The sequence below is a fragment of the Periplaneta americana genome, chromosome 8, assembly GCF_040183065.1.
Source record: "Periplaneta americana isolate PAMFEO1 chromosome 8, P.americana_PAMFEO1_priV1, whole genome shotgun sequence".
Classification (NCBI taxonomy): domain Eukaryota; kingdom Metazoa; phylum Arthropoda; class Insecta; order Blattodea; family Blattidae; genus Periplaneta; species Periplaneta americana.
Window position 1 is genome coordinate 890,460 of NC_091124.1, and position 60,948 is coordinate 951,407.

General features: G+C 36.3%; 1 protein-coding gene across 3 annotated transcripts; it reads left to right on the top strand.

Annotated features, from left to right (window-relative positions):
* Positions 1-33,928: 33,928 nt before the first annotated feature.
* On the top strand, positions 33,929-59,410 carry LOC138704403 (transient receptor potential cation channel protein painless-like). Of its 3 annotated transcripts, none has more exons than XM_069832247.1 (4): positions 33,929-34,057; positions 44,050-44,123; positions 44,200-44,940; positions 48,964-59,410. In XM_069832247.1, exons 3-4 carry the CDS (start codon positions 44,382-44,384, stop codon positions 51,099-51,101), a joined length of 2,697 nt encoding a protein of 898 aa, XP_069688348.1. In that variant the 5' UTR covers positions 33,929-34,057; positions 44,050-44,123; positions 44,200-44,381; the 3' UTR covers positions 51,102-59,410. The 3 variants fall into 3 exon arrangements, with proteins under 3 accessions (XP_069688348.1, XP_069688346.1, XP_069688347.1); XM_069832245.1 differs by having other exon boundaries at positions 44,200-44,896; XM_069832246.1 differs by lacking the exon at positions 44,050-44,123 and having other exon boundaries at positions 33,943-34,057; positions 44,200-44,896.
* The last annotated feature ends 1,538 nt before the right edge of the window (positions 59,411-60,948 follow it).

Here is a 60,948-nt window from a genome sequence, read left to right on the forward strand (position 1 = left end):
ATATTGTTTGTCCTATATGCCAAGTCAATACGTTATTCCAACATGCCCACTCAGCAAGTTTCCTTGCCCCCATCCCTATTTCCTTAACCAGAAATTACTAATAATAAATTTCTTATGATATTGTTTGTCCTATATGCCAAGTCAATACGTTTTCCCAACATGCCCACTCAGCAAGTTTCCTTGCCACCATCCCTATCTTCTTATTCTGAAATTACTAATAATAAGTTTCCCATGATATTGTTTGTCCTATATGCCAAGTCAGTACGTTTTTCCAACATGCCAACACAGCAAGTTTCCTTGCCCCCATCCCTATCTCCTTAACTTGAAATTACTAATAATATTGTTTGTCCTATATGCCAAGTCAATACGTTTTTCCAACATGCCCACTCAGCAAGTTTCCTCGCCACCATCCCTATCTCCTTAACCTGAATGTATTAATAATAAGTTTCTCATGATATTGTTTGTCCTATATGCCAAGTCAGTACGGTTTTCCAACATGCCCACTCAGCAAGTTTCCTTGCCACCATCCCTATCTCCTTAACCTGAATGTATTATTAATAAGTTTCTCATGATATTGTTTGTCCTATATGCCAAGTCAGTACGTTTTTCCAACATGCCCACTCAGCAAGTTTCCTTGCCGCCATCCCTATCTCCTTAACCTGAAATTACTAATAATAAGTTTCTCATGATATTGTTTGTCCTATATGCCAAGTCAATACGTTTTTCCAACATGCCCACTCTGCAAGTTTCCTTGCCACCATCCCTATCTCCTTAACCTGAAATTACTAATAATAAGTTTCTCATGATATTGTTTGTCCTATATGCCAAGTCAGTACGATTTTCCAACATGCCCACTCAGGAAGTTTCCTTGCCACCATCCCTATCTCCTTAACCTGAAATTACTAATAATAAGTTTCTCATGATATTGTTTGTCCTATATGCCAAGTCAATATGTTTTTCCAACATGCCCACTCAGCAAGTTTCCTTGCCACCATCCCTATCTCCTTAACCTGAATGTATTAATAATAAGCTTCTCATGATATTGTTTGTCCTATATGCCAGGTCAGTACGTTCTTCCAACATGCCCACTCAGCAAGTTTCCTTGCCACCATCCCTATCTCCTTAACCTGAATGTATTAATAATAAGTTTCTCATGATATTGTTTGTCCTATATGCCAAGTCAGTACGTTTTTCCAACATGCCCACTCAGCAAGTTTCCTTGCCACCATCCCTATCTCCATAACCTGAAATTACTAATAATAAGTTTCTCATGATATTGTTTGGCCTATATGCCAAGTCAATACGTTTTTCCAACATGCCCACTCAGCAAGTTTCCTTGCCACCATCCCTATCTCCTTAACCTGAATGTATTAATAATAAGTTTCTCATGATATTGTTTGTCCTATATGCCAAGTCAGTACGTTTTTCGAACATGCCCATTCAGCAAGTTTCCTTGCCCCCATCCCTATCTCCTTAACCAGAAAAAACTAATAATAAATTTCGTATGATATTGGTTGTCCTATATGCCAAGTCAATACGTTTTCCCAACATGCCCACTCAGCAAGTTTCCTTGCCACCATCCCTATCTCCTTAACCAGAAATTACTAATAATAAATTTCTTATGATATTGTTTGTCCTATATGCCAAGTCAATACGTTTTCCCAACATGCCCACTCAGCAAGTTTCCTTGCCACCATCCCTATCTTCTTATCCTGAAATTACTACTAATAAGTTTCCCATGATATTGTTTGTCCTATATGCCAAGTCAGTACGTTTTTCCAACATGCCAACACAGCAAGTTTCCTTGCCCCCATCCCTATCTCCTTAACCTGAAATTACTAATAATAAGTTTCTCATGATATTGTTTGTCCTATATGCCAAGTAAATACGTTTTTCCAACATGCCCACTCAGCAAGTTTCCTTGCCACCATCCCTATCTCCTTAACCCGAAATTACTAATAAGTTTCTCATGATATTGTTTGTCCTATATGCCAAGTCAATACGTTTTTCCAACATGCCCACTCAGCAAGTTTCCTCGCCACCATCCCTATCTCCTTAACCTGAATGTATTAATAATAAGTTTCTCATGATATTGTTTGTCCTATATGCCAAGTCAGTACGTTTTTCCAACATGCCCACTCAGCAAGTTTCCTTGCCGCCATCCCTATCTCCTTAACCTGAAATTACTAATAATAAGTTTCTCATGATATTGTATGTCTTATATGCCAAGTCAATACGTTTTTCCAACATGCCCACTCTGCAAGTTTCCTAGCCACCATCCCTATCTCCTTAACCTGAAATTACTAATAATAAGTTTCTCATGATATTGTTTGTCCTATATGCCAAGTCAGTACGTTTTTCCAACATGCCCACTCAGCAAGTTTCCTTGCCACCATCCCTATCTCCTTAACCTGAAATTACTAATAATAAGTTTCTCATGACATTGTTTGTTCTATATGCCAAGTCAATACGTTTTTCCAACATGCCCACTCAGCAAGTTTCCTTGCCACCATCCCTATCTCCTTAACCTAAATGTATTAATAATAAGTTTTTCATGATATTGTTTGTGCTATATGCCAAGCCAGTACGTTCTTCCAACATGCCCACTCAGCAGGTTTCCTTGCCACCATCCCTATCTCCATAACCTGAAATTACTAATAATAAGTTTCTCATGATATTGTTTGTCCTATATGCCAAGTCAATACGTTTTTGCAACATTCCCACTCAGCAAGTTTCCTTGCCACCTTCCCTATCTCCTTAACCTGAATGTATTAATAATAAGTATCTCATGATATTGTTTGTCCTATATGCCAAGTCAGTACGTTTTTCCAACATGCCCACTCAGCAAGTTTCCTTGCCACCATCCCTATCTCTTTAACCTGAAATTACTAATAAGTTTCTCATGATATTGTTTGTCCTATATGCCAAGTCAATACGTTTTTCCAACATGCCCACTCAGCAAGTTTCTTTGCCCCCATCCCTATCTCCTTAACCAGAAATTACTAATAATAAATTTCTTATGATATTGTTTGTCCTATATGCCAAGTCAATACGTTTTTCCAACATGCCCACTCAGCAAGTTTCCTTGCCACCATCCCTATCTCCTTAACCTGAATGTATTAATAATAAGCTTCTCATGATATTGTTTGTCCTATATGCCAAGTCAGTACGTTTTTCCAACATGCCCACTCAGCAAGTTTCCTTGCCACCATCCCTATCTCTTTAACCTGAAATTACTAATAATAAGTTTCTCATGATATTGTTTGTCCTATATGCCAAGTCATTACGTTCTTCCAACATGCCCACTCAGCAGGTTTCCTTGCCACCATCCCTATCTCCATAACCTGAAATTACTAATAATAAGTTCCTCATGATATTGTTTGTCCTATATGCCAAGTCAGTACGTTTTTCCAACATGCCCACTCAGCAAGTTTCCTTGCCACCATCCCTATCTCTTTAACCTGAAATTACTAATAATAAGTTTCTCATGATATTGTTTGTCCTATATGCCAAGTCAATACGTTTTTCCAACATGCCCACTCAGCAAGTTTCCTTGCCCCCATCCCTATCTCCTTAACCTGAATGTATTAATAATAAGTTTCTCATGATATTATTTGTCCTATATGCCAAGGCAGTACGTTTTTCCAACATGCCCACTCAGCAAGTTTCCTTGCCCCCATCCCTATCTCCTTAACCTGAAATTACTAATAATTTTCTCATGATATTGTTTGTCCTATATGCCAAGTCAGTACGTTTTTCGAACATGCCAACTCAGCAAGTTTCCTTGCCCCCATCCCTATCTCCTTAACCAGAAAAAACTAATAATAAATTTCGTATGATATTGGTTGTCCTATATGCCAAGTCAATACGTTTTCCCAACATGCCCACTCAGCAAGTTTCCTTGCCACCATCCCTATCTCCTTAACCTGAAATTACAAATAATAAGGTTCTCATGATATTGTTTGTCCTATATGCCAAGTCAATACGTTTTTCCAACATGCCCACTCTGCAAGTTTCCTTGCCCCCATCCCTATCTCCTTAACCAGAAATTACTAATAATAAATTTCTTATGATATTGTTTGTCCTATATGCCAAGTCAATACGTTTTCCCAACATGCCCACTCAGCAAGTTTCCTTGCCACCATCCCTATCTTCTTATCCTGAAATTACTACTAATAAGTTTCCCATGATATTGTTTGTCCTATATGCCAAGTCGGTACGTTTTTCCAACATGCCAACACAGCAAGTTTCCTTGCCCCCATCCCTATCTCCTTAACCTGAAATTACTAATAAGTTTCTCATGATATTGTTTGTCCTATATGCCAAGTAAATACGTTTTTCCAACATGCCCACTCAGCAAGTTTCCTTGCCACCATCCCTATCTCAACCTGAAATTACTAATAAGTTTCTCATGATATTGTTTGTCCTATATGCCAAGTCAATACGTTTTTCCAACATGCCCACTCAGCAAGTTTCCTCGCCACCATCCCTATCTCCTTAACCTGAATGTATTAATAATAAGTTTCTCATGATATTGTTTGTCCTATATGCCAAGTCAGTACGTTTTTCCAACATGCCCACTCAGCAAGTTTCCTTGCCACCATCCCTATCTCCTTAACCTGAAATTACTAATAATAAGTTTCTCATGATATTGTTTGTCCTATATGCCAAGTCAATACGTTATTCCAACATGCCCACTCAGCAAGTTTCCTTGCCCCCATCCCTAATCCTTAACCAGAAATTACTAATTATAAATTTCTTATGATATTGTTTGTCCTATATGCCAAGTCAATACGTTTTCCCAACATGCCCACTCAGCAAGTTTCCTTGCCACCATCCCTATCTTCTTATCCTGAAATTACTAATAATAAGTTTCCCATGATATTGTTTGTCCTATATGCCAAGTCAGTACGTTTTTCCAACATGCCAACACAGCAAGTTTCCTTGCCCCCATCCCTATCTCCTTAACCTGAAATTACTAATGATATTGTTTGTCCTATATGCCAAGTCAATACGTTTTTCCAACATGCCCACTCAGCAAGTTTCCTCGCCACCATCCCTATCTCCTTAACCTGAATATATTAATAATAAGTTTCTCATGATATTGTTTGTCCTATATGCCAAGTCAGTACGTTTTTCCAACATGCCCACTCAGCAAGTTTCCTTGCCACCATCCCTATCTCCTTAACCTGAAATTACTAATAATAAGTTTCTCATGATATTGTTTGTCCTATATGCCAAATCAATACGTTTTTCCAACATGCCCACTCAGCAAGTTTCCTTGCCCCCATCCCTATCTCCTTAACCACAAATTACTAATAATAAATTTCTTATGATATTGTTTGTCCTATATGCCAAGTCAATACGTTTTCCCAACATGCCCACTAAGCAAGTTTCCTTGCCACCATCCCTATCTTCTTATCCTGAAATTACTAATAATAAGTTTCCCATGATATTGTTTGTCCTATATGCCAAGTCAGTACGTTTTTCCAACATGCCAACACAGCAAGTTTCCTTGCCCCCATCCCTATCTCCTTAACCTGAAATTACTAATAATAAGTTTCTCATGATATTGTTTGTTCTATATGCCAAGTCAATACGTTTTTCCAACATGCCCACTCAGCAAGTTTCCTCGCCACCATCCCTATCTCCTTAACCTGAATGTATTAATAATAAGTTTCTCATGATATTGTTTGTCCTATATGCCAAGTCAGTACGGTTTTCCAACATGCCCACTCAGCAAGTTTCCTCGCCACCATCCCTATCTCCTTAACCTGAATGTATTAATAATAAGTTTCTCATGATATTGTTTGTCCTATATGCCAAGTCAATACATTTTTCCAACATGCCCACTCAGCAAGTTTCCTTGCCACCATCCCTATCGCCTTAACCTGAATGTATTAATAATAAGTTTCTCATGATATTGTTTGTCCTATATGCCAAGTCAGTACGTTTTTCCAACATGCCCACTCAGCAAGTTTCCTTGCCCCCATCCCTATCTCCTTAACCTGAAATTACTAATAATAAGTTTCTCATGATATTGTTTGTCCTATATGCCAAGTCAATACGTTTTTCCAACATGCCCACTCTGCAAGTTTCCTTGCCACCATCCCTATCTCCTTAACCTTAAATTACTAATAATAAGTCTCTCATGATATTGTTTGTCCTATATGCCAAGTCAGTACGTTTTTCCAACATGCCCACTCAGCAAGTTTCCTTGCCACCATCCCTATCTCCTTAACCTGAAATTACTAATAATAAATTTCTCATGATATTGTTTGTCCTATATGCCAAGTCAATACGTTTTTCCAACATGCCCACTCAGCAAGTTTCCTTGCCACCATCCCTATCTCCTTAACCTGAATGTATTAATAATAAGTTTCTCATGATATTGTTTGTCCTATATGCCAAGTCAGTACGTTCTTCCAACATGCCCACTCAGCAAGTTTCCTTGCCACCATCCCTATCTCCATAACCTGAAATTACTAATAATAAGTTTCTCATGATATTGTTTGTCCTATATGCCAAGTCAATACGTTTTTCCAACATGCCCACTCAGCAAGTTTCCTTGCCACCATCCCTATCTCCTTAACCTGAATGTATTAATAATAAGTTTCTCTTGATATTGTTTGTCCTATATGCCAAGTCAGTACGTTCTTCCAACATGCCCACTCAGCAAGTTTCCTTGCCACCATCCCTATCTCCATAACCTGAAATTACTAATAATAAGTTTCTCATGATATTGTTTGTCCTATATGCCAAGTCAATACGTTTTTCCAACATGCCCACTCAGCAAGTTTCCTTGCCACCATCCCTATCTCCTTAACCTGAATGTATTAATAATAAGCTTCTCATGATATTGTTTGTCCTATATGCCAAGTCAGTACGTTTTTCCAACATGCCCACTCAGCAAGTTTCCTTGCCACCATCCCTATCTCTTTAACCTGAAATTACTAATAATAAGTTTCTCATGATATTGTTTGTCCTATATGCCAAGTCAATACGTTTTTCCAACATGCCCACTCAGCAAGTTTCCTTGCCCCCATCCCTATCTCCTTAACCTGAAATTACTAATATGTTTCTCATGATATTATTTGTCCTCTATGCCAAGGCAGTACGTTTTTCCAACATGCCCACTCAGCAAGTTTCCTTGCCCCCATCCCTATCTCCTTAATCTGAAATTACTAATAAGTTTCTCATGATATTGTTTGTCCTATATGCCAAGTCAGTACGTTTTTCGAACATGCCCACTCAGCAAGTTTCCTTGCCCCCATCCCTATCTCCTTAACCAGAAAAAACTAATAATAAATTTCGCATGATATTGGTTGTCCTATATGCCAAGTCAATACGTTTTCCCAACATGCCCACTCAGCAAGTTTCCTTGCCACCATCCCTATCTCCTTAACCTGAAATTACTAATAATAAGTTTTTCATGATATTGTTTGTCCTATATGCCAAGTCAATACGTTTTTCCAACATGCCCACTCAGCAAGTTTCCTTGCCACCATCCCTATCTCCTTAACCTGAATATATTAATAATAAGTTTCTCATGATATTGTTTGTCCTATATGCCAAGTCAGTACGTTTTTCCAACATGCCCACTCAGCAAGTTTCCTTGCCACCATCCCTATCTCCTTAACGTGAAATTACTAATAATAAGTTTCTCATGATATTGTTTGTCCTATATGTCAAGTCATTACGTTTTTCCAACATGCCCACTCAGCAAGTTTCCTTGCCACCATCCCTATCTCCTTAACCTGAATGTATTAATAATAAGTTTCTCATGATATTGTTTGTCCTATATGCCAAGTAAGTACGTTTTTCCAACATGCCCACTCAGCAAGTTTCCTTGCCCCCATCCCTATCTCCTTAACCTGAAATTACTAATAATAAGTTTCTCATGATATTGTTTGTCCTATATGCCAAGTCAATACGTTTTTCCAACATGCCCACTCTGCAAGTTTCCTTGCCACCATCCCTATCTCCTTAACCTGAAATTACTAATAATAAGTCTCTCATGATATTGTTTGTCCTATATGCCAAGTCAGTACGTTTTTCCAACATGCCCACTCAGCAAGTTTCCTTGCCACCATCCCTATCTCCTTAACCTGAAATTACTAATAATAAGTTTCTCATTATATTGTTTGTCCTATATGCCAAGTCAATACGTTTTTCCAACATGCCCACTCAGCAAGTTTCCTTGCCACCATCCCTATCTCCTTAACCTGAATGTATTAATAATAAGTTTCTCATGATATTGTTTGTCCTATGTGCCAAGTCAGTACGTTCTTCCAACATGCCCACTCAGCAAGTTTCCTTGCCACCATCCCTATCTCCATAACCTGAAATTACTAATAATAAGTTTCTCATGATATTGTTTGTCCTATATGCCAAGTCAATACGTTTTTCCAACATGCCCACTCAGCAAGTTTCCTTGCCACCATCCCTATCTCCTTAACCTGAATGTATTAATAATAAGTTTCTCTTGATATTGTTTGTCCTATATGCCAAGTCAGTACGTTCTTCCAACATGCCCACTCAGCAAGTTTCCTTGCCACCATCCCTATCTCCATAACCTGAAATTACTAATAATAAGTTTCTCATGATATTGTTTGTCCTATATGCCAAGTCAATACGTTTTTCCAACATGCCCACTCAGCAAGTTTCCTTGCCACCATCCCTATCTCCTTAACCTGAATGTATTAATAATAAGCTTCTCATGATATTGTTTGTCCTATATGCCAAGTCAGTACGTTTTTCCAACATGCCCACTCAGCAAGTTTCCTTGCCACCATCCCTATCTCTTTAACCTGAAATTACTAATAATAAGTTTCTCATGATATTGTTTGTCCTATATGCCAAGTCAATACGTTTTTCCAACATGCCCACTCAGCAAGTTTCCTTGCCCCCATCCCTATCTCCTTAACCTGAAATTACTAATATGTTTCTCATGATATTATTTGTCCTATATGCCAAGGCAGTACGTTTTTCCAACATGCCCACTCAGCAAGTTTCCTTGCCCCCATCCCTATCTCCTTAACCTGAAATTACTAATAAGTTTCTCATGATATTGTTTGTCCTATATGCCAAGTCAGTACGTTTTTCGAACATGCCCACTCAGCAAGTTTCCTTGCCCCCATCCCTATCTCCTTAACCAGAAAAAACTAATAATAAATTTCGCATGATATTGGTTGTCCTATATGCCAAGTCAATACGTTTTCCCAACATGCCCACTCAGCAAGTTTCCTTGCCACCATCCCTATCTCCTTAACCTGAAATTACTAATAATACGTTTTTCATGATATTGTTTGTCCTATATGCCAAGTCAATACGTTTTTCCAACATGCCCACTCAGCAAGTTTCCTTGCCACCATCCCTATCTCCTTAACCTGAATATATTAATAATAAGTTTCTCATGATATTGTTTGTCCTATATGCCAAGTCAGTACGTTTTTCCAACATGCCCACTCAGCAAGTTTCCTTGCCACCATCCCTATCTCCTGAACGTGAAATTACTAATAATAAGTTTCTCATGATATTGTTTGTCCTATATGCCAAGTCATTACGTTTTTCCAACATGCCCACTCAGCAAGTTTCCTTGCCACCATCCCTATCTCCTTAACCTGAATGTATTAATAATAAGTTTCTCATGATATTGTTTGTCCTATATGCCAAGTAAGTACGTTTTTCCAACATGCCCACTCAGCAAGTTTCCTTGCCCCCATCCCTATCTCCTTAACCTGAAATTACTAATAATAAATTTCTCATGATATTGTTTGTCCTATATGCCAAGTCAGTACGTTTTTCCAACATGCCCACTCAGCAAGTTTCCTTGCCACCATCCCTATCTCCTTAACCTGAAATTACTAATAATAAGTTTCTCATGATATTTTTTGTCCTATACGCCAAGTCAGTACGTTTTTCCAACATGCCCACTCAGCAAGTTTCCTTGCCCCCATCCCTATCTCCTTAACCTGAAATTACTAATAATAAGTTTCTCATGATATTGTTTTTCCTATATGCCATGTCAATACGTTTTTCCAACATGCCCACTCAGCAAGTCTCCTTGCCACCATCCCTATCTCCTTAACCTGAAATTACTAATAATAATTTTCTCATGATATTGTTTGTCCTATATGCCAAGTCAGTACGTTTTCCCAACATGCCCACTCAGCAAGTTTCCTTGCCACCATCCCTATCTCCTGAACCAGAATGTATTAATAATAAGTTACTCATGATATTGTTTGTCCTATATGCCAAGTCAGTATCTTTTTCCAACATGCCCACTCAGCAAGTTTCCTTGCCACCATCCCTATCTCCTTAACCTGAAATTACTAATAATAAGTTTCTCATGATATTGTTTGTCCTATATGCCAAGTCAGTACGTTTTCCCAACATGCCCACTCAGCAAGTTTCCTTGCCACCATCCCTATCTCCTTAACCAGAATGTATTAATAATAAGTTACTCATGATATTGTTTGTCCTATATGCCAAGTCAGTACCTTTTTCCAACATGCCCACTCAGCAAGTTTACTTACCCCCATCCCTATCTCCTTAACCTGAAATTACTTATAATAAGTTTCTCATGATATTGTTTGTCCTATATACCAAGTCAATACGATTTTCCAACATGCCCACTCAGCAAGTTTCCTTGCCCCCATCCCTATCTCCTTAACCTAAAATTACTAATAATAAGTTTCTCATGATATTGTTTGTCCTATATGCCAAGTCAATACGTATTTCCAACATGCCCACTCAGCAAGTTTCCTTGCCCCCATCCCTATCTCCTTAACCTGAAATTACTAATATGTTTCTCATGATATTGTTTGTCCTATATGCCAAGGCAGTACGTTTTTCCAACATGCCAACTCAGCAAGTTTCCTTGCCCCCATCCCTATCTCCTTAACCTGAAATTACTAATAATAAGTTTTTTATGATATTGTTTGTCCTATATGCCAAGTCAATACGTTTTCCCAACATGCCCACTCAGCAAGTTTCCTTGCCACCATCCCTATCTCCTTAACCTGAAATTACTAATAATAAATTTCTTATGATATTGTTTGTCCTATATGCCAAGTCAATACGTTTTCCCAACATGCCTACTCAGCAAGTTTCCTTGCCACCATCCCTATCTCCTTAACCTGAAATTACTAATAATAAATTTCTTATGATATTGTTTGTCCTATATGCCAAGTCAATACGTTTTCCCAACATGCCCACTCAGCAAGTTTCCTTGCCACCATCCCTATCTTCTTATCCTGAAATTACTAATAATAAGTTTCCCATGATATTGTTTGTCCTATATGCCAAGTCAGTACGTTTTTCCAACATGCCCACTCAGCAAGTTTCCTTGCCCCCGTCCCTATCTCCTTAACCTGAAATTACTAAGAATAAGTTTTTTATGATATTGTTTGTCCTATATGCCAAGTCAATACGTTTTTCCAACATGCCCACTCAGCTAGTTTCCTTGCCACCATCCCTATCTTCTTAACCTGAAATTACTAATAATTAGTTTCCCATGACTGTTTGTCCTATATGCCAAGTCAGTACGTTTTTGCAACATGCCCACTCAGCAAGTTTCCTTGCCACCATCCCTATCTCCTTAACCTGAAATTACTAATAATAAGTTTCTCATGATATTGTTTGTCCTATATGCCAAGTCAATACGTTTTTCCAACATGCCCACTCAGCAAGTTTCCTTGCCCCCATCCCTATCTCCTTAACCTGAAATTACTAATAATATGTTTCTTAGGATATTGTTTGTCCTATATGCCAAGTCAACATGCCCGATGAGAAAATTTTGTCTAACACCCAGTTTTATCGTGAACTCTATTTCTTGTTTTGCATGATCAGCCTGATTTTGCTGTAATGCTAAGTGAATATGTTTTCCTAGTATGTGCTATCATTATTCCAATCCCCCCCCCATGAAATTCCTTCATTATAATATAATCAGATTGTTGTTCTTGGCAAGGGAAGTTGGCATGTTTTTTTTTTTAAATGCCGCAGGAGCATGCTTTTCAAACAAATTTCTTTTTATCAGTATTATCTTTGCTAAAAAGACAATCTGTTCTTGTTACTATTTGCTCTGTGCAAGATTTGTGCCTTTTTTCTAATATAGTTCATCATCGTGATAATTTTGTGCCTTACCATATGAGACTATTTCTGCCCGTGAGGCTTATGTAAAGACAAATGTCAGGGGAGAAATGGGAGCAAATTGTGCAGATATTTAAGAAACAATAAACGTTAAAATTGCAACCTAACACCAGCCTAAACTTCAGCATGCTTGCTGGAAGATAAAGTTACATCAGACCATATGAATATGAACGTAATGACTCATTGCGTTAATTATAATGAAGAAATAATTATTTGATTATTTTACGTAAATGGCATTTTATCGGCTCCTGACAACTTAAACTTCTCACGGGAGGAATTTAATATTCAAATCCTTTAGACATGCAAATAATATTAGTCACATATATTTGAAAAAATACGAATATAAATATCATTAACTGAAACAAAATTAATTTAAAACTATTCACACACGATATATTAACATTAACAAAATATAAGTAAATGTATATATTGGAACAGTGTTCGTCATAAGAAACACGAAATACTTTATATTGAAATTACAAAAATTAATTAAAACAACTCATACTTATTGCATTAATAGTAGCAAAACGTGAATAATAGTACATTATGCAACGAGCCTATAATGATAGTAATTAAGACGCAAGTATGGATGTTTATGAAACGAGGGCAAGCGAGTTTCATAATATTCATACGAGCGTCTTAATTACCATTATAGGCAAGTTTCATACGACTTTTTATGCTCGACCATATTTCTAACTTGAAATTATTCAGATGTATACATTTTATTTGTGTCTGACAAGATCGGAAGTGACCTTGTTCTATGTCGTGAATTCTGAGATGTGCGCAGACTCGAAAGTATTTATTTTTTCCGAGGAACAATAATGTCATTGACCTTGATGTAATCGCGTTAAACTTTATATAACCTTGATTATTGAATTCGACATTGAAAAACGAGACGGCAAATTGAATTTATTTGAATATTATTTACAATTAACGCTAAGTATTATAGTAACAGAACATAACCTTCAGCGACAGTATTGGATTTCCAGCCTCCGTGACTTTTCGCTAATTCTCTTTCGATTGCATATCCGAGAACAATCGATACTTGCGGTTTTATAGCGGTACAAAGCTGACTTGTCATTGGCTGAACACCTGTACTTTAATGAGTAGGTGTACTTTAATGACATGCATTAAAGGGCTGCTACCAGGTGTATAATTACTACATTTCGGCATGGTCGAGCATAAAATTGTTTATTGAATAACAATTTCATGCATTATCTCCGAGGTTCTGGCTGACGTCAGGCAGTACATCTCACTTGATATGTGTCAGAGGAAGTACAATTGTTTGTATACATCTGAAGTATGCTTAGTGTAATATATAGCTAGTCAGCGATGTATGCAATGGAGGGGGAAAGGAACTGGCCACTCTACCCCGCTATCTACTGGCTTAGTTGCCTCATCAGTGACGCCTTATTGGTGACTAAGAACGATTTCATGCGAATGTATGTAGAACTCGACGACAGAGTAAAAGTAGTATCCAAGTTAGGGTCGCTGTTTTCCCGATCAATGTTGGACGGCGTAATAGGCCTATATGACGTCATGTACGCACATTGGAAGTACGAAAAACAGTGTTAATAAAAAATGTACCAATTTAAGTTACCTCAATATGATTAATAGAATACTAAGGTAGTAGTGTGGTGAATAGATATAATATACATACATTTAGTAACAATAGTGGGCCAGTGGATATTTATGATATTGTATTAGCTCCTTTTAAAATATTAATTTAATTAATTCGTGATCTATTTGCCATGGTCACTAACCAGGTTAATATACTCTTTCACCCTATTAGGTCTATATAACAATAAAGTCATATGTTTAATACCGTTGGAAGTATTTGATGTTAATTGTGCGTACGTATAATTTTTTTTTTAAGGATTTGTTCAACGAATTCGTAGTGTAATAGCTATGATAGTGATTCACTAAACGAATGGTTCTAGGATCGAATCCCGGCGTATTCAGGTATTCCAATTTAATAATGTAAAGTAGTTCGTAGAATAAAGTATAGGGACAAAAGAGAAGTAGAGGAAAATATTCGAGGAAAAGATAGCAGTGAAATGGTGTAGGGCGAGAGAAAGAGGCGAAATTAGCGCTGAGGTAGTTACGGTGATTTCAGAAGTGAAAATCGTTGAATTTACAAGTTTTTTTGGTACTACAGCACTAGTTTACCTAAGAAAGAAAACCTGTGGCAGCGGGAACGGTACCCCCAATTAAATTCATATTTTAAAGTATGGCCATCGTGTAATGACGTCATATCACGTCATCGATCTCCTATTGGTCTGGAAAAACCGCGACAGATTCTTGGAATTTACCAAGAATTTTTTTAATAGCCAATTATACATTTTTTTTTTAAGGTTTTGAATGGAAACGTACAATATGCGTCAACCCAGATGACTCCATTTTCTTCTATAGTTTAGTCTAATAATAATCTAACAATTGCTTGGGTTATTCAAGACAATAAAAGTTTCGATTACAGTACCTGTAGTGGAATGAAGGATGAGAGAAAAGTCGTAAGGTGACAACATATCCCAGGTGAGCAGTCCAGGGTTGAGGAATCCGGAGGTTCATTGCCGCCCTCACACAAGCCCAAGCATCGGTCCCTATATTCAGCAAGATCAATCCAGTTACATTATGGAATATTAATTTCTTCACTATTTCTAATTTCATGATCATGTACACTATATTGGCTACTATAATCACGTAGCTCTTATTTCCGGCAGCCAATCACGTTGCAGGTCGGCTACATTTAAACGTGCGCGTCTTGTGATTCGCTCATGAAGAAGTTATGCATTTCCTAAGGCTCGATAAATAATATAATCGCCCGCCATTTTGGTTCGTTCGTTGGCGTTCGCAGAAAGCACACGAGGACGTTATTTGCCGCTCAATTATTTGCTGAATTACATTACGTTTGATTTATTATCATAGGAGCTACGACATGATAATGTTTAACGGTGTGGCAAATAGATTCCTCGTCTGGTATCTCGGCAACGAAAGGACAAAAATGGCGAGCGATACTACCTACCTAGACTTTATAGAGCGTTCACTTCCTAAGACATAAGCAAAGAGGAGGAGTCACGCCGGGAATAACAGCGTCGCGACTATAATGAGTAATTATTGATGTGTCAAGTGTGAAGGACTAGATGATATATATATGAAATTATTGCAAGTCTTCGAAATGAATTATTTCAATTAAATACCGCTTCTAACCTGGCAGCGTTACTAGAGATGGGAACCGATTCGAGTCTGGGAATTATTCTAGAAAGAAAAATAAAATATTTGGGTAATATTCTGTGTAGGAATGATTCGGCAGGTATGAAAACATGTATCTTTTATATGAAAGCCGCTAATTGGAAATCGAATTGGCTGAGAGAGCTGGAACGAGAAGTAAACAAATTAGGTCTAAATTGGCTATGGAGAGAACTAGGGTCTATAAACACGAAAACTATTGGAAGAATAGTAAAAGAGAGGGCAAACGAAATTTCGAGACAAGATATTTGTAGTAATATTAAAGACCTAGGATCACTAAAATACTATAGGGAGGTTAAGCAGTTTTGGGAACAGGAGGAATATGTTAGACTAAATTCAAGGGAAGAGAGAACGGGAATGGCATGGTGGAGATTAGGTATCTGGAGACTCAAGAATAAGAGAGGGAACGTAGAGAAGGATAAATGTCCTTTGTGTGGACTAGCTGAAGAGGTTAAAGTGTCAGGCAACGAATGATTTGAGGAACGGTTGGGTGGACAAGAAATTTCTACAAATAAACGCTATAGTAGCTTATAAAAAATGAATGGTCACCTAAACGCCAGCAATCTGCATAAATTAGGAAAGTTTCTGTTTAGAGTTAAAATTAGATGGGAAGAGAAAGTCAAAGCTCTAACGGAGATGAAATTATAAATGTTGAGTAGTCATACGATAAGAAACTGCGAAGAGTAGTCAATGAAGTTAACAGAATAATTAAGAGATTGAGTATAGAAGTGAAAAAGCTAAAGTAAGAGTTTTAAATACAAGAGCTATATTTGTACAGAGAGTGATGGCGGATTAAGAACTGGAATAAAGCATCTAATCCGCCATGACGTGAACAAAGATTGATGAAATAAATAAATTAAATAAAAATTAATTAAATATCGACAGACGATTGTCTCGGTTTATCGAAATCACCAAGCCAATTAAACTCTGTTCGCAACACTATTTGAAATTTATTAACGTACATAGTCGGTTGTAAAAGTTGATTGCAGGAAGTCCAGTCTTTCTTCACTACACAACTTTATTAGTTTCAACTAAAGACTGAAACTTAAGCTGATTTAGAAGAGTAAATTTCATAGAATTTACTTCATATAAAATATTCTATGCTGTGTTGACACGATTGATTGCACACTACTTCTGGGGGTTAAAAACAGCAAACGAAAGACCATGCACTAGCGATAAGTAAAACAGCAACATTACAAAATGGAGTACCGGTACGTACCTGATAGCAAACAGATGAGCGCCCGTAGTGTAGCTTAGCCAAGGGAGGTGAAGCGACTACAAGCGGCCCGCCGGACCCGGAAGTTACGAGGGTCTCCAACGGTGATCTCCAGTACTACCGTAGATGGTAGAGGGGGTATGCGGAAGCTCGGAGGAAAGCTCCAATTATTGGAGGACGGAGATATCAACGACGACCGAACTACCGCCCGCCGGTAGTTGTGAGTGGGAGAAAATGACGCTAAAATGGGTATACGACATTTTGAAATGCTTTCATTAAGTTTGAGGCAGGGGTGTATTTTCGGCCTGGAGGGCCCAGAGTACTATTTTTCGTGACGGACGCCGCCAGGGCACTTTTATGATTTTCATATATAGCGGATATAATTGCTGGACACTTATTATTAACATTATTATGTACTACAGGACCTCTTTAAATTCTATAGGCCTATTATTAAGACTATTAATCGATACTTAAATTGCATTACTACCGTCAAATTTTGCATCTATAAAAAGTCATATTTTATTCTTATTTACACAGTTTCATAGTCAAGTCTACTCCGCAAAACCAACAACTCTATATCTAGATTCGAACCAATTGATATTCCATAAGTATTCATGCGGAAATAATGATGATGATGAATAATTTCGAGGGAAAAATTGTTCCGGAGCCGGGTATCGAACCCGGGACTTTTGGTTTAACGTACCAACGCTCTACCACTGAGCTACTCGGGAACTCTAACCGACACAGATCCAATTTTTCCCTCTATATCCACAGACCTCAAAGTGGGCTGACAACCGTCAAGCAACCAACTTCGAGTGCACACTAACTCCGTGTGACTTAAATTGTGGTTTTCTGTTAACGAACAGTGACGTGTATTATGCAAATCAAGATGATGATGACGATTACGATGACAATTATTACTATCGGTACTACCAAAATTCCAATCCAAGGCACTGGTTGAAAGTAATAAAAAGTTTCACGCTGTAAAATTTGACGATAAGGTTTAATGTGTCCGCAACGAACATTAGATGGCGAAGATATAATTTTTTGTCGGCAGTAATCATATTTGGGGGACTGTCTATGACAACAGCAGAAACTTTGTCGTTTAGTTCCCATTGTATAGTATTTATTTGCATTCCATGGTATTTGTACATCGCTTCACAGCTAGGATATGGAACTTGTCAAAAAAAAATTTTAGTAGTACCATAAAGTCTTAATTGAGACCCGGAATCGAAGAGGGGCCCAAGTCCATTACATCAAACTTTTGGGAAATTTAAAAAAATGTTTGCTGTTGCTACAAAATGCCTCTGACCAATTATTTTTTGTCTCGTAAGTACATCTCGATTACATCTTTACATATAACCATGGCAACAAGCTTCTACTAATTATTTTGCATGAGAAATAAATTTTGAAAGTGATTAAATATCGGGCCCCTCTTGGATTCCAAGTCTCAATTATAGTCACAGTCTAGATGAAATATATACAGACGAGATTTACAATATAGTCTACTAGTACAACACAAAGTTTCAGTATCAATTTCAGGAAGTGTTATTGAATGTCATGAATTCACCTACAGAATAGAAGGCGTGAGAAATTTGGTACTTCTTTAATTTGGCCCTAAATAATCTTATGTTTTGACTTTCATTTTTTATATCGATAGGGAGGCTGTGACTTAGTATGTATTTGGCCCTAATTTTAAACAGTTTGCTGGCTTCCGTATTTTTCTTCTCTTTAAATATTTTCTTATTTTCATACAATAATAAAACCTTTTTTTTTTTTTTTTTTTTTTTCAAATATTTCATTTTGTCGTGAATGAAAAGGACCCATAGCGTGAATTTTTTTGTTCCAGAGTTTTATTAAATGTGCATTGTCTGTAGAAGGTAACGCTTGTCAGAAATTGGTTTCAGTGCTGACCAGTTTAAAGTCAATGTTAATATTAGGTACTCCAACACATTCCAATCTTCAACAGAGGAAATTCTCTTCAAAATATGTGACTGGTTCTCAGTCAATAAATTGATATTAAATTGTAATAAAACTAACATAATTCAATTTAAATCCTGTCCAAATTAAACGTCGCAAATTTCTAGCGCAATAGTTAACAATAAATCCCTATTAGAAACAACAACAACTAAATTTCTTGGCTTAAAAATCGATAATGTGTTAAATTGGAAAAATCATATTAAAGAAATTACCCCCAAACTAAATTCAGCTTGTTTTGCTATCAAATCTACACAAAAGATAGTAGATATCAATACCTTAAAAACAATATACTTTGCATACTTCCACTCGGTAATGAGTTTTGGAATAATATTCTGGGGAAATTCCACAGATAGTAACAATATATTTCTATTACAAAAAAGAGTAATTAGAATAATAGTAGGTGCCAAATCTAGGGAATCGTGTAGCACAGTTTTAAAAAAACAACAAATAATGTCCATGGCTTGTCAGTGTATTTTTTCATTAATAATCTTCCTCGTATGTAATCGTGAAAACTTTGTAACTAACTCAACAGTTCATAGCATAAATACACGTCAAAAAATGACTTTCATACTCCATCGGCAAGTCTATCGTGCTATCAAAAAGGAGTGCGTTATATGGCAGCAAAATTTTTTAATAGCCTCCCTATCGATATAAAAAATGAAACTCAAAACATAAAATTATTTAGGGGCAAATTAAAGAAGTACCTAATTTCTCACGCCTTCTATTCTGTAGGTGAATTCATGACATTCAATAACACTTCATGAAATTGATAATAAAACTCTGTGTTGTACTAGTAGACTATATTGTAAACCTCGTTTGTATATATTTCATCTAGACTGTGACTATAAATTAAGATTTTATTATAGTATTAAGTATTTTGACTTGTTCTATATTCTAGCTGTAAGCAATGTATGAATACCATGAAATGTTAATAAATACAATACAATACAATACAATACTAAACTGAAAAAAAGCCCAGTTTTGTTCTAAGTGTACCAGGTAGTAATACTAATAGAGAGAGTGTATTCTGTCTTGAACAGTGAGTGGGCAGAAATGTTCGTAAGAAGAACACGACACATTCTAATGAAATAAGCTATAAATAATCCTAAGCAACTTCAACTACTGGTGCAGGGAATTTTTACAGTTTGATAAAAATGATTAAACACACATATGAGGGGCAAAATCTATCTCAAAATATTCTTAATTTAAGCGTAATTGCCAAAGTGTAGAATATATTTTTTAAGTATCTGAACTCAAATTTGTGAATTTTCTGTATCAAATTTTGTTGATTCCCTATTCTCCCGTATTTCCATAAAAAAGTTGACAACCGTAACTATATACCCATCTTGCCTGTTGTAAAAGAAACTGTTTTTACGTCCTTTAATCAGGTTCAAAGTTTATCCTGAACACTCTCGTGAAAGTTGCCTAAGAAAACCTGAAATATTCACGTAAAAGTAAAATAAAAAATTGTGAAAAGCAACCAAGAACACCAGTTAGTTAAATTATGATTATAGAGCAAAGACACGTGTTCCCATTCCCCTTAGCGCAGTCGAATCAAACAGAATTTCTCTTCACAATGGGTTCAAATGGAAGATAGCAGAAAGCGGCGTAGAATCGAACGGGACCGAATCAAATCGAACAGAATCCATGAGCTACAATATTTATTCCTCTGCTGGAACACAATTTTTTGATTCGGGTATGATGGTATGTTCTCGTGAAGCCTTCATGAAAAAACAAATGAACCATATCCATTTCTGGTAGCGTAATTTGTTTATTGAAAGTTATTGTTGAAATAGCACGTATAGGGCTTTAGAAAATTACAATTTAATAATTACGAAATCTGGTTCAGAATTATCGGCTATTGTATGACAAAACACAAAACTAGAAGCTAACTGTGATAATTATGTCCCTGATAATGCCTGGAGTGAAGTAAGTAAATTAATGGAAACATCAGGTAAGAATTAAAATCCAAAACAAGCGCAAAAGAACGGAATTTTGTTCCATCTCTTAGAACAGCCGTGGCGAAAATGTGATCGTGCGCCGAGCCACTGTGTAACCTGCAACGTGCATAGCACCTATGGAGGAAGGCGGACACCCGAAGGGGAAGTGAAGCAACTGTCTGACTTCTTAACGGATTTTCATTTTCCTTACGTCAGGCACTTAAATATAATTTTATACAGTACAAAGCTACAAACTAATGTTTAATACGTGTAACGAAGAAAGAAATGAACAATAAATGGACAATATCACAACCTAAAATTAACTGTCTTCAGAATGTCTCTGCGATAAAGTTTCAAAATCAGGAATTATGTCACTTACTGCCAGTCGTAGTTGATCACGAAGGTATTTGTCTGTCAGTCGTGATCTAAATTTGGTTTTTACTGTTTTCATTGTTGAAAATAATTTTTCACAAACGTAAATTGTATGGCTTCAATAGAGCAAGCGAAAGAACGAAGCTTCGGATATTTATTTTTTGGCAAAGATTTTAAAGTTCAACATTTGTCAAGTCCTTACATCTAGCTTTCATTTAACATCACATTGTAAATCTGTGCGTTTAAATTGAAGATCTAACCACAATATTCGTACATCTGCTGAAAAAGGGTCGACGTACAGTAATAACAACAACACTTAACCTTTTAATGCTTCATCAGTAACATGTAGTATAATGCCGTTTTATGTTATACAACCGTTTTCCTCGTAATACTTGTGAACAAATCATACATTTAATATTCTCATCATATTGGCAACAAAAAAATGCGTCCTCCCATCCTACTTGAAACTTTCGTTTTTGTAGAGGTACATGGTTTCGAGAGAGACATTGCGACGATACGCCACTCGCAGGTCAGAGACAAATACAAAAGGAACGGAGTTTGACTCCAGTGAGTGAGAGGGTTGGGGGAGCAAGAGACATGCACAGCTATCATTGCGAGCCACAATGTGCTCGTGAGTTACATTTTCGCCACGGCTGTCTTAGAAGATAAAAGGGGGGGGGGAAACATGAATTCTATATTTCCTTTTCTTGTTTTGGATATTTATTCATCCTCTTTTCCTCCTCTTCACATAGGTATGCTAAAACTATCATGTGATCCATTTTACCCTGCAACATGCTTCGGTTCAGATCGATGTGAGCGGCGGCAAACGTTTCGTTTCCATTTGGTTCGATTCCGCTAAGTGGGAGGGGCCTTGAAGTTTCTGTTCAATGTAATTGTTTTAAATAAGTTACACACATTTATAAGTGTGGTCAATCAAACAGTAAATCTAACTCTATCAGAAGGATGAAAATATGAATCCCTTCCCTCCCATACAAATCCAGTTTTAAATTGACGTGGAAAACCGCTCCTTTCAGAGAAGGTATAGTGCAGCCGAACTTCTGAGGTTGCTTAAGGGGGGAGGTGCACTATTGGCCTGCAAAAATTTAGTGAAATTATTTTTTTTTTATATCTCAGCTACTATGAAAGTTAAACGAACAAACCTTTTATGGTTAATATACATACTTTACGCTTTATAAAACATTATTCAGAATATTAAAATAGCTAATAATTACCTGTAAAAATTATATCAAATTTGCATAAGTTTTTACAACCGTAAAGCATTTACATAATAAAATATGCAATTAATAATTAAATATCTGCATGATTACCAGAAAGTTTTAAAGACTTACATCAACAACATAGTCTAGGATCTTTTACCTACTCCTTCAAAAAATGTTTTTTTTCTTACTCGTTATTTCAATATTAAAGTGACATAAGTCAGTTTCCACAAACATTTTTTGATAATTTATTGACTACTTACGGAACATCTGCTCGCTTGGAAAAAGAGACATAAGTATTTCTCCCATTACAATAATTCATACAGAAGAAAATCAAATAGCTATAAACCAGTGTGAAGACAGTTTTTTTCCTTCTCTTGTAAAATTAACATTTTTGACTCGTGCCACTTTTCCTGAGCACTACAGAAATTTTCTAAAATTTTGTATTAAAAAATATTAAAAAAACAAAAATATATGCAGTTTACGCATCTATCACGCCAAAACATAATCATAATCACCGTCATTTTCATGACATTTTATCCAGTGAAATTAAACGGCTTCTGATTGTAAACATAAAATACGCACTTAACTTCTAAAGTCAAAGAGATGTCGTTTAACTTAAATCAATTAATCAAACAAGTCAGGTATGCTATGGAATATATAGGCCTAACTATAAGAGACATCTGTCTAATATTTCCCTTCAGTAGACTGTTCTCCATGGAAACAAACCAAACATTTTCTTCACGAATCAACAATAATACCACCTCTACTAAAAAGTATGCTTTATGAGTGAAGCTGAGTTTTTACAGACAGTTTTCAATCAACTTTTAATCCAAACCCAATCATTGATATTAAAATCAATTGTAAGATTGAAGAACTGTCTAAAGAATACTAGCGACCGGCATAGCTCAGTCGGTAGAGGCACTTGCCGTCTGATTTTTTTTTATTTTATTGGGTTATTTTACGACGCTGTATCAACATCTAGGTTATTTAGCGTCTGAATGAAATGAAGGTGATAATGCCGGTGAAACGAGTCCGGGGTCCAGCACCGAAAGTTACCCAGCATTTGCTCGTATTGGGTTGAGGGAAAACCCCGGAAAAACTCACCCAGGTAACTTGCCCCGACCGGGATTCGGACCCGGGCCACCTGGTTTCGCGGCCAGACGCGCTGACCGTTACTCCACAGGTGTGGACTGCCTTCTGATGGGACGCGAGTTCGATTCCCCACGTTTTTCCCATCCGTAAGGCAAATGTCGGTTAATCTATGATGAATCATCGGCTTCGTCTCTCCAAATAGGCCTACTATCTCGCTATCACCAATCAGAAGCATTTGAAATGTGGATATGGAGAAGGATGGAGCGTGTGAAATGAACAGAGTAAGAAACGAAGCTGTGTTGGAAAGAGTGGGTGAAGAAAGAATGATGCTGAAACTGATCAGGAAGAGAAAAATGGTTGGGTCACTGAGTGAGAAGAAACTGCCTACTGAAGGATGCACTGGAAGGAATGGTGAACGGGAGAAGAGTTCGGGGCAGAAGAAGATATCAGATGATAGACGACATTAAGATATATGCATCATATGCAGAGACAAAGAGGAAGGCAGAAAATGAGGGGCGTTTTCACAAAACTCGTTATCTACATTTTTTTTTTCGATTTTGAGGTTTTTAGCGTATCCTTATGTTTTTGGGTCAGGAGAATCGAATGGTTATATCAGAATTAAGCTAAAGTTGGTAAGTTTATCAGTAAATTGATCTTGAAATAAAAGAGATTTTTCAAAACCCGGTGTCTACAGTTGTGTATTTTAGAAAAGAGTTGTCATGAAAAAAAGAAGATTTTGTAGATAACGAGTTTTGTGAAAACGCCCCTCAAATAGGAAAGACTGGAGAATGCTGGGTTTGCAGTGAAAGACCTGCCTATGAATGAATATCACTAATTCCATCGACGCTAAATAACCTAGTAGTTGATACAGCGTCGTTAAATAACCAACTAAAAAAAAAGTACACTACTCTGCTTCTTCACCAACATGATTTACTTCACCTGGCGAAATAGTCAAATCTGCCAAAAATTAACTTCTATAAAGCTCCAGGTCACGACATAATTCTAAAACATTTAACGAAAAAATATTTTTCCTTCTTAGCGGGGCTACATACGAATTCGGCCCTAGTGAGAATGGTTGGGAATTAAGATTATCCTAATTTGGCCCCAATACCTTTACTAACTCGAACCTGGCTATGCCTACATAATGTTTGGGATTTCTTTGTACGTACACAAACACACACCTAACTTGCTTTGAATATGTTTGAAGCAATTCTGTGTCAAGTGAAACGCACAACTTAATCTTACACTGTGGAAATAGAAATACTGTTAAATAGCTCTATGAACGGCTTTCTCAAAATCACAAAAGAGCTTGCAAATTCCATACGAATCTGTTAATGATTACCAGGGATCGTACTTTGTCCCAGGAGAGTACGAGATTGAGTACCGGCATTACTGGAGCTTTTAAGTGAACGACGAACTTGCATATGCAAGCGAAGTGCTTGACTGACGCCTCTCGTTACTTTTGTTTCGTCAAGTGGGACAGAACAAAACATGGACCACTTTAACAGTTACACTTATATTTACAATTTAACTGATTTAAAATATGTACACTAGAATACGCTACTTTTACTATTTATACTATAATAAACAATTTAGGCCTTCGTTGATCAATAGGCCTAGTATATTTCCATAAATATAAATGACACTCGGGAGGAAATTAAACGCAGAGTAAATATGGGAAATGCCTGTTATTATTCGGTTTATCATCCAGTCTGCTGTCAAAAAATCTGAAACTTACAATTTATAAAACAGTTATATTACCGGTTGTTCTGTATGGTTGTGAAACTTGGACTCTCACTTTGAGAGAGGAACAGAGGTTAAGAGTGTTTGAGAATAAGGTTCTTAGGAAAATATTTGGGGCTAAGAGGGTTGAAGTTACAGGAAAATGGAGAAAGTTACACAACACAGAACTGCACACATTGTATTCTTCACCTGACATAATTAGGAACATTAAATCCAGACGTTTGAGATGGGCAGGGCATGTAGCACGTATGGGCCAATCCAGAAATGCCGGAGGCCGGAGGGAAAAATACCTTTAGGGAGACCGAGACGTAGATGGGAGGATAATATTAAAATGGATTTGAGGGACGTGGGATATGATGGTAGAGACTGGATTAATCTTGCTCAGGATAGGGACCAATGGTGGGCTTATGTGAGGGCGGCAATGAACCTCCGGGTTCCCAAAAAGTAAGTAAGTAAGTATATTTCGATAAAAAAATCGAAGAAAAGTTTGAAAAAGAGCACAGCGAGTTTTTCAATATTTCAATTTCCGAGATTTTGTAATGCACTTCACAAACATGTATTGTACAACATTTTTTTGCATGATCATATTTTTAAAATCGCAAATACAATATATTTTTCAATGAAAATTTAGAGCAGTATTATTCCAAAGCCTTCGCAAAACTGTACTGTAATGGTAACTAAGTAACAATAAGTACACTGTAATGGATCTATTTCAGTATAGTTTTGTGTTATGAAGAATGGTTTCCATAGCAAGTTTCTGTGTGGGAATTCTAACTTTCAAGGCCCAACAACAATAGCTGTAAAAAAAAAAAAAAAACACGACCGTGCAAAAATATTATTTACAATATTAAACTTATGTACAGCGCTGTGTATTGTAATGCAAGGTATTTTATTTAAGCCTACTTATTTTGTAAATAGTGTACAGTAGTGTGAATAATGATTGATCAATGTAAGCCTCCCTTCTTTATGAAGTGTAATAATGAAAATGACGCACAGTGAATCAATTTAATATTGGGCCAATGTTATCGTTTACTGTATGTGCAGAATCACATTTTGCATTCAAATAAATGTATTGTAAAATACATGGATATAAATATATTGTACAATTAAAAGTAAGAAAACTGCGTTATTTTACTATAGGTCACTATGACATGGTAAAAATATTTCAATCATAAGGAGGCATTATTTGCATTAATTCCTCGAAATACCGTAACAGTGCGTCAATTTAATATTGGGCCATTCAGTGTTATTATCCAATCAAAGTATTCAGTTCAGTCTCAGGCGGAGTCAGGTGCGATCTCTGTGCTGTGTGGACGTACAGAAGTTAACAAGAGTGGTATGGGGCGAAGAGGACCCAACATTACGTTTGAGCAGCAACAAATGATTATATACCATGGTGCAAGAAGTAAAAGTCAAAGACAAATAGGCAATACGCTAAATTTGCGCAAGAGTAATGTTGGAAATATTATAAGACTATACCAAAAAGTAGATAGAATAGAAAGTACCACAAACAGGTCAACCAAAGAAATTAACTGATCGTGAAGAACGGTTCGTACTGAGAATGGTTAAAACTAATCCAAGAATAAGTGAACCAAAACTTGCTTCTGAATTGTTGGACAAGTTTAATAAGAAAGTAAATCCAGAGACAGTGCGTTGTATGATTAGGAAAGCAGGGTGCAATGGCAGAACTGCCAGAAGAAAGCCATACATAAGTGAAGCGAATAGAAGAGAGTTCAATTCGCAAAAGAATATGTTAATAAGGATAAAAACTGGTGGAAAGATGTACTTTTTGCGGATGAAAGTAAGGTAAATGTTTTTGGTTCTGATAATAGGATAACTGTATGGCGCAGATTAAATGACGAACTAAAAAGTAAGAACTTGCAGCCTACAGTTAAACATGTGATGGTCTGAGGTTCGTATCTTCAGCTGGGGTAGGGGAGATGGCCTTCATCGAGGTTAAAATGAATCAAAATGACTATCTGAATCTCCTGAAGAGCAATCTTTGTAACAGTGCTGAAAAGTTGAGTATTAGAGACACTTTTAAGTTATACCAGAACAACGACCCAAAACATAAAGCTGGAAAGAACAGAATGTGGTTGCTATATAACTGCCCGAAAGTAATACACACACCTCTCCAAAGTTTAGACTTAAACCCAATCGAAAATTGTTGGCAAGAGCTGGAAATGGGACTGCGATAAACAGCAATAAAGTCAAAATGTTAGCTGAAAAAGAGACTGCAGGAAGAATGGGCACTTATTGACTCAAATTATACCAAGAAAATAATTGAGAATATGCCGCAACGGTTGAGGGCCGTCATTAGACAAAAAGGGAACCAAACTATATACTAGGGATTAGGTTTTTGTGCAGTAGAGGAAACGTTTAATTTCTCTGGCCCAATATTAAATTGTGTGCATATATATTAAATTATATTTCAGAGAGTCGTTTTATTTCTTCAAGTAACAATTTGTGTTTTTTACGAAGTGAGTTTGTGTTGTCTAAATTGGAATAATGTTCTGAGCTTGAATTTCATGTATATGTTTGCTTCAAATGTCAAATAAAGACCTATAAAGTGGTAGTGCGACATTGACCCAATATTAAATTGATTCACTGTATTTTAGTGTACAGAGTGTAGAGGACTGTCAGATATTCACTACTTTCAAAAGCCGATTGTGAGAAAGACTATTTTTCGTTTCTAGAATATGATCATTTTTCAAATATTACTTTTGTAGAATATTTACTTTTACTATATAAATTTTCCTGCATTATATTAATCATTCCTTCGATCCAAATTGTCTTATTTACTACTAACTTATATTTGTTTGACTCTTTAAAATAACATGTAACTAAACACATTGCATTTTGCTCATTACTATAATTATTACGATTACTTATTCTTTTTCTACTCCTGAGTCTCTATTAATTCTATACTTTACTTTGGTTCGTTCTAAACTTGAATATGCATCTGTAGCCTGGAATTCCATTACTTCAACAGATTCGGTTAAATTGGAAAGTATTCAAAGAAAATTTATTTCCTTATGTGCTTTTCGATTTATACCCAATTCCTCTGACTTTAACTATGAGATTACCTGTAAATATTCTAGACGTCAAAATCTTGATTATCAATTTCTTTGCAAAGTGATCAAGGGTGATATTGATTGAGAGTCTATCATAAACAACATCAGCCTTCGTATTCCTACAAAGGGTTTAAGATTTCAAAAAAAATTTTATAACAGAAATTCAAAATCACTTTCTCCAGTCTGTAGATGCATAAAACATGCCAATTTGCATGGGCACAATTTAGATCCTTTTAAGGTATAGTTTCGTTTTGATTATTAGTATTTACTGTTCTTGTTCTCAATTTTATTTATGTATGTTTTTATTTATTTAAGATATTATTTGTTTTTGCACCTTTGTATCTTCTGTTTGTGTATTGTCCTGAACTATAATTGGCCTCTGGCTGTTGTTCAGCACACAACTGAAGAATCCACTGCAAGAATGATGGATGTCATTTGGAATACATTTTGCAGGAGAAGCAATTGAAAGTTTGAAATGCTTAGCGCTCAAAGCTTAACTGTGATTTTCCGAACATTACTGGACAATAACTATCAGTGTTAATGCCATATAACTCTGTATGTGCATTCTATATGTCTTAAGCTATGCATTGACAGTCTTGGTTCATTTTCGACAAGAAAGTGACATCCATCATTCTTGCAGTGGACTCTTCAAATACTAATAAATAAATAAATAAATAAATAAATAAATAAATAAATAAATAAATAAATAATGATAATAATAATAATAATAATAATAATAATTATTATTATTATTATTATTATTCCATTGTTTTCTGTATTTAAGTTATTTATATTTGCTATGTAGCTATTTTCATACTGGTTCATCGAAGAGAAGGCATTATAGCTTTAATTAATTCTGCCAGTACACTGGCTGCAAAAGAAATACCGAGTCGAAGTCGCTATCGATTTGAAATATTATCGTGTTACGAGGACCTCTCTTAGGAAACAATAGAAATAGAGATACACAGAAGGCATTGCATTCGGAATTTTTTAATACAATATGAAACGTAACTGGCCGTATATATTGATTGTAACAATGACAGCATCCATGGATAATAAGGAAGGCTGTGGAATACCATATAAACTGAAGTTTCACTATTTTCGTGTAGTATTCTTATTAATATTATAAAATAAAATTGTATGAATAATTTAAAATAAATTCATAATAAATAATAACTTTAACATGTTCTAAAAGCCGTATTTACATGTTAAAAAAAAACAAATCTCAGGAAAATAGCTTTCCACCTCGCCATGTTTGCTAAAGTCCTCAGAAAACGATATAATTTCGTATCGGTATTTCTTTTGAACCCCAGTGTACCACTAAAAAGAACTCAAACAAATAAATGAACAAATAATTTAAATTCTAGGAAACGTCATCGTAGTATCAATCTTTATCACTAGAATGCATTTTCAACAATCTCGAAGGTCAAGTTTTGGATCAATACTAGAACATCAACTGCAGAAGAAACAAGATGTTCCCTGATAGTACCTGTGTCACGTGCAAATATGACGTCACGTCAAGGTATTCTACGAAGAACTAACCTTATCTCCGTACGGGCTGGGACAGAATACAATCACAGTCTACTATATACTTTTTGCCAACCAGTTTCATTTCTCGCGATAGTTGCTAGCCGCTTGGAGCGCTGTGAGTACTAGGAACAATAGACTGTGTCACTACCATCGTGATCTAATACAGGCCGTAAGGCAGGCCATGTGACTCGCTTAACCCGATCACGAAGGGCGGCGTTTCAACCATATAAATTAATTGGAATGCATAAACAGTAACATATGTTTCTCTAAAATGTAGTGTAATTGCATTAATAAAATTTAAAACAATGATTAGGGGACACTTCAGACATAATTCCTTGCGAGTTAGGGTGTAATATTATTTATGGTGTGAAAATTACGTTTTTCGTATGTGTAATACCTGCCTTTATTTCGATAAAATATTGCGAAATTCTTGTACATTCATTTATGCACGATTCAATAATTTTCAGTTGCACCGCACGGATATTTAGATATGTTGAAATTATGGTTATGTTTACTGTACCAGTTGCCCCCTTCTGTCTAATTTTAGTGGTCTCCAATGCCCTGCCACTACATATATATGTTATAGGTTATGTTTATTATATTTAACTTATATTCCTATATTCGCAATTATACATTATAATTAAACATAATGTCATGTATGACACCCGTCACATTCTATTTGTCTGTATTTTAATACTACAATTGAGTACTGTATTTATCTACTACCTAAGAGACAAAGTAACACAATCGTACGTACACTAATTTCATAGGAGTGGTACGTATAATACAATAATTTGAATAATAATATGGGACAAGGAGACGTTTGTAGTACTATAAATTGTAAGAAAAATAGGTTAGAGCTATCCTTCTTCCGAAAGATCCAGGAAGGTGAGTTTATAGAATATAATATATAATATTATATATTTCATGAAAATAATATATAAACCTTATGCAGTTCATATTTCAATAGTGGAAGGAAGGTGCTAACTTTTTCAAAAGAACACGATATCCAAAGTACAATACATTTTATCGTCTGCTAGGGAAAGAGTCTGTGATGAGGCAATAGTAGCGATCCTGGTGGTGAGCAACTATCTATGGATGCATATTTCAATTGTTAACGTTTGCATATTTAGTAAGTATTAAGCTTCGTGACTGTATATAGTGGACTGTGATACGATCCCTAATGATTACAGTTAAAGAATTGCTCGAGTGTCTTAATAATGAGAAAACATCAATAGTATTGAATTTATAAATTCATGAACAAATAGATAATAAAAAACCACGTGCTTCTGTGAGCATTTTTATCGGGTGTTTTGTAACACGATATCTTGTTCCCAGTATTTCGTTATAACAAAGAAAAAATTGCCCTCTCACACCTGATACGTAAACAAGTGACCATCGTGACTAATAGGTATAATTATTACGCACTTTCAATTGTTCTCAGTTTTATTTATTGTTATCTCTGGTTTTGGGATTTGAATCACATTTATTGCAAGTTTCTGTTAACCTTGAGACCTAACTCACTGAAAGAGATAAATGATAAGATGTTGAAGTAGCTGATATCGAAAGTTCTGGTGTTTCTCAGACTAGTTACTAATATATTCTGTTCGTATTTAATTTCTCTGCCTCTCGCTTTTAATAGGATTATCAGTTCACTCCAACACATTTCTTTAGAATCGGTCCTGCCTATGACATGATCTCCCTACGGTATTATATTTACTGCATTGCATTATATTCCATTATTGTCCATACAATCACGCAATTCTATTTAAGCGGGTGCTCTACAATTATGAACACATTTCAAAGACAGTTTTATCGACATAATTTGATTGCTTCTGATCGCCATGTCGCTAGTCTTGCGTTTACGTCCGCTGTATGGATAGGGGCAGATACATTGGGAAGAATTGACGGGTATAGTGTTGTGCAACACAAACATGTCGACATGTGACTCGCTGAGATCAGTTCACCAGTTGATTCCAATTAGTGTATGTTGTTTATGTTGCCTGTACAAAAAAGTTTTGTCGCACAGATACTTTGTAGGCAGTGCGCATGATCAGACATACAACGAAACAAAACTAATTTTATTACCTGGACTAGTCGTTCTCTTCTGAACCAGGTCACTTGTCCTCTGATCATGCGCACTACTTCCTTTCTGGGACTTAAGTATCTGTGCGATAAACTTTTTTCTAAGACTGTACATGCTCATCGAGGAACTTGATCGCTGCAACAGCATAACTAGCTTGTGTGTCTGTCATGCGCACTCACAGTTTCGTCCATTATGCATGATAGGGTAGCCTATATTTTAATGGGTCTCCCAACGTATATGCTCTCCACGAGTAGGTATAATACCAAACCATTCATTCATTCATTCATTCATTCGCATATTAATTCATTCATTCGCATGTTTATTCATTCATTCAAATATTTATTTATTTATTTATTTATTTATTCATTCTCGTATTCATTCATTCACTCATTCATTCGCGTATTAATTAATTCATTTGCAAAACCATTAATTCATTCTCATATTCAAACCTTCATTCGCATATTCATTCATTCAATCATTCATTCTCATATTCAAACATTCATTCGCATATTAATTAATTAATTAATTAATTCATTCATTAATTCATTCATTCGCATATTCATTAATTCATTCGCATATTCATTAATTCATTCGCATATTCATTCACTTATTCGCATATTCATTCACTTATTCGCATATTCATTCACTCATTCGCATATTCATTCACTCATTCGCATATTCATTCACTTATTCGCATATTCATTAATTCATTCGCATATTCGTTCACTCATTCGCATATTCATTCACTCATTCGCATATTCATTCACTCATTCGCATATTCATTAATTCATTCGCATATTCATTAATTCATTCGCATATTCATTCACTTATTCGCATATTCATTAATTCATTCGCATATTCATTCACTCATTCGCATATTCATTCACTCATTCGCATATTCATTCATTCATTCGCATATTCATTCACTTATTCGCATATACATTCACTCATTCGCATATTCATTCACTTATTCGCATATTCATTCACTGATTCGCATATTCATTCGCATATTCATTAATTCATTCGCATATTCATTCACTTATTCGCATATTCATTAATTCATTCGCATATTCATTCACTCATTCGCATATTCATTCACTCATTCGCATATTCATTCACTCATTCGCATATTCATTCACTCATTCGCATATTCATTCACTCATTCGCATATTCATTCACTTATTCGCATATTCATTCACTCATTCGCATATTAATTCACTCATTCGCATATTCATTCACTCATTCGCATATTCATTCACTCATTCGCATATTCACTAATTCATTCGCATATTCACTAATTCATTCGCATATTCATTCACTTATTCGCATATTCATTAATTCGTTCGCATATTCATTCACTCATTCGCATATTCATTCACTTATTCGCATATTCATTCACTCATTCGCATATTCATTCACTCATTCGCATATTCATTAATTCATTCGCATATTCATTCACTCATTCGCATATTCATTCACTTATTCGCATATTCATTCACTCATTCGCATATTCATTAATTCATTCGCATATTCATTAATTCATTCGCATATTCATTCACTCATTCGCATAATCATTCATTCATTCGCGTATTAATTAATTTGCATGTTCATTCATTCATTCATTCACATATTAATTCATTCGCAAATTCAATCATTCATTCTCATATTCAAACATTCATTCGCATATTAATTAATTCATTCATTCATTCGCATATTCATTCACTCATTCGCATATTCATTCACTTATTCGCATATTCATTAATTTATTCGCATATTCATTCACTCATTCGCATATTCATTAATTTATTCGCATATTCATTCACTCATTCGCATATTCATTCACTCATTCGCATATTCATTCACTTATTCGCATATTCATTCACTCATTCGCATATTCATTCATTCATTTATTCATTCATTCGCATATTCATTTAATCATTCATTCGCATATTAATTAATTAATTCATATATTCATTCATTGCCATATTCAATCATTCATTCTCATATTCACTCATTCCCATATTCATTCATTTAATTCATTCGCATATTAATTCATTCAGCAATTTATCCAGCTATCCGTTAACCAATCAATTTACTCACTAGTCCATCCACCCGCACACCATCGCTACTGTACATGTGGTATGCAAGCATGCGGACTTGACGTAATTATCCTGATCTGTGTTGTTCAGAACGGACCATGTTCTCCAGATAGCCACGTTTCCTGTTGCACACATCTACTGTATCTCTAGCTATCGCTTATCGCGCCTGTGAAGTGAGTAGCGGCGGAATTCTGATCTCAGATGCCATCAGTGATATCCACAATCAGATCGCCTCACAGTATTACTTATACCACGCTAGTTCGGAGGTCGGCGGATGGACGTGCGGAGGACAAGATCGGCTCCGAGGTACGTGAACCAATCCTACGGCTACTGCATAAACCGCCCAGAGCAACTCTGTGTTCAAGTTGACGACGCCTTCAACTGTTGACGTTAAGGGAAGATGGTTGTTACGGTGAATTAAGAATCAGAACAAAAATGCGTGAAATCTGATGGTAGGTTTTTGACAATTTTTTGTGCTAAATAAGGCAATTTCTGGCTATTGAATTAAACTAGAAAGGTTTTTATCTACTGCACTGCAAGGTAGAAATCAATTTTTAAATTTTAAAGTTGTTTTTTCATATTATTATTATTATTATTATTATTATTATTATTATTATTATTATTATTATTATTACATCACTGTACATTGGTGCACTTTATTCATGTTATACAGATCTGAAATTTCAACCACTAAAGTAAAATCATACAATATCATTTTAATATGTCTATTATTTTTGTACCAGGACTCGAATATTCGTCGTTCAAAAAATTCCTTTCTTTGTCAAGAAAATGAACGCAAATCAGATTCCTTATAGATATTTTAAAATAACTGTGTCATTAGAACTATTATATATGCAATTAACATGCCCTGACAATTTCAGAATTCGAAATTAAAGTTTTTTTTTAATTGTACCAGTGGAATCATTTAAAAAATGCCCTTAAAATTTAAACATTTATTTTTAGCTTACAGTACAGTATATAACAATAATTCTTGATTCATTCAACAGTGAAAAGTTTTATTATTCAGCATAAAAATATTCCAAAAACTACCTTAATTGAATCGGTTATTTTTAAAACCCCATAAGTCACTCATTTTGCCATATTCGTTTTATTTTTTTAAGTTGGTTATTTAACGACCTTGTATCAAGTACTAGGTTATTTAGCGTCGATGGAATAGATGAGGCCGAGGATTCGCCATAGATTACCTTGCATTCACATTACGGTTGGGGAAAACCTCGGAAAAAACCCAACCAGGTAATCAGCCCAAGCGGGGATCGAACCCGTGCCCGAGCGCAACTTCAGACAGGCAGGCAAGCCCCTTAATCGACTGAGCCACGCTGGTGACTTATTCGTTTTATGTGAGAAAAATGAAAGTCTTAATTTTATGTTGAAACACGTCAAGTTTCGTGTATAGAATGGCTATGAGGACAACGCTTACAGTTGCTTTGGTTTTGAAACTCAATAACTCATGGACTTATGGGATTTCTCAATGTAACCATGTTTCACCGATACAGAATGCTTTCCCTCTAGTTATCTGTTGCCAAACTGGGTTTCTCAACCTATACGAGTATGTTTCTCTGCTACAGAGTGTATTTCTCATGTCAGCTGTTGATAACATGATAATCACTCTTAGAGTAAAGCAAGTTCTGTTTAATTTGTTGTAATATTCATTATGATTCTTTTTTACTGTGCCAACATGTCTTCAGTGGATGACAGTGAATCTCTTAAAAGGGAAAAGGGAATTGTATTGTATTGTATTTATTAACATTCCATGTATTATAAAGTCTTAATTTATAGCCACAGTCTAGATGAAATATATACAGACGAGATTTACAATATAGTCTACTAGTACAACACAAAGTTTTAGTATCAATTTCATGAAGTGTTATTGAATGTCATGAATTCACCTACAGAACAGAAGGCGTGAGAAATTAGGTACTTCTTTAATTTGGCCCTAAACAATCGTATGTTTTGAGTTTCATTTTTTATATCGATAGGGAGGCTATTAAAAATTTTTACTGCCATATAACGCACTCCTTTTTGATAGCACGATAGACTTGCCGATGGAGTATGAAAGTCATTTTTGTAATTTTTTATTAACTGCGTCCAGAATTTTGTCAGTTAAACTAAATGTTGCATTTTCTGTGCCTTTATTTTTCCTAAATCCAAATTGTTCTGGGACTAAAATGTTGTATCTTTCTAGATGATGATATAATCTTTTATACATTACTTTTTCAAAGATTTTGGAGAAGACTGGTAGAAGTGATATGGGCCTGTAATTTTCTGGAGACGTTGTTTCTCCCTTTTTGAAGATAGGAATAACCACTGAATATTTTAATCTCTCGGGAAATATACCACTGAACATTGAATAGTTACATAAATAACTTGATGGCCCAGATATAATATGTGAATAAAAATAAGGATGACAGTGAATCTCTTAAAGGGGAAAGGGGAATAGAAATAACCATTTGTATAAAGATAACCATATTAAGATAGCCATTGTGATGCCAAAAAGAGAGTGTATACTTGCAAAGTAAAGAAAATCGAGGATTTGAGAAAATTTCAGCAATATTTACCTAATGAAGACGAAATTCAAAGTTTTTCGAACAGTGTCTATGATAGGGACATAACTGAAGGGAGAAAATGTTAAATGTTATGTTTTATTTAACGACGCTCGCAACTGCAGACGTTATATCAGCGTCGCCGGATGTTCCGGAATTTTGTCCCGCACGAGTTCTTTTACATTCCAGTAAATCTACTGACATGAGCCTGTCGCATTTAAGCACACTTAAATGCTATCGACCTGGCCCGGGATCGAACCCGCAACCTTGGGCATAGATGGCCAGCGCTATACCAACTTGCCAACCAGGTCGACTGAAGGGAGATGGACCGAGGAAACATTTTTTATGTAATGAAAGAGTGGGAACCCAAGAGATGGAGCTTAATCTGAGACGATTCTAACCGGCGTCGGGGTTGTATCCGGCGTGGCTTAGTGGATAAAGCATCAGCACGTAGAGCTGAAAACCCGGGTTCAAATCCCGGCGCCGGAGAGAATTTTTCTCCGTTCCATCACTCTTTCATCATATGATAATGCAGAATATCTGCATGGAAATATCATATGTACTTCGGTACATCAAAATATATATTTTTTATGTAGTTTCATGAAATATTTCTTTTTCGTTTGTGCCTCAGCACAACTTGTTAATAATTTAAATATACATGACATTTCGTGTACTTGAACATTGTAAGTAAACAAATTATTGCAACACACATGGTACTTTATAAATTAAGTCTGGATTTATTGATATTCTTAATATAATAACAAAATATTGTGCATTCCTTTTTGAAATCCCATAAGTCACGAACATTTCAATTTATCTAGCAGCAAATTTAATATTATAAATACAAGTTATACACGCTTCTGTGACTTCTTCACTGAAGATTTAACATTCAGAAGCAAAACTTTTTAAGAAGACATCCTAGTTTATAAATTATTCAGTTTTTTCGTTTTCCCAGAAGTTTAAATTTCTTGACATTTCAGGTTTAAAAAATAACCGATTCAATTAGGATCAAATCTAAGCTAACTTGATATTAGGCAATTATTTTTTCTAATTTTTCGTTCACCATAGCAACCATTTTGCCTTAAGAGACAGCAACGATGACGGCGAAGATGATGACGTCAGTGCTTATGATGGTATAAAAGAAAGCACTGAGCAGTTTAATCTACAAAAAGACCGAATTAACTCAGTCGAAGTGGCTACTGCTTGTACTATTACAGTACCTTACTTCAAGCTATTTCATGTGTTAACTTCTCAAGTTACTGTTGACGTGTGTATCAACATATAAATCATCTTCATCATGAACCAGATTAAAAGGACCTTTGTCCTGTACATACAAGGTGAACCTTAAATAATGTCATTAATTTCAGGGGGTTATTCTTTGAGATATTTCAAATAAAAACTTTAATACAATTTTGTTCGTTTTTGCTTCCTTTTCGAGGTAAAAATTGTTCTATATGAAACATTTCATAGCCTGTTTTGGGAAAGCCAGTGATTTAATTTGCTCAGTCAGTTTAAGAGAGCTATGTATTATGATAATAAATTATTGAAAAGACTTTTGTTTTCTCTTTTCAATGTGCAGAAATTTGGTCCGAATAATTAACGTAACATTGTAAAATTCTTTTGCATAACGAAAATTTACATTTGTTAGAATCAAATTTCAGACTTTGAATGTAAACGTGAAAAAATGCGACAACAATATTGTCAGAAACGAAGATGGTAGTGGAGAAAATGAAATCAGAGATGTGTTTGAACTAATCTGAATTTAAATGAAATGCTAATAATGGCATGGGCAATGTTAAAAAAGCTATTGAGCAATAGATGTTCAGGAATTGATTTTAAAGAGTTGGTGCAATTCATGTAAGTTAAGTGAACAATTTCTTCTAATTGATTTATACAATTCCATCGCATACTGTAAATTGTGAGCGGATCTTGTAAAAACTGAAATTAGAAACCGCCTTTCAGTAAAAAGAGTTAGCACTCTGCTAACAATACATTTTCAAGGGCCTACTATAGTCCCGTCGCTCTAATTTTCGGCAGCCAATCACGTTGCAGGTCGGCTACATTTAAAAGTGTGCGTCTTGTGATTCGCTGAGGAAGACGTTATTCATTTCTTAAGGCTCCATAAATACTTAATATAATCGCCCGCCATTTTGGCTTTTTCGTTGGCGTTCGCAGAAAGCATATAAATTGAGGGAAAGAAGACAGAGGACGGACACTGGAAAGTTTTCTTTTCTCAATCGTACTATCAGGGACTGGAATGCTTTACCTGCAGACTTACTAAAGGCTTTACCAACGACCAAAAATGTATTTAAAAATAGGCTTAAGGACTTTACTAATAGACGGTAATTATACACAGTATTTAAAGGGTGTAATTGATATTTTTTTATTGACGTGTTCTATCAGTGAAGAATTATGTTGTGTCAGTGAAGTGTGTTGTGTCAGTGAAGTGTGTTGTGTAAGTGAAACGTGTTCCTGTCAGTGAAGCTTTATAGTTTATAGTGGCAGTGCAAAGTATTTGAACAGTGAAATGTTTTTGAAGTGTTAGTGATATCAGGATAGAATCAGTGAAATGTGTCGTAGTTCCAGTGCAGTGAGTGAGTTGACAGCGAAATGAGTGTAGTGTTGAAAGGTACTTGTGCAGATACGAACATATCATACTCGTGGGTTTAAGTTCGAACATAGGTTTAAGGTACAAATTAGATTTACTTTTAATGTTATTTTAACCGATCGTGCTTCATTTAATTTAGGATGTTCCCTGTTGTTATTATTATTATTATTATTATTATTATTAGTATTAATTATTAGTATTAGTATTAATTGTATTTTTTATTAATTGTGTTTATTATTGTCTTTATTGAGTGTAATTAGTTACCACTGCCACCGGGTATATACCCATTGCAGTGTGAATAAATACATACATACATACATACACGAGGACATTATTCGCCGCTCAATTATTTGCTCAATTACATTGCGTTTGATTTATTATCATAGGAGCTACGACTTGATAATGTTTAACGGTGTGGCAAATAGATTCCTCGTATGGTAGCTCGGCAACGAAAGAACAAAAATGACGAACGATACTACCTTCCTAGACTTTATAGAGCCTTCACTTCCTAAGACGTAAGCAAAGAGGAGGAGTCACGCCGGGAATAACAGCGTCGCGACTATAGTAAAAAATTTCAATGTTTAGAGTGCCCATAAGATAACGTACTTTAATGTGATGCAAATTCAGCTGTAATTGATTCTAAACATGCCTACGTGGAATGATTTACTTACATAAGTATATCTAGAATGTAATGAGATGGATTGAACGTAATAAAACTCCAAGAAACAAATTACATAGCTTTTTGTTTCTGCATACTTTATTAATTTTATCTTTCTGCACAATTATTTATAATATTGCACAAACTTTTCCAATTTGCACATATATAATTTTTCATTTGTGCATTTTTAGCGACAATTATTTATTTTTTAGCTTAAACCCTGGCGCCACTCACTCCATCTGTATTCCGCTGCACTGTAACTTTATTCTTAAACTAGCTCAAAGCACCCGGCGTTGCCCGGGTTTTCCTTTCTGCTTCTATTTTTAATTAAACTGGTTATTAAATTTTCGGAAATCTCGGAAACCTAACTATACACAACCAAAACGAATTGTCTTTACTAAGCTTTCCTTGCCCATAAAGATGAATCTTTACTTAACGTCACTTACATGAATTAATGAACTCAGCCAAATGCCTGCCAGGGTTAACTCAGTTTAAAACAGTTGTAAATCAGGCACCGAAAAGAAAACATTTCATCATGTGCCTGACGTTAAACTCTTGTTTTAAATTTATTTATTTACTTGTTTTCATTTATTTATTTTTATTTATTTATTTACTAGCCGTAACCGTGAGCTCCGCTGCACCTGTTAGAAATAAATATAAAGTAATTACATAATTAAAGTAGGACATTTGATCCAGGGAACATTCGTGTTTGATAGAAGGATAAATCGTTTAATATGTTACTTAATTGAAATTGTATTTAAAACATTAAAATGCGATCATTTTGATCCAGAGACCACTGATTTGGTGCAATGACAATTCCTTTAACATGTTTCTTAATTGTTATTACCAATTATTTTTGGAAAAGCGAAAATTAACAGAAAAATTTGGCTACAGATTTATTATTATGTTTATATTATATTATATTATGTAAAAAGTGTGTTGATAACGGATGTACTCGAATTAGAAAGTTTTAAATTTGTTGTGGGAGCTCTTGAATCTCAGGAGGAACAGCTTTTACAACAGCGCAACATAATCTGCTTGGCTCATTACCCAATTTTTTTGCATTGCATTTATTGCATATATAATTTATGTATTTTAACACGATTCAATTGAGCATAGTTAAAATTTGAATTACACAACAATGGATTGCTAAGCTAACATACTATTACTGCATACTAAATCAATACACTCTCGTTGTTCGTTAATTCTCTGAGATAAAAATGAGTATGTTCATAAACATTATTTTAAGAAATACAGGAAATGAATATACAGAATAACCTATCAAGTTTTCTCTGCATAAGAAGCTATTTTAATCTTACCTGTCCTCAATTCACTCACAAGTTACTGTAATAACATTATAGCATTATGTCCATCCAGAGAAACTACACTTTCCAATGGTGAATTAATAATTAATTATACAAATCGATTAATTTGGCTTCCGATATTACTTCATACAAACACAGAAATATTGTCTGTAGGCTATGTTTCATAGCTTTCGATTGTTGTGTCCAAGGCCTCTCATAGACGAAGTCATTTGTTTTTTATTTCAAAACACCTCCTTAGATGGCAGTTATTTTAATTTTAAAACTCATTTATCTCATTAAATATCAGTCCTATCAAAATTTTTCAAAGAATAAAATGTATCAGAAATCATTTTTAAATAAACTTTTGTTATGTAACATATTTCACAAAAATCAATAATAAGCGAGATATTTCGATTTATTTAATTCAGGCCCCCTTATAACCCCCCTTTTAAATAATGTATTTTGAATGCCATATAGCCTAAAATCTAAGTTACAACGAACTTAATTTATATTCCAATTTTCATCGAAATCGATTCAGCCATTATCGCGTGAAAAGGTAACAAACATACAGACAGACAGACAGACAGACAGACAAACAAAAATTTCAAAAAAGCGATTTTCGGTTTCAGGTGGTTAATTATATATGTTAGGACCAATTATTTTTGGAAAATCGAAAATTACCTGAAAAATTTCGGCTACAGATTTATTATTAGTATAGATTGTGTCGGATCCCAAGCCTGGCCATGATAATATATGGAGATATCAGCCAGAACTTCAATCAGAGGAGAGTAGCCAATGGAGGAAGATAAAATAGACATTTTCAATTGTCATGGTGTAAGAAATATCCCTGGTGGTCTGAGACAAATAAGTTATATTGTTATACCTGTATTCTGTTTGGGGGGGAGGGTGAAAATGAGTGGTCATATGTACTTGTGGGGTTTTTGTCACAAAATATGTGACTAGTTGCAGGACGTCGGATATTTCATTTTTTTTTTTTTGTGGTTTCAAAAAGAGGGTGACATACTGAGCATTAAAAATATCATGGTTCTAGGTACTGCAGTTTTAATATATTACTCATTGAATGTTGATATTACGTTATGTACTTTTCGAGAAAAAAGCAATTAAAGTTTTCATTTGTTTTTCTTAGCAACTATAAGAAAGATTTAGATATTTAAGAAGCACTGTTTGAAACTACGTTCTAGTTTAGTAGGGGAGGCTGTTGTACCTTTAAACACTTTTCACATTTTATTTATTTTTTTTAATTTTGGGAAATGAAATTATTAAAATGAAAAAATGCTTGAAATAATTATTGAAGATTCCTTTACTACTTTCTGTATGTATTTTTCTGTTTTACAGATGTATTAAGGATGGAAAAAATAAAATGAAGGGATATGTAATGTGTTCAAAGGTACAAGAGGTTCGTGTACCTTGGAACATACCCTCTTATAAGTTGGAACACATGGAATGTAGGTGGGAACATGAGCTGTAAGAACTGACAATCATATTTAGAATGTATTTGCCATCATAAACCAGAGCAGGCTTCTCTGATTGAGATTTTATTTCCTGGAGGAGCAATAACTGCTTCAACAGCTTTCTTCAAGGCATTCGGATCAATTGGGGGCCTCTTAACTCCAGACTTACTTCGTGACATGGTCTTAAAACAAAGAAGAACAAAAACCGATAGTATTGTGTACCTTGGAACATGTTCCATGGTACAAGATGTTTTGTGTTCAAAGGTACAAGAGAGTGCACGTTTAAACAAATATGGCTCCCAAAACTAGAGATTCGAATAAATCGCGGAAATTAAAATATGTTATACTCACCAGATGATAGGGAACGCACCGTTCTTGAAAGATATTAACAAATACAATCTGGTTTTGTGTTAGAAAACATATATCAATGAACGAAATGTTTACTTTTGGTACTAAAAAAAGTTCTTTTGTCCACAGAACTCACACTTTGCAATAAATCAAACTGAAACTACGACCAGAGGTCCACACCTGCGGAGTAACGGTCAGCGCGTCAGGCCGCGAAACCAGGTGGCCCGGGTTCGAATCCCGGTCGGGACAAGTTACCTGATTGAGGTTTTTTTTCGGGGTTTTCCCTCAACCCAATACGAGCAAATGCTGGGTAACTTTCGGTGCTGGACCCCGGACTCATTTTACCGGCATTATCACCTTCATTTTATTCAGACGCTAAATAACATAGATGTTGATACAGCGTCGTAAAATAACCCAATAAAATAAAAAACGACCAGAGCTACTTAGCGGCTTTCTCTACAATCTACTTCAGTTTGAGTCCTCTAGGTAACAGCAAAAATTAAAAAAACAAAAAATGTTCAAAGGTAAAGGGTGCGTCAGAAAGAACGGATGGATTTCAAACTATCGATACGCAACGAGGAGAGAGATATAGTGAGGGGGACCACGACTGTTGGGTCAGCCATAGAATGCAGTTTCAGTTGAGAATATGGTGTTGGTCTGGTGGACAACGTGCTTTCATCGTAGAGACATTTTTGAAAAATGAAGAGTCTGTGATCGCCACTCAGGACTCATTTCGACATCGGATGTCACGCTAGGATTCCAACTCGGAATACAATTTTGCGGTGGGTGGCTTCATTTCGTATCACAGGTTCAACATTAAAGAAGAAATCACCTGGACGAAATTCTATTGCACTGAGATTGTCCGAGGCTACGGTAAGATCTCGCGCCCTGCGACTTCTTTCTTTAGGACCATTTGAAGGCGTAAGTTTGTAAACATCGATCACATACACTGGACGAACTGAAGACAGCGATTCGTGAAGAAATCGTGGCAATTGCACCAGCTATGACTGTGAAAGTGATGGCGAACATCAGAAAACGCCTCGATGCCTGTATTGAAAGCCAAGGACATCATATGGATAATGTTGTTTTACATAAATAAACTGCATGTATTGGTGAATATGTTGATAACAATAAATTTTTGATTTGATGAATCTTTACAATTTTCTTGCCATGTGAAATCCATCCGTTCTTTCTGACGCACCCTGTACAATATGCTAAAGGTACAACAGTCTCCCCTATATAAAAAAGGCCTATACATAGAGCAAGATGTCAAAACATAGAAATGCAGTTTTTACAAAGAAAATTTGTTATTTTGTTCTCCTGTAAAATTTTCTTTTACGATTTTAGGTCCTTTTTCGCGCAATGGGTCACATATGTTGATAGAAAAGCCGGCAGACATCTGCTGTTTAACAAGATATAAGGTAAGAAAATTTTCTCAGCTGCCCAGTATTTACACTTCAACTTCGCCACTAGTAAACATTGTGAATTTATTTTCAGTGTTGACCCTGCTGCAAGATGTCACTCGGAATGGATACGAGGGATACGAGGCTGACCAGAGCTTCGTACAGGGACACTCCAGAGATCCTGAAAGAGCTGCTCCTCGCTCTGGAGCAGCGCGAGCTCTCCCTATTCCAGCATCTACTGCAGCACCAGAATGTGGACAGCAACTGCCTGGCCAGATGCTTCGACTACATCTGCGGCCAGAACGACTGCGCCAAGTTCGCCAAGGCATTGCTCGGCATCGGCATCAACCCCAACCACATCAGCATATTCGGCAAGAAGCCCGTCCACCTGGCCGCCGAGTCCGGCAACGCCGCGGTGCTGGAAGCGCTGCTGAGCGACCCGAAGGTCGACGTGAACAGCGAGGACGCTCGGGGGTGGACGCCGCTGCACTACGCCGTCAAGCAGCAGGACGCGGAGCGCGTGCGCAGGTGCGTCAGGGTGCTGCTCAAGCATCCCTACGTCAACGTCAACAAGCGCTGCACCAGCGTGTACGTGACGGGCGCCACGGCGCTGCACCTGGCGGTGGACGCGGGCAGGGACGTGGCCCTGGCGGCGCTGCTCAGGGACCAGAGGACCAACGTGAACGCCGTGGACGAGGCGGGGAAGACGGCGCTGCACTACGCGGCCGCCAAGAGCGACAGAGGCGCCGAGCACGCCCAGACCATTCGCAACAACGTGTCCCTGCTGCTAGGTCAGTCACTCAGAACATCCGCAACAACGTGTCCCTGCTGCTAGGTCAGTCACTCAGACCAGAACTGAATTGAAATCCGAGAAGCGTCCTTGCAAAGGGAGTTCGGAACTGAGAAAAACTGAATATGTTTCACATGTTATCTTGAACCAAGTGTAAGGGGAGAGGATGGTATTTTTTTAAACTTTTTTTCCTATTTGGTGTAAAATATTTTTTTTTGTATGTAGAGAGCTCATAGCTGTGGCAACTCAACCAAACAAAAATATTTACAAGAAAAAAAAATATTTGGGGACCCAAATTTGAAAAAAATACCCAATGCAGGATTGTACTAAAACCGATATATCTAAACCGTTTTTAGAGATAGATTCAAACAGGTTTTTGCCATGTATTTGCAAAAGCATGTTCTACAAACTGTCTGTAACAGAATTTTGATATTAGTCCCTACGTTTGTAAAATAAATAATTAAAATTTAATAACAATTTCCTGATTTTATTTCTTGCAAACAAACGGGCGTATTTTTAAAATGAAACCAATTAACAAAATTCTGTTACAGAGAAAAGTTTCCTAATAGTCTAAAGAATGTGTGTTATAAATTTAATGCATGTATCTTTAATAGTCCAGAAATTATATCCATTTTTGTCTGGCAATGTAGCAAAAAAAAAAAAATGAAGTTACTGGAAACCGATAAAAGCGGGCGTGTGATTTAAAAATCCATAGCGCAGGAAGTTTAAAAATGACGTCTCACCATCCGATAAGGGCACAAATACCCACAAAATGTTATGCAATGCATTCCACACATATCAAAGGGTATTTTAAAGAAAAAAAAAATTTGAAAATTTAATTTACCGGAAATAACAATAAAAGTGGGCAAGTGATTTAACAATCCATAACGCAGGAAGTTTAAAAATGGCGACTCAACATCCGAAAAGGGCACAAATACCCACAAAATGTTATGCTATGCATTCCACACATATCACAGAGTATTTTAAAGAATTTTTTTTTGAAAATTTACTCATTTTTCACCAAAAAATACCATCCTCTCTTTTTAAAAATATCTTAGTTCACTTGTTTCGGCTTGGGAGCCATCTTCAGAACTGCGTCGTCTTGCGTCTTCCGGTGTCTTCACTCCTAGTGGCGGTGCGTTTATGTTGTGTAGAGTGGAGTCAAATAGTGTGTGTGTGTGTGTGTGTGTGTTCTGAAATTCAGTTGTGTGTTGAGGATTTGTTGTGGGCGTGTTTTTGTGTATCTGTATATTTCGTATTGTTCTAGAGTCGACGGCAATTCGGAAGGCGGTTGTCTGCTATCGTTTGCGTCGAGAGAGACAGATAGAGAGAGCAAGGCAGCGTACAACATTGCCACATCGTACTTCACGAGCACGTGCGATACAAATAGCGCAGGAGAGAATTTAAATTATCAAAAGACAATAATGACCTTAGCCGTTGATTACTGCAAGCATGACACCAAACAAACCCTGTTTCCTTCACTAACAATATTCTTTGCACGGTTCTCAATCCCACACCACATGCTTCTGCAGTCGTTTCTTGCATGTTGGCAACGTTGCAGCCAGCATCAAGATGGCCGGCAGCGTTCTGCTCGTCAACGTTTTTAAAATAATTATACATCTTAAACACTATATGACACGCCTGCTTGTGTAATACTTGTCTTTTCACAGTCTCTTCTTCCATTTATTTACCTTACACACACATAGTAAATGTTAGTTTTACTTATTCAATGTATTGAAACACTCACACGTGAACAAACGAACTCGGGAAGTGCTTGTTATAGACTGATTCTGATTGGTTCTACTGTACAAGTTTATGACGTCACATATCAGAAATGCTACGGCGCATGTAGCAGCCGACCGCCTTCCGAAATGGCGTCTAGTCTAGTGTGTTTAGTTTCTGATTTTCGGTTGGATATGCAGAATTTCCATGTCTGTATCTATGTTGCTGTAGGTGTGGTTGGTGTTTGTGAGGTGTTCTGCGTATTTGGAAGTGTTGTGTTGTGTCATTTGGTTATGGCTGTGATGTGTTCTTTGTAACGTGTTTGAAATTATCTGTCTGTCCGATGTAGAAGTTGTTGCAGCTAATGCTTGTGAGTTTGTATACACCTGTTAGGTTGTATTTGTTTGTTTGTGTGAGCTCCAAGCCTGTTGGCCACTTGTCTCACTCCGAGTTTCACTGCTCCACTGAAGGCGCTCTGGAAAATTTTGAAGAGGAAAAGCCGAAAATGGACATAACCTCTTAGGAACCACATACGGGGGGGGGAAGCGCTCGAAAAACTGAGTGCAGGAAGGAGAGAGTCTGCACATTGAAAGGTTCTCTGTCCTTTCACAATGTGAGTACAGAGGAGTAACCTCGCTCATGTAACGGATGGTATATGGAAGCTGAGCCAGGGCATCTATGTCGAAAATTTAAGTTGCAAAATTTCGGAAACTTTATAGGGAGGGGCATGTAGGTCAGTGGCTCATTTCTTTTAGGGTTCATCCCGATATTTGTCTTAGAGCCTTAGGAAAACCACGGAAAAACCTTAGGCAGAATAATATAGAAAGACCTGCAACTATACTTTCGAGAGGCTATTGAAACGATATTAAAGCCATGCTAATGGTGGTAAAAATCGTAACTATGTTACACAGCCTGATCGATATTACAGGTACCCATTATACCAACAATATTATTATATTTTTCATACTACTCCCCAAAGCAATGTAATAGTTTATCAGTTAACCACAACATGGATACCACATAATATGGTTTTTGGTTTAACATATGCATATTAATATAATGGTTGAATAATAAACTGAAAACTATTGACAACACGTTCCCTCTGCTACCCGATCTGTTCACTACAACGGACTGTGTCTTTAATGTTCAAACGTAACAACATCTAATCACTAACCAGCTGAACAGAAATAGCTAATATGGCTACTTTGTATCCGATTAGAATTCTAAATTACCTATACAAAAAGACGAATTTATAATGATAATAATAATAATAATAATAATAATAATAATAATAATAATAATAATAGTAATAACAACAGAGAGGGTTTGGAATTGAACGGGTTACATCAGCTGCTTGTCTATGCGGATGACGTGAATATGTTAGGAGAAAATCCACAAACGATTAGGGAAAACACGGGAATTTTACTTGAAGCAAGTAAAGAAATAGGTTTGGAAGTAAATCCCGAAAAGACAAAGTATATGATTATGTCTCGTGACGAGAATATTGTACGAAATGGAAATATAAAAATTGGAGATTTATCCTTTGAAGAGGTGGAAAAATTCAAATACCTGGGAGCAACACTAACAAATATAAAAGTTACTCGGGAGGAGATTAAACGCAGAATAAATATGGGAAATGCCTGTTATTATTCGGTTGAGAAGCTTTTATCATCCAGTCTGCTGTCAAAAAATCTGAAAGTTAGAATTTATAGAACAGTTATATTACCGGTTGTTCTGTATGGTTGTGAAACTTCGACTCTCACTTTGAGAGAGGAACATAGGTTAAGGGTGTTTGAGAATAAGGTGCTTATGAAAATATTTGGGGCTAAGAGGGATGAAGTTACAGGAGAATGGAGAAAGTTGCACAACACAGAACTGCACGCATTGTATTCTTCACCTGACATAATTAGGAACATTAAATCTAGACGTTTGAGATGGGCAGGACATGTAGCACATATGGGCGAATCCAGAAATGCATATGGAGTGTTAGTTGGGAGGCCGGAGGGAAAAAGACCTTTGGGGAAGCCGAGACGTAGATGGGAGGATAATATTAAAATGGATTTGAGGGAGGTGGGATATGATGATAGGGACTGGATTAATCTTGCTCAGGATAGGGACCAATGGCGGGCTTATGTGAGGGCGGCAATGAACCTTAAAAGCCACTAAGTAGTAATGTAATAATAATAATAATAATAATAATAATAATAATAATAATAATAATAATAATAATACCTTATAGATCATCTATAGATCTTGTCTTATCTAAGACCCCTCTGTACTCAGTGAAAACATTTCGGTGCTTTTCTTCAACACCCTGTATACACTAATGTCTGTTCTATTTGCTAGGTCGCGCCGACGTCGATGTCAACAAACGTGACGCTGTAGGAAGGACTGCGATGCATCTGGCGTCACAAAGCAACAATTACACAGCCCTGGAAGTCCTGCTGGGTCATTCGAGGACAGATATAGGTGCAGCGGATGTTTATGGAAGAACTGTGCTTCACTATGAAGGTGGGAAGAGCGACAGAAAATTCTCAAGAAGACAACAGATTCAAAAAGTACTACAACTGATTTTAGATCCTCGCAAACGTGTCAATATCAACAAGAGAGACTCTGAAGGGAAGACAGCAGCACATGAAGCTGCTGAGAAGGGGAACTTAGTGGTGTGCGCGGCTCTGCTGAAGGAAAGCAGAACTGATGTCAATATAAGGGACGCTCACGGCAGAACTATCCTTCACTGCTTAGCAGAAAGACACGACACGCACCCCGATAGACTAGAGTCCTTCGAGAACTGCATATCTTTTCTTTTGGACGGCCCAGACTTCCAGAATACTGTAAGTACTGTTGTGTCAAGGGACGAAACAACTCGCTACAGACTTGATGTGGACGCCACTGACGAAAAGGGCCAAACAGCTCTTCAAAAAGCTGCCTTAGCGAGAAACCAACACCTCATACTGGCCTTGCTGAGGCGGGGAGCTTCTATCAGGGTCAATTCTTCGCAAGGATCATTACTGGACGGCATTGCAGCTTCTACTTTTGAAACGTTTTTGGATGAGTGCATCGAAGACAACAAGAGATCGCTGCACAACATCGATTATGCCATCATATTCAATTACAGATTTCTATCTTTGAGTGTAGGGGTACCACAAACGCCAGAAACGGGTCCATTGTTGTACATGAGTCAGAGTAAGAAGCTCAAACGTCTGTTGAAGCATCCGGTCATCTGCACCTTCATAGACCTCAAATGGCGGAGAGCTCAAGTGTTCTATTACATAAATATATTTCTATACACAATGTTCTTAATATTCCTGAACTTGTATGTGATCTATAGAGTGCACACGCAAGATGATGAGTGTAGAAACGGGAGCACTGTACCAAACCACATCAAGGTTCCGTTGTTCATCTTCTTAGGGTATGTGTTGCTAAGAGAATTCTTCGAGTTTATGGTGTATCCATTGGAGTACATGAAAAGTCTGGAGAATCTTATGGAAATAATCCTCATCTGTACAACAGGCGCCATATTTTTATTCAGTTTGCAAGGTTGCCAACTCATGAGAACACTGTTCGTAATTGTTCTCCTGATTTCTTGGTTAGAATGGGTGTTGTTAACAGGGCGTCTCCCGTTCCTTTCTATCCAAGTAGAAATGCTCAAGACGGTATCTGCAACCTTCATTGCCTTCATGGCGTGGTACTCGTTTATGATAATAGCTTTCGCCATCGTGTTCTTCACTATTTTCTATTCTCCAAGCGCCGGCGACGACAATGCAGACCAGTTTCCAGACCTCGCTTCGGCATTTTTCAAGACTATAATCATGATGGCTGGCGAATTTGGCACAGACTCCCTGAAGTTCGACAGCGCAGCCAACATTGCAAGCCATTTGGTTTTCGTGTTTTTTGTTGTGTTGATAGCCCTTGTGATGCTCAACCTCCTCAACGGTTTAGCTGTCAGCGATACTCAAGTGATAACAAATGAAGCTCACATTCTGAGCCAGATTTCTCGGATACGGTCCACGTTCTACATCGAGAAAATAGCGCTGATAGACCCGGAGTCTTACAACTACGTCAGCAAGCGGTTGTTGTGTTGTTTCCCGTTTGTAAATCTACGAAAACTGTACAACCGCATCTCCTTGTTCGCGAATATCAGCCACGAAATGCGTGTGTTCATATTTCCGAACAGAAAAAGCTACGTCAGTCTTACTAGGCCTGTCAAAGACGGTAGACACGGCGTGCTTCAGTACAAATTCTTAAAAATATGGCGGTGGTCTTGCATACGTTTAGAAAACAAGATTGTTAGGTATTCATTGGAAATTATAACGCGGCAGAAACAAACGAATGAGTATCCAATGAAAGAAGTGCTTGAAAAACTGCAGGAAGCCGAACAATATAACAAACAGAGACTGGATGAGATTGAAGAGAGATTAATTGAAACAGTACGCCATCTGCTGTCCGTTGCCGAACACAGGAGACTGCAGACCGAAGCTTAACACGTGTGGACTATACCTGTACAGGGTGTGTAGATTCAAGGGGGCAATAGCATACATTGAAATAAATGACAAAGCTTATTATACGTTTTATAATTAAGTGCACGGTTAATTAGGAAATCAGGCTGAAACAGTGGCGGCTCGTGATAAAATATTATGTGTGCTCACAATTTTGTGTTCCAAAATCGAAGAGAATTTGAAATCGTACGTTTTAGCCTAATATGAAATGTCATGATTCTAATGTTTCACTGTCGAAAACAACATATAATAATAATAATAATAATAATAATAATAATAATAATAATAATAATAATAATAATAATAATAATAATGATAATAATGAAACCTAGTCTTTTTATTTTCAATTTTTCCTGGAAAGCCAGTTTACCCAGTTCTTTACTCTTCAAAATTACTTGAACAGAGTTCTTTGTTTACGTCTGTTAAAAATTAATACATAAAACAATTTACAAAAGCGCGTGTTCAGTAATATATTTTAGTTCACAACACACTGATACACTATAGCCTATACCAGTACTGTAATCCCATTCGCATAGATTACTATAAATACATGCCAGTAAATATTATTCTTAAATATTATACACCACCATACAGATATTTAAATTCATACACCATTACATTCAGCCAGCACGTCTTTGAAAGCCAAACTACGCTATATGACGACACTGAAGTATAGTCATTCACAAACTACACTCTCGTAGCAGCACTGTACACACATCCACATAAAGTAAACGTTCCGACAGTGAGATGCTGACATCTGCAGGCTAAAATACAGACTTATTAAATTTTCTCCTCGAGATATAGCACGTAAACGATAGGCATCGATGCACCTGACATCTGTAGGATAGATTCACTGTTCACTTAATGCTTTGTGCTCTTGACGAGTCATAAGCGGCCAGCGAAAGACAATTTTCTCCCGCGCATGCGTGAAATTTCTGTAACCTTCTTGAAAAGAGCACGGCTTGTACGTAAACGGATGTTGCCAAGTTTACATAAGAAGTTTATGCAAGATGCGGGAAGTTTAAAATACTCGACTCTGATATTATACATCCCCACTATGCCAATACGGTATTAAATAATAAAACTAGTCGTGGATTAATGGAAACAAGGTGTTCACGTGCTCTTGTGCTCTAATTGACGCATCGCCACTGGGCTGAAAATATGCGTAGTTTGGCAACAGCGCATCGTCGACTAACCCAAGAATACACACACAAACTCAGTCTGAATAGCAGCATTCCGTCCCTTAGTCAATGGAGCAGGGTTGCCAGACTTCGTAATGACAGCAAACGACACGAGTTTAATTTTATTTAATTTACAAGGAAACCATCCACTTCATTGAAGCACTGCAAGGGGATAAATCATTCCTTGTCAATTTCGCTAATGATATGAATAAAAATCAGAATCGTACGGATATAATTTTGCGAGTAAAACAGTATTAACATTTAGGGGAAAATTATTTTTTTTTTCTGAGAAAAGCATTTGGGACTAATATGGTATTTTGTACTCTGTCTAATACCTCTGACACAGATTCTAGCTGATACGTTCATGTACAGGGTGTCTCAAAAGTCTCCATACATAGGAAATGTAAGTTCAAAATAAAAATGTGGCATAGTGCGCTCAATGTGGCCAACCCGCTCCCCAGATCTCACACACCTCACTTTTACCTCTGGAGTCACCTTAAGTTGCAGGTTTGACAGGAGGAAATCCGGGTTTCTGAACATCTGAAAGGTGTCGGGAGAAAACAAAGAATGTCACGAAACATCATTATGGAGAAAAACAAGTTTAGATACCTGAACATTCCTGGTGTTTAATCAATGTTCCAAATGTTCAACGTTACCTTACACCAGTGGTTCCTAAACTTTTTTGACTGATGACACACTTTATTGAATGCACACGATATCGCGACATACTATTTGTTTTTATTAAAAAATGATATAATAATAACAACCAATAGTTTTCTTCTGGAGAAAAAGTGGTGGATCTCTGTGTAGAATATTTTATAGCGGACGGGGCGATGATTACTGTTCATTGTACGGGAATTTTGTCGTTTTTAACCTCCTTTTCGTCCAACTAAGACCTTCAAGGTCTAAGCGGAATTCAAAGAAAAATAATACAGGGACATCATTTTATTTTTACTTCAATTTTTATTGTACCTGAGTTTTTGAATGTAATTCACTCCCACCCCTTCTACTAATGACGTTCAACCAGCTAGTGGCTGGGCTGTCTTAGCTCTTTTCTGAAAACAATTTCTGTTAGGAATTGGACGTCTACACAATATTATACAACTGTTTAAAATAACTTAAATACAAGGGCCTCGTTAAGTAATTAACTGTCACGTGATTTCCCCCCTTTCTACGATCCTGCGACATAACTACTTGGACGGACAGTAGATAGCATGTCTGAGTAATTTTATCTGTGCGGGTCGGACAGAAGTGAAGATTGAATTTACAGTACGTAAGGTACTCTTTTATAAAGTAGGTACAGAATTATTTCAACATGAGTTACTAGTATGAAGGACGAAACTGGTAATTGGGATTAGATGCAATAGTCTATAGTGTGATAATACGCACAAAAGAACTGAAGCCTGTATCGAAATGAACGGCCACCATTTTCAAAAATGTGTTTAAATATCCATATTATGATTATCTTTCAATTTAACTTCATTCTCTATATGGTACGCTAATGTGCTGTAGACAGTATAATATACACTGCATAATGAATACGTCCACATGGACAGCTCTGTTCGTGAGTAAAAACACTCATTGTTAATAGTGTACTGTATTTTGATTAAACAAAAACCTAATGAAAGTGATCAAATTCAAAATCGCGATATTTCCTAGTTTACGTAAATGGATGAACTACTTTTCTTTCCTCCTATACCTAGTAAAGTGATTTGTTTGTATACTACGCCAGTACCATCGTACTCCAGTCGTGGAAGGGGGTACCAAACGGCGTTGATCCAGAGGTATAGGCAAGTTAATATTAAAAATGTTAGTAAAAATAAAATCATGTCCCTACAGTAAAAACATAGTTATTCACATATATTATTATAATGTATCGCAGTACATATGATACTTCCATGCAGATATTCTGCGTCATCATAGATGAAAGAGTAATGGAACGGAGAAAAATTCTCTCCGGCGCCGGGATTTGAACCCGGGTTTTCAGCTCTACGTGCTGACGCTTTATCCACTAAGCCACACCGGATTCCACCCCGGCGTCGGAAGAATCGTCTCAGTTTTAAGTTCCAACTCTTGGGTTCCCTCTAGTGGCCGCCCTCTGCACTACGTCATAGATATCTATGAACCTAGGACCGAAGTCCACACATAAAGCGTCAGCACGTAGAGGTGAAAACCCGGGTTCAAATCCCGGCGCCTGAGAGAATTTTTCTCCGTTCCATTACTCTTTCATCGTATAGTTATTCACACATATTTCTGTTCCATGATGAAAAATGTAACAAAAAGGTGCCGGAATGCCGTTCCAGAGCGTTCCGTCAGAAAAGAGCACCAATAACAACTTCTGTGTAGTGTCGGATATCCAGTGTTGTAAATATGTCGATGTTAACATGCAATCGAAAAAAAAAAAAGACAAGCAACAACTTGAGTAGCATCAGAAAAAAAAAAGGTGTGTGTCAAAAATCTCAACCTGTCTATTCTGGATGTCCAATAAAAGATTTTTATGATCGGTTTTTGGAAACTCACCTATTTAAATTAATGTGAAGTGTGCGCTTGGTGGGTTGCACAGAGTTTCTCTATACGTGGGCTCATGGTTTACAGGCCAACAAGTAAATCATCTTCAAGATGCAGCAGTCTGTTATTTTGTTTAGAGTTCACTATTTTCGTGGTACAAAATGCTCATTTACATGAGTATGACGTTGAAAACGGCAGTTCTAAATGTCTTTTTAGTTTATTCGGCACCATCGTCTGATTTGACAAAACATTTCCGCATGTAAGACACTCAGGATTTTGTTTATATTAATCTCCACGTCACGTAAAACCATATTGCAAGTATCCATCACTATATTATTTACGAAACGCAGTACGTATTTGCGAACCCTGAAGGGAACTTTCGCTCACATTATTTGAATTAGCACTGCTGTCATCTAACCCAGAACTTGATTCAGATTGAGTTTTTTGAATTTAAAATTTGTCTATAAAAATCTAAACAAGGCCCGTAACACACTTGCAGAGTTTTCGCCAGCGAGAAATGTGTTGCGAGAATATAAAAAAATTGATGACATGGATTCAAATGGACGTCCACACACTGGGAGAGATTCTCGTTCGAGGCAAAAACCTCGCGCGAGTTTCTCGCTGGAATCGGTAGCTCAGCGAATTTTCTTGACACATTTATCAAAGATGTTTGACATTTATACTATTTATGACGATTGAATGTAGAAAAAGATATCACAGGTGGCGAGGAATTGCATTGTTTTTATTTGAAATTGAGGAAAGATGGCTGATAAATAATTGCAGTCAGAAACTTATCGAACTTGTACGATGTCACCCGTATGCCTATTTATATGATACACGGGATGAAAACTATAAAAACACGAAACTTAAAGAAGAAATCTGGAGACAAATGTATCAGATTATCTGAAAATAAATAGGGCTATATTTTATTTTGATGAGATTTAATAGTAGTAATTAAACATTTGAAATAATGTATCTATATGTCTTAACAGTTTACATAATTTTAATCAGAACATAGCAAAGAATCCTCTATCATATCATGAATGGCAAAAAACTGTGATCCATTGAACCTAAAATAACGCCTAAACGTATCATCATTCAAATCGAAACCAATGTCCAAAACTCGCCCTTATTTTCGTGAGATACAATGTGATTTTCAGATATTTCTGGCTTTAATTTTAGGCCTACTTTTTCTTTTCATTAACAAGATATGTTCATGTAACTCCATTTCCTCATCATCTGAATACTCACATTCAACATATCGTTCGTACGTAATTTGTAAAGTACGAACTTATAGGTTATATATTTAAATACGACAATATACGTAAATACATAACCTATAATATTTCCCCCAACGAGTGATTACTATAATCAGAAAAATGCTTTCTGCATGAAGGCAGTGCACAGATGATCACAGCGAGATATGATCTGTGATAGCGAGAACTCGCCAAGTGTGTGGAGGAAGGCTCTTCGCCTCTTTCTCGCTGGCGAAAACTCTGCAAGTGTGTTACGTGCCTAAAGCAATTTTGATAAAATAATCACACTATCACCACTCACATGTATATACTGAAACTGACCGATATATTCTGACGATTCTAAACTCTGTTTATTACTGAGTGGGAAGAGTAAACGAATTACTAAGCATTGTTGCAGGTGTTCAAGTTTCATTGGGAAAGTGTGTCCCAAATTAAAATGTAGGCTACCATATCAAAGACTTCGTTGTAAATAAGAAAATGCATTGTAAAGAGACTTCCTGGATGGGATAAAATTTATTTATCCATGACCATAACGAAAAGCATGCCTTTACTAAATACTTTTGCGTTTGTAAAGTAGGCTTTTATTCAACATTATTTTATTTCACTAGTGAGATAAAGACTTCACATCACAGTTTGAACTTTATCTCACAGTTCATTAGTATTTTCCTAGTACCCGGCTACACACGTATTCTTTTCCATTCAACTATTACTCAAGAAGTTAATTATTAGTTACTAGATGTCACTACCTCTACTTCTTTATTACCATTTCTTAAATATACATACACTCAATCTCCTTCTCTTTTCTCTATCTGCTACGTCGTAATTTGTACATTACATCCATATCTAATATGCATCTTTTTAAAATTTTATAATAATTTACCTTTTGGGATGCGAGGAGACTTGAACCTGCGAAGTTGGGTTTATCGGATTTTAAAACAACACGCGTTAGCCAACTAAGCTAAACAGACACGATGATTAATGAAGTTTTAATATTCCTCTTAAGTTTACAGAAGTAAAATGTGAAATTATTTTAATCACATTAGTCCCGTGAACACTTCTAAATAGTCCCTGAAACTTCAAAAAGACGAAAATACACGTTTAAAGTGAAAAAAAAATATATATATTAAAATTATATAATTAATTATAATTTGTTATTTATCCAGATACCATTCTTTACTAATCATGGCCTCCTACATCATGACCTACCTAGTACACGTATCGATTCTAAAATCCATGCCATGGTATGTGATTACATGAGGACTTATTTTCAACATATTTTCTTTTATAAAACATAATTTTTCGTTATGGTCATGGATAAAATTACGTATGGTACTTGTGAGCGTGATCTTTATTACACTCGTGTAATTTAAGCACGAGGCTGACGCCTCGTGCTTAAATCTTTCCACTCGTGCAATAAAGATGCACTTACCTCACAAGTACCATAAATAACTATTTTCAATTCCAAAATTTCGCGACACACTCCATGGGGCTGCGCGCAACACACTGGTTGGGAATCACTGCCTTACACGAACATTGCCAATTTTTTATTTTCTGTGATTGGACAGTTCTGCAGCCACATATAGAATGCGCTGTATACCATTAAATCGCTAAAAAAATTGACATTTCTTGATTTCCCCCAACACCCTTCAACTGCAAGCCCTTATCGCTGATGCCTGTCATGTGACTAAGACATGTGCAGCTTTTGCATCAGAACAGGTTCGAACACATCCACTGATCTGTGCCTGACTTTCGAAAGCCGTTATGTTGAGCACATTGTGACAATTCTATTTTAAACTGGTATTCCCTATGTATGGAGACTTTTGGGACACTCTGTATTATCAGGCAGTACATCTCGCTTGACTACGTGTCAGAGGAAGAATAATAATTGTTTGTATACATCTGAAGTCTGACTAGTCTAATATGTTTCTAGTCAGTGATGTATACAATGGAGGGGGGAAAGGAACTGATCACAACAACAACCCGTTATCTCCTGCTTTAGTTGTCTCATGAGTGATACCTTATTGGTTTCATTTATGAGGTTCAGACCTGTCTTCAGACAGTTCACTAAGCAACTCTATGCAAGAAATAAGCTCTTAAAAGCTGGACAGTTATATTATTTACAACCTGTTTTTAGAAAACGAGAGGCACAATAATAATTCTACAGGAACATCATTTTACTTTTACTTCAATTTTTATTGTACCTGAGTTTTTGAATGTACTTCACTCCCACCCCTTCTACTAATGAAGTTCCAACTGTCCTCCACACAGAACCAAGCCCGCATATAATAAGCAGTACTGAGTTAGTGAGTACAGTACGTTCCAGAAATATGTTCGCGTTTTCTAGTGACGAAAGAGCTTTCAATATTGAATCATATTTTCGCACAGCCTACTGTCCGTTTGCCTACGTCGCATCCCCATGTAAAAGCAGGGCTGTCTTAGCTCTTTTCTGAAAACATTAATTTCTGTTAGGAATTGGACGTTTACGTAATATTATAAAACTGTTTAAAATAACTTAAATAAAAGGGCCTCGTTAAGTAATTAACTGTCACGTGATTTCCCCCCTTTCTACGATCCTGCGACATAACCACTTGGACGGACAGTAGATAGCATGTCTGAGTAATTTTATCTGTGCGGGTCGGGCAGAAGTGAAGATTGAATTTACAGTACGTAAGGTACTCTTTTATAAAGTAGGTACAGAATTATTTCAACATGAGTTACTAGTATGAAGGACGAAACTGGTAATTGGAATTAGATGCAATAGTCTATAGTGTGATAATACGCACAAAAGAACTGAAGCCTGTATCGAAATGAACGGCCAACATTTTCAAAAATGTGTTTAAATATCCATATTATGATTATCTTTCAATTTAACTTCATTCTCTATACCGTACGCTAATGTGCTGTAGACAGTACAATATACACTGCATAATGAATACGTTCGCATGGATAACTCAGTTCGTGAGTAAAAACACTTATTCTTAATACAGTACTGTATTTTGATTAAACAAAAATCTAATGAGAATTAACAAACTCAAAATCGCGATATTTCCTAGTTTACGTAAATGGATGAACCACTTTTCTTCCCTCCTATACCTAGTAAAGAGATATGTTTGTGTTTTACGCCATTATCATCGAACTACAGTCGTGGAAGGGGGTAGCAAACTGTGTTTCCGGTCCTCTAAAGGTATAGCCAGGTTAATATTTAAAATGTTAGTAAAAATAAAATGATGTCCCTGTACAATATTTTTACAGTCGTCAGAATCTGTACAGAATTTTGATTTTTGTTTAGTGATGTTGTCAGTATTGGCTAGCGTAATGTCAGACGTACAAATAAAGTTACATTCCTGTGCGTTTATTTAACTATTATTTGTTGTGGTTCATTGGTTATTCAATCAATACGAGTTTTGCGTTCTTCACATTATATTCCTACGTTCCTTTCTTTCAATAGAAACCACATTTCCAATTCCATACTGCACATTTCACATGTAATTTACTACATTTCCGAACAAGTTCCTTTTCTTGAAATATTTTCCTATAAAATCCTTAACTTTTCAAATCCATCTCCACATAAATCCTTTACAAATTCAACCATTTTCACTAAATCACAGGAACTAACTCAGCCCTAGTTTCAGCGTGAAAACAATATATGCAAATATTTCTTTATACATGGTTACAGTCGAGGAGGCAAGACCTGTCATGTGATCTTGTCATATTCTGTGGCTTTATCACCAATTGATATGAGGGGGAAGATAGGTTTTAGTCTGAGATGAACTTATGTGTCAATAGATTCGTATAATTAACCATCATGCATCAAACCCTCTTTCTGATAGCACATTCTTTCCTCTATTGCACAGCTCACACGCCAGGTCTCGTCTCCTCATCTGTACATTTCATACCGACTTATGAGTTTTAAAAATCTCAACAAGCCATTTTCTTTGTGATATGGACTTTATCGTTCATGTAGCTATCTTTTGTGTTAACGACGTTAATTTTTACAACATACAATCAAAGTTGTTCCCCGATATTGGTACTATAACCAAACAATTCGTGGCTTAAGTTCTTAACACTGCATTACTCATGTTCAAAATAAGAAATCCATTTTCTTACCTGACATTTCTGTCCAAACCTTCGTAGCAGCCTAGGTCTAGGGTAGCAGACACGGCACTGAACAGCTGACTAGGAACTATGAAAGATGAAGTGCGCCACATAAAATGGCGTGTTGTGTGTGAACTTGCAATTTTCGCAGTCATGCCATTTTTAAGTTGCAGAATTGGGAAAATTCCGTATTGTTTTTTGTTTAGCCTATCTGTAGTAAACGAGAAACGCAAATTTCATTGCGCAACTAAAAAAATTCACGTAATTTAAGTTGCATCGTAAGAATATGGTTCACTTTTGGTCAGTCTAATACCTCATTCACAACGAAAAATTAGACATTAGCATACGTAACCACAAAACATTGTAACATACGTTATTTAAAGGCAGCACTCACAATGAATTACGTAAGCGTGAACTTAAATTTAAAGATCCATTCACAATGAAAATTAAACAAAATGTAAGAATGTAAAAGTTACCGTAAAATCAAAAAGTCATACTACAATTCACGATGGGAAAATAAACGTAACTGCGAAGATATTTGGTAACCATGGAAACATAACAAACGACGTCATGTCATCATAATTATTCCGTTGTATACTTCAGCGCTATATGATTGTGTATTGTTTCCAAATCACATAAGCCACGGTCGACCGTGCATAAGCATAAACATGAAGGCCGTGATGAAAGTTTGGAGTTTGTAAAAAACCAACACACAATCGTATAGCGTTTATGTATGGGATTTATTAAATAAAAGATTTGTTCCAGGAATAAATTCAGAATGCGAACTTCATT

Coding starts and splice junctions, on each gene's coding strand:
- LOC138704403 (XM_069832245.1), top strand. CDS start 44,218: ATGTCACTCGGAATGGATACGAGGGATACGAGGCTGACCAGAGCTTCG. Junction 44,897..48,963: donor CAACGTGTCCCTGCTGCTAG/GTCAGTCACTCA, acceptor TCTATTTGCTAG/GTCGCGCCGACGTCGATGTC.